This window comes from Chenopodium quinoa, unplaced genomic scaffold (genome assembly GCF_001683475.1).
Source record: "Chenopodium quinoa cultivar QQ74 unplaced genomic scaffold, ASM168347v1, whole genome shotgun sequence".
In the NCBI taxonomy this organism is placed as follows: Eukaryota; Viridiplantae; Streptophyta; class Magnoliopsida; order Caryophyllales; family Amaranthaceae; genus Chenopodium; species Chenopodium quinoa.
Window position 1 is genome coordinate 1,860,575 of NW_018744616.1, and position 72,089 is coordinate 1,932,663.

The window sequence follows — 72,089 nt, forward strand, 5'->3', positions numbered from 1 at the left end:
ATGGGTGGAAGAAAGTCTTTGAATCACGTGATTTCGCTATCAAGTGGGTCATCCCATGGTGGAAAATAAAAAGGATGGTTGGTGTTAACAAGCAACCTTTATGTCGTCTTCCAAGCTTGTCTCGCATGACATATTATTATCCCTGCAGAGTAAAGAGACAATATGGCTTGCTTCAAAATATTCCTTCCAGGGATCTTCGTCCTCCCTATGAGTATCCCATATCTCAAGAGGTAAATAAATTTGACACTTACTGGAGCGCTAGACCTTTATGGGAAGTGATTACCCAAAAGGTTCCCCCTTCTTTACCTAATGATGTAAAGAAGTGGTTGCTGAAGAAGTCTTCAATTGATCAGGGTAGAACCGATGTGAAGAATCGTCTAGGTGACAGGGTGACACCGGCCAAGGAACGCTTAGGTGCAAGAATTGAGTTCAAAACACCTACAATGCCTAGGAAGAAGAACACTACTAAAGACAAGGGAAAAGGAAAGCTACAGACAAGAAGGCTTGGGTGGAAAAGAAGCATGGGGTGCTAGCTGAAGGAGAAACAATCTATTCTAAAATTGAATGTAGGTCCTCTAAAGGATGCCTACTGGCTAAAGTAATAGATGAAGAGGAGGAAACGGAAAATAATTGGAAAAGAGAAAAGAAGGAAAAGAAAGACTAGAACATTGCTTAGCTTTAGATTTATTAATTTTTATTTAAAGTTAATTTATTTCAGCCTTATTTGAATTCCATTAACAATGTAATTTTATTTCATTAATGAAATTTCAGCTTTCAATTAAATTGTTACTTTAAATTTATTTTATTAAAGCAATGAAAAACCGAAAAGAAATTACTTTTACAGAAATTCTTCGAGTACGGAAGTCGAAAATTTTCCAAAAAACACCGAAATTCGCACAGATTTTATGACCGAATTAGCGTCAGTAACTGCAGATTGGCGCCAGCTATTAAGGTCTGGCGCCAGGCGCCAATTCCATCGTTTGGCGCTAATGGCTTTTGGCAGGCGCCAGACTTTGTTCTGTGAAGCCAATAATTTTCCGACTTTTTGTTGATTCTGGAACGCGGAGATGTCGAAAAATAAAGTGGCCGCACCCGTAATGGGTTGCCTACGTATCATTTCCTAAGGAATCAGGCCGAACGTAGCTCTCTTGAGTGTCCTACTCAAGTAATTATGGGTAGTATTTTTTAAGTTGGTCAAGATTGGTCATGTTTGAGAATTCATTGCCATCCATGTCAGTTAATTTTGCTGCACCACCTGACAGGATTGTTTTGACAATGTAGGGGCCAGACCAATTAGGTCTAAACTTTCCCCTTGGATCTAAAACATTTTTTCTTAGCGCTTTTAATACCAAATCTCCTACTTTGATTTTTCTTGTCTTGACCTTCTTATTAAAATGTCTAGCCATACGAGTTTGATAGCACTGGGTGTGATGTAGAGCTTCTAGTCGTTTTTCGTCGAGTAGGATCAATTCTTCATATCGTGCCCTAGTCCATTCGACTTCATCGAGTTTACTCTCTAGCGCAATACGTAAAGATGGTATTTCTAGTTCGACAGGTTGTACAGCATCCATTCCATATACCAAAGAAAATGGTGTATTTCCTGTTGACGTACGGATTGACGTGCGATAACCCCACAATGCAAAGTGAAGCTTGTCAGGCCAATCCTTATAATTTTCTGTCATTTTCTCGATGATAGTCTTTAAATTCATATTAGCTGCCTCGACTGCTCCGTTTGCTTAAGGTCTATAAGGGGACAAATGATGATGTTGGATACCATATTTATGTAGCAAATCTTCACATTCAGCTTGAAAGTGAGTTCCATTGTCACTTATCATTTCATGTGGGACTCCATATCGACAAATGATGTTTCTCTCGATAAAGAGCGCTACATGTTTTGCAGTGAGTTTAGCGTATGATTGCGCTTCAACCCACTTTTTAAAGTAATCAATTGCTACTAGAATAAATTCATGGCCTCCTGCCCCTGGGGGAGTGATCTTGCCGATTATGTCAATTCCCCATGTAGAGAATGGCCAAGGTGACGTGTAGGTGTAGAGCAAAGATGAAGGAACGTGTTGTAAATTGGCATAAATTTGGCATTTAGGGCATCTTTTCACATATTGATGGCAGTCCCTATTCATGGTAGTCCAATAATACCCTTCTCGCATTATTTTCTGGACTAACATTTTGCCATTTATATGAGTTCCACAGATTCCTTTGTGGACCATTCTCATTATTCTTTGTGCATCCACCTTCCCTACACATAGGAGAGCTCGACCTTTAGGTACCCTTTTATGTAGCTCGTTGTCTATGAGTACATATTGAGAAGCCAAGAGTCTCAAGGCTCGTTTTGCTCTTTTGTCAGCATGGGAGGGGTATTCTCCATTGGTGACATAGTTGAGAATGTCTGTGTACCATGGTTCTTCTTCTTGTTCTTCATCTTCGTCTTCGACTGGGTCGTCGTCTTCTATAGCCTGTATATATGCCGGTTTGTGCCTTTTTTCAATAGTTAGAGGTATTTGCTCGATATCCATGGGAATCCTAACCATTGAGGCTAATCTTGCCAAGGCATCAATAAATTGGTTTTCTTCTCTAGGTAGATATGTGTATTCTACCTTCTCTAACTGATCGGTAAGAGTTTCCAGATAAGTTTGGTTAGGGGCTAGGCTTTCGCTCCTTACTTTCCACCTTTTAGATATTTGATTGATAATCAGAGAGGAATCTCCGAATATCCTTAACTTCTTTACTCCCAATGCCAGGGCTGTTTCAAGGCCTACCACGCATGCTTCATATTCAGCAGCATTGTTGGTAACGTCTAAATCGAGCTTTATTGAGATTGGGACGTGTTCTTCTTTAGGTGATACTAGTAGCACTCCGACACCACATCCCTTTTGGTTTGAGGCTCCGTCGAAATACAAGGTCCAAGTATCATCTTCGGTGACCATCAAATTTTCATCTGGAAATTCATTGTCCTGTATTGGTGTCGAGTCTTCTATTGGAAAATCTGCCAGAAAGTCTGACACCACATATCCTTTAATAGCTTTTTGTGGCATAAACCGTACATCGAACTAGGCTAAGTTGACTATCCATCTTGAAATACGTCCATTGAGCGTTGATTTCTTGAACAAGTATTTGAGTGGATCTAATCGAGATACCACGAAAACGGTATGCACCAACATGTAATGTCTCAACTTAGTTGTGGCCCATACCAAAGCGAGGCACAATTTCTCGAGTGGTGTATAGTGTGTTTCGTATTCGAGCATCTTCTTACTTATGTAATAGATTGCATTCTCTTTTTTTTCTACCTCTTGTGCTAGCATGGCTCCCATTGTCTCTTTGGTAACCGTCAAATATAACCTAAGAGGTATTTCGGGAAGTGCTGGCTCTAATACGGGAGGATTTGCGAGATAGGCTTTGATCCGGTCAAAGGCTTTTTGACACTCGTCATCCCATATTACTGGTACATTCTTCTTGAGCTTTTTGAAGATTGGTTCACATATCGTTGTTAGTTTTGATATGAACCTACTTATGTATTGCAACCGGCCAATGAATCCTCGAATCTATTTCTCGGTCTTGGGCGGTGGCATTGACATGATTTCTTTAATCTTGGTTTTGTCTATCTCTATTCCTCTAGAGCTTATGACGTACCCCAAGAGCTTGCCTGAGGTGACTCCAAAAGCACATTTGTATGGATTCAACCTCATATTGTATTTTCTTAACCTTTCGAAAAATTTCCTTATGGCTACTTGATGGCCTGGACGGTCCTTTGATTTCACAATCATGTCAACGACATATACTTCAACTTCTTAGTGCATCATGTCATGAAGTAAGGCAGTTGCTGCACGTTGGTAAGTAGCACCTGCGTTTTTCAACCCAAATGGCATTACCGTGTAACAGTAAGTGCCCCATGGTGTGATGAAAGTTGTCTTCTCCATGTCTTCTTCCGCCATGAGAATGTGATTGTACCCTGCGTATCCGTCCATGAATGAGAAAAGCGCGTGATTTTCCGTGTTGTCTACCAGAATATCGATGTGTGGCAAAGGGAAGTCGTTCTTTGGACTTGCCTTATTTAGATCTCGATAGTCGACACACATCCTTACCCTTCCGTCTTTCTTTGGAACTGGGACGATGTTGGCGACCTATTCAGGTTATTTGGATACCTTTATGAAACCTGCAGTTATTTGTTTTTGAACTTCTTCTTTTATTTTAAGTGCTACGTTGGGTTTCATTCGACGTAACTTTTGTTTTACAGGTTTCATTCCTGGTATTAATGGTATAGTGTGTTGAGCTATTTCTCTGTTAATGCCTGGCATATCTTCATATGACCAAGCAAATACATCGATAAATTCTTTAAGCAAGTTAATCAAATCGGTTCTTTCTTGTTTATTCAATGTTAGTCCGATTTTAACTTCTCTTTTATGAGTTGAATCATTTGAGATGTCAACTGTTTCAGTCTCTTCAATTACTGGTGTTTTCTTTTCAAGTGTTTCCATTGCTTTAATAATTTCTTTATCTTTTTCATCGTTAGCTAAGCAATGTTCGTCATCTTGGGTTAGGGAAGAACACAAGAAGTAAGGAGAATGAGCGATATTATTATACTCTGAGATCATTACATCAAAGAGCGATATGTCCTTGGGGACTGGATGACTAACTATCCTAGGAGAGGAAATAGGAAGGGGAGGCGTTATAGCTAAAGACCTAGAAGATTCTACAGGGAAAGACTCTGACTCTGACATGACGATTCTTCAAACATCGGCCCTTGTCCTGTCGTGATTGATATCTTCCTTCCACTCGGAGTAATCACCTTGATAGTCTTGCGCCACCCTTGCAATAATCCTTCAGCTGGAGTAATTATCTTGGAGGGGTCGAAGTTTTCGCTTTGTAGGACCGTTTGAATGAGTGAGGAGTTATCTTCCTCATAAACTGGCTCATTCTTTTCTCGCCCAAACAGTAATCCCATGACATTAAAGTCAAAGCATGGGGGTGCTTTCTCCTTATGGACGGGAGTTGGGATTTTGTCAGTGAAATAGCAATCCAAGAAAATCTCGAATCCTGGTTGTCGTATGCCATTTACAACAAATGGTTTGGGAAATTCATGGCATGGATAGTCCTCTCCTTCTTTTATAAACTGACCATTAAGCGTGAGAGGGTACTGATCCATTGGAATTGCTTTCTTTTGAATGCGAGCGTCCCTACGTGCTTTCAATTTGCCCTGGGCTAGCTTGAGATCTTTCCGAGTCGGTTCGAAACCAAGTCCGAAAGTATCTAGTTTAGGGAGTCCAGGTGACTCTATCGATTTTGCTATCCCCTTCTTCTTTCCTAAGGTCATCCCAGGGAAGTGTCCTTGTTTATTTAGCATAGTGTTGATAATCATGTTGGAATGGGGGTCGTGGCAAAGAGATGTCCTTTCATCCTCTTAGATTAAGGAGACTTCTTCGTTAAAGCCCCATAGGTCTTCATCATCTTCGTCGTGCTCCACGTTGATGATTGGATTCTCTATTGATTTGATCCTCATTGGCGAAGCATCAATGGTGATGGGGATTCCTCCAACTATGGCTTTCACTTGTTGGTGGAGAGATGAAGGGACGGCCTTTAGATCATGGAGCCAAGGGCGTCCTAACAACAGATTGAATGAGGCTTTGATATCTACCACTTGAAAAGTAGTAGCATGTTCTATTGCTCCTGCCGTCACATTTAGGGTTATTTTACCAAGAGCTTGACGTCGAGTATTATCGTAAGCTCTTATTCCTTGTGTGGACGGAGTTAAATCCTCATCTCTTATGCCAAGCATCCTTGCAGTTCTAAGTGGACAGACATTAATAGCCGATCCATTGTCTACAAGAGTCGTGGGAACATTCATCCTTTTGCAGACTACCGTGAGGTTTAATGCCTTGTAGTGTTTGTCACCTTCCGGGGGTAAATCTTTATCAGAGAAGGTGATTAGATTAATTGGACTAGGGAGATCACTCGTGAGGAAGTTAGCTAGTCCCTCAGGAGTGGTGTCAGAATCTATCCCGATTTTATCCAAGGCATTCATCACAGCTAACCTACGTTCTCGAGATGTTGCCGGAAGCTTCCATGCGTTCATCTCAAATTTTGTCTTCTTGAATTGTTTAACGATGTCATTGTCTTCGATGACAGGTATGGGAACTTGTTGTATAGTAGGCATAGGTTGTGTTGAAACGGGAGGTTGTAATCTTCCGGATCTTGTGAGGACGTCTATTGATGAATCTTCTTCAGCCCAAATGTCGTCCGTGGTGTATGATACAGAAGGTGAAGGTCCTACTATGTCTTTTAGATAGACATCTTCTTCATCACTGTCCCATACTCCATTAACATTTATGTCTTCTTCTTGTTGAACTTGGACTAATTCCTTTCTAACAATCATTTTCTGCACCAAATCCTTGAACTAGAAGTAGTTTTCTAGGGTGTGTCCTCCTGACTAATGGTATTGACAGTAATATCTATTTGTCCTTTTTAATGATTCAAATGGGTCTCGGTTCGAGAGGTTTGACCTTGCCATTCTCAGAGAGCATTTCAAACATTTGTGTATACGGGATCCCAATTGGAGCGTAAACTTTATTGCTCTTCTTGGGTCTTTTGGTTACTTGTAAGGGAAATTATTTTGCCTCATAAGTCGTTTTTACTGGTGTGAATTCTCTCTTAGGTTTTTCATCATATTCCTTGTGAAGTTCATTCAAAATTTTGAGAGTTTCATGTAACAGCTGCGATGTCTCCCTCAGATACAGTGTGAGTATTCGTATCTCTCCCTCATTTGCTGGTTTTGGAAGATTATCTTCGACATCGAAAAAGGTCTCTTCTTCTTCCTCTCCGACGTTGGTTGCTTTGACAGGTTTAATGAGAGATGAGGGGTCGGAGATAGTCAATGTGTGAGCTAGAGGTGCATTGTCAATACTCGGTTTCTTACTGGCGGGGGGCAACGACAGCTTGTTACTGTCAATTAGGTCTTGGATAGCTTCCTTAAGCTTCCAACATCTTTCAGTAGAATGGCCCCTACCTTGATGATATTTACAATGTGCATTGGGGTTCCAATTAGGCGACCTCTTCTCGACTGGTGGATCTCCAAATGGTCCAATGGGATTTATAAGACCTTTTGCATTTAGTCGATCAAACGCGGTGTCATAACTCATGCCAATAGGAGTGAAGTTTCTCCTAAACGGTTTCTTTTGTCCTTGGTTGTTCATGGCGAGGACTTCTCCTAGGTTAAAGGCGCTAACATTATTTGAGTGGGCGGTTTTGGAAGAAGAAGGATTGTCGTTCTTCTTTCCTTTCCAGCCACTGTTGGAGTTATTGTTGGAAGCTTTAGATTTAGCTAAGTCATCTTCAATATTAATCCCAATATCATAAACAGCCTTAAAGGTATGAAGGTTATTTTGATATTTAAGATGTTTTGAATATTTTTCTTGGAGGTTTTTAATGAACAGTCTCACGGACTCTTTTTCACTTGGTACCTCAATCATTTTAGCTGAGGTTTCTCTCCACTTGTTAAAGAAAGATGTGAAGCCTTCATTCTCCTTCTGTGTGAGGATTTCAAGTTCTCTATGGTCAGTTTCGACTTGAACGTTGCACTTGTACCTATCAACAAAAGTGTTTGCCATGGATTCCCAGGTAGAGGTCTTTTTTTTCAAGAGAAAAGAACCATTGTTGGCAAACGGTCTCGAGAGATAGCGAGAACAGAGAAGGGAAGACTTTCTTATCGATACCCTTGATACTCATTATTGTTTCAAATGCCCTTAGATGGAAGTAGGGGTTGTCGATTGCCCTAAACTTTGGGATGTCGTTGGCACTGAACTTCTGCGGAAGAAGATCCTTATCCACCGAGACCCCTTGGGATGTGAGTTCTTGAAACTTGTAGTCGCTAGACAACTTTCTTAGGCTTTCTCGCATGAGGTCCATTTGTTGTTGCTTCGCGGGATCCTCGATCTTAAGTGCGAGAAGCTTCAGTGTCTCAGTTACAGTAGCCTGTTGGTTCTTGAGATCGTTAACTTCTTCCTGAGTTGCCATTATGACTCTTGCTTTCCTCTTGCGAGCTATAGGTTTGTCGAAAAGTTAGACTTGTACGAAGAGGTTATCTTTGATTAATCGTCCTTCCTTTCTTGACCACGCGCTGTAAATTAAGCCAGTTTGCGTTTTAATTACTTGACTCGAATCAATTTAAATTTATGGCTTTTATAAAAAAAAAAAAAAAAAAGGTATGCATATTTTTAGGGAGCAATAATGTGCATGTGTTTAGGGAACTTAAGTATTATTATTTATTGGAGGATTAATATCCGACTTACCCTCCTAAAAAAAATGACGAAAAATGACGCGCGCACACAAGACTCCCTTAATCATGGTCAAGACATGTGTATTGGTGTGTGTATTGAGTGTAAGTGACATGCTTGGACTCTTGTGTAAGACCATGGGACTTAGTGCCTAAACTCGAATATTGATTCAATTAAGCATTATTGCCAGCAAAATTAACCAAATTAAACAGGAAACTGATTAATTAGACATTAAGTGATGACTCGACAAATAATCCGAACTGTCGGCCAAGCGACAGGACTGGTGTCACAATATGGTGGTTGGTGCCAGACTTTTTAGTAAATGACTGGCGCTACACACCATACAATGGCGCTACAGCTCAAATTTTGTCACCAATATTGGAGCCTCGGTCTGGGACTGTTTTCGATATTATTAGTCAACTGGGGTATGCCTAAAGTCGTACTAGGTCAATTCCGATTAAAAGAAGAAAAATCTTTATTGACTCAAATTAATTAATTAATTAATTAATTAGGCAAAGTTCTTTAAGTCATTAATTATAATCTCAACACAAATCAACAAACGGTTAAGAGGAGCATAGGATATATATGCACAACAAATAATGCACAATTAGTCAAGTAGGCACAATATGATGCAATGAGTTCGTAACCTAACCATGGCTCTAGTTCTCTAAAGTTCGGGATATGATTTAGTCAAATAGGGTCCATGGTTAATTGTCCAGATGCACCGCGTAGAAGCCTAACCGTGAAGGGTTAACGCGTGTGGATAGAACACCGCGAGTTTTTAGAAAAAACTCACTTCCATGGTTCGGTGAATTCAACCTCTCAGATGTACCCTTTGTTGCCAGGAGAGTTCAATCAGGTAGATAGAGCATGAATTCCCAGCGGCTTATTTCCATATGTAGAACACATATGGGTTTCAGAAAAGTGTGAAAAAATTCAATCAGGAAGCAGGACCGAGCAAACAATACGAAAAACCGATCGAAATTAGAACACATATTTCTGGCTCGGTATTGGGGGAAATTGGCGCCAGCAAACAGAGACTGGCGCCAACTTTTAACTGTAGCGCCTGGCACCAATATTGGCGTCTGGCGCTACGGCTAAATGTTTGGCGCCAAACTCTGGCCCCTGACGCTACTTCTCACATGCCTCAACAGCTTTTTGTGCTCAATAAAATCATCCAATTTCGCGTGGTGTTATTTCAGTCCTAGTTGTGAAAGACATTTCTCAAGTTTCCTACGTGTAAAAATCCTATGTTTTTAACTCATTACGGATGGTCTTTCCAATGAGAACCTTTTTATGCATATGCCAGAATGTTAATCAAAATTACGCACATGAAATACTTACAACTTTTCGAGTCTCATCCACTCATTCTAAATCATTGCCGAAACAAATTCAGGAATTAAAATAGAAATCCTCTCCAGTGGAGTCGCCAAAAACTGTAGGGAATAGTTTCAAGCCTTTAAAATCCCACTAGCTTGAACCCCACTGTGATCATACACTAAAGTACGGTGGCGTCCAAAAGGGAAGAAGATAGAGCAAAAGAGTCGCCAACAAGTTTTTAAGGAACTTGTAAACCGTTCACGAGGTGAAGGTTACACCCCTTAACGATCCAAGAGATCGTCAACTCCATAAGGTCATGAAACAAATAAGGGTTCGGGGATGATGGTACAAATCCAACCTAAAAGAGATTGAACCTGCCCTAATAATAGGCCTCTACTTTATTCTGATCGTATTCATGCGCGCTTTCTGACTAACATACAATCAATAGGATTAACCCTAAACCTGTTTAATCTATGTTGGTTGAATATTAATGCACACATAAACTATTATTGGTGATCACTTGAAATTATAACCACAATTAACCTAACAAGATTATTAATTATCTTATTAAGAGTGATTGCAAGTACTAATTCCTTTTAAACATGCATAAAAAGGTGAGATCAAGCAATAAAGAATAAAATAATACATATCAAGCAACATAATAAATAATCAATATCATTAATAATAATAATCAATCATAATCATGTTAAAGCATAGCAAGATCCTAAGCATGATACTAACAAGATTAATAACAAATCCTAGCATGTCACTAAACAATAAAAATCAAATCTTGAGCCCTAACATAATACTAACAATCATAAATATTAGGAAGAAAATAGGAAGCAACGTACTTTTAATCATAATTGATATTAAAGTTACCCTAGACATGATACTAGGAATCAAAATAACAATCTAAGCATGATTTCTACATCATAATATCAATTAAACCATTAGAGTACGTACTTGGATGTCTCGTACCTCTTTCTAATAACAAAATACACGCGTTAGTAACTTCAAGGAAAAATAATAATCAAAACAATTAAATTAAATAATTGAAATAGAGATTTGGGACCAAAACCTCAGAAATTAAAACCTTTCACGTCTAGGGCGAAGGTAACTTCGAATATGGCTAGGTGTTTCTAGATCTTGTGAATGCGGAATTTTGTATGAAAAAGCAAAGTGTAGAATATTTATTCTAAAGAATGAATGAAGATTGATGAATGAGATGAATGAATTGAAGAGTTGATGAATGATTTGTGAATGAAAAGAGTTGATGAATGAAGAAGAGAATTGATGATTCTTGGTGAATGATGAAGATAGTTGGTGAATGATAGATGTAGATGATGATGAAAACGGAGTTTTTGATACGATATTTATAGAGAAAATCATCCAAAAAAGATAATTTAACAAAACAGAGTCTGAAGACCGCAAAACAACCTTGGCGCCAGGACCAGTGACTAGCGCCAGGCGCCAATGCTGGCGTCTGGCGCCAATCCTGATTCCAGGCGCCAAGGCCTGGGGTTGGACGCCAAATCGGCTTTCAACGCGTTTTCGAAATTCTGATCAAATTCCCGTACTGGAATATAAAATAATATAAATTTAGTCGAAAATGCTATTTGATCTTAATTAAAACTCTGAAAAATCCTAATTGAATTAAGAATGAAAAGAACCTTCTAGAATATTCTAGAAGACTAAAATCATTCCTAATTGCATTAGGAATGATAAATCATATTAGGCCCTCCCCTAGATCATTGGGTCGTGCTTAAAGCTCAAACCAGGCCCAGTTTAGTAAATTGGCCATAAATTCCTCAATATTCATCGGAATTGGGCTTATAATATATCGTTGGAAAGGTCTTTGCAAACCCCATCTAACTACACCACTATTGGACCCATATCATGGACCAACCAAACTGGATTGACTGTTTTCTTAAAATAAAGTTTTCAAAAACAGAGAGAAAAGAAAAGAAATAAAACTTTCCGCAACACTAGACCTTTCCACACTTTCGTTTCATTTGATTATGATTCGACGTGAAAGGAACTCATCACTGGGTTTGGTTTTGGGGAGACACAAATGGGTGTCTACACTAAGATAAACCAACCGTCCGTCCCTTTGTCCAGACGAACCATGGAGTGCATCTCAAAGATGTTCAACCAGCTGTTCGGCATCAGTTAGAAGAGGCCAATGTTATACTTGTCCATGAGCTCCTAGACGAATGGATGAAGGGGGAAGCGTAGTCCAATCTTGAGAGAAGCGCGATACACGCTAAAGGTGTGCCTACGCGGCCGCTCATCCTCCAAGTCGGCCACAGAATGGGAGCGTTTAGGATCCTCGAGCTCATAACCTTCCCCCAGCATAAGGAAGTTCTTGAACTCCTCCAGCCCATCATTGACAAAGCCCAGGGCCGTGTCCCCAACCGGAAAGGTGTACGGATCCTTAAAATTGTCCACATTAGCCTCCTCATCAGCGTCCTTGGACTCTGGGTTCTATAATGAGTCTATTATATATATTTTTATTCCCCATCCCATGGTCATATTTGTCCTTATTTGAGCTCTATGGAGCTATTTTTTTTTACTAATATACGTTTTCTAGTTATTTTGTAAAATTGGTATTATTTTGTAGGAATCTGCAGATTTATGATAATTCCCAAGCTTATTGAGCCACTACGAAGACATTGGAGTCGAATCATTTTTGTTCTTTTATTAGTTTAGTTTCGTATTAGTTAGAGGTTTAGTTTACATCAGTTTAGATTATTGTTTTAGTATTAAAATACTTTCGTTTTCCTTATTTTATTATTATTATTTTTAGTTTAATTCAATTTACTGCTTTCTTCTTAGTTTTCATTATTAATGCTTTTTACCCTCTTTTTATTATTATTGTTTTTTTTATCATGCTTCTTGTATTGCTTTGATTATTTTAGATTTAAATATGTGTGAGCAGTTTATTTCTTGGGTTCTTGGGGGATCTGTAATTAATATAAAGGGATTTTTTTTTATTGATTATTGATATTGCATGATAATTTATTATTGAATTGTTTTAATTCTTTACAATTGGATTATGAATCGAGCAGATGTGATTTGATTGTAAAAGTATAGAAATATTGAATTGATGAATCGAGCAGATGTTAATTTCATATTAAAGGCTATTTTCAATAGGAATTTAGATCTAGTAAATTATGAGAGCTTGTTATGTTGATTAATAAATTGCGAGAGCCTGGTAATCATGTTATGTTTGCAATATTAATTATTGATTGTTATGTGTTATCCGGAGTATTAATTATTGGTGACCATGTGACCCTAGGCTTCTTATTATTGATTTCTCTCTAATTATTCTTCTTAGTTTAATTCCCTTCACAACAATTTGGTTACTCAATAGTTTAGATCATATTAGTTAATTAGAAATCAAACGACTTGTTTCCCTGTGGATTCGACCCTACTTCTCTATCTACATTAGTTAGAACACTTAGGTAATACTTTTGACTAGGTGATACGACTTTAGCATGTCATTCTCCAATCCTTGATTTTCCGCCTCCCCTTCATCAAGGTGGAAGGAAGCCCCAAATTCCGAGGACAGCACGGTGTGTAGTGCAGCAGCCTCGACCGAGATCCTAATTTTAGAACCTCGGCCGCCTTCCGAGATAGAAACTCCCTCCAGAACTAAGGGCCCTTTACCCTTATATTTCCTCCTAGTGTCCGCCTGATTTCCAGGAAGAGGAGCGCTGCGAGATGGCAGGTTGCCTGGTTCATAAATTACAATGCCAGTTCTAGGTCTGGCCGACCTGGTAGATTGTGGAAGGGGTTGTTCCGAAATTCGAGCGGACGCATCAACGTCCTCCTGAGAAGAAGAAGGAGGTTCTTGTAGAGACTGCAACTCGGCCAGGTTTATGACCGAGTTGGAAAATTGGGGAAAGCGAAGGCTAGGAGCCTGTTCGGACGCTTCCTTGCCTGAGGGGACGCCTTGCCTCTGGCGTTCCTCAAATGAGAAGGTTACTTCGATCGCCGAACATTCGCTGCCACTAACTGTGGTAGTGTTTGTGTTTGTGTTTTTGGTGGTGGATGTCTCCCTATCCGTGTTATTGTAATTGCGGGGGACTCTAGGGTTTACTAGACTGTCGTCTGGGTTTCTTTTGGCGTATTTGTCGTACGTCTACATCGTCCAGGCTATTTTCGACTGCAGGGACAGAGAAGAGTAGATGGATGACAGTTGGTACACACTAAAATGGACCCACTCCATGAAGGAGACAGCTCGTCTCCGTCCACTCTGGACTCCTCAGTCCCAGTCAAACTGACGGCCTCATGAAGAGAAATGGACAAAGCCGAGTGTTGAGTCAAGTTTAAACAAAAAGAAAAATTAAGGCAAATAAAAATAAAAAGTAAGAAGGACAGTCGGCGTAGCTCTGTACGTGTAAAAAACTCTGAAAATCCTTGAAAGTCTTAGAAGTTGACCAGAAAACTCAAACTTTGTGATTAGAAAGTTCATTCGTACGGCAGAGCTTTTGAAGATTCAAGGAAGAATCAATTTCTCTCTCTAAAAGCTCTGACTTCTGTCTAAAAATCTCAAAGTTCCAAAGTAAGAAAATGAAGCTAAGTCAAACACCCAATATTTATAGGAAAATTTATGGGGGCAAAATGGTAAATCTACCTTTCCAGTACTAGAAAACAAGTAAATTACGACAAACTAGTTCCAACGGACCTAAAATTCCGTCGAAAATAGCAAAATTTCCGAAGGATTTAATTTCGATCGAATATTTCCGATAAAATCAACAGTTCCGTCGGAAAATTCCGACGGAATTTATTTCCAACTTTTCTTTCCAACGAAATTTTCCGTCAGAATTTATAGTTTCCAACGGATTTACAGTCCGTCAGAACGTAATTAAAAAAAAATAAATTAAATTCATTTTCCCAAACCCTAAAATCAGCCCCTTCCCCCTTTATCTCATATTTCCGCCTCTCTTTCTCTCTCTTATCTGTTTCAGCTCTCTCTCTCCTTCCTCCTTCGTTCCTTGACTTCACTCTTCTCCTTCCTCCTTCGTTCTCCCTCTTTTTCTTCCCTCTTCTCCTTCTCTTTCCTTTCTTCTTTTCTTCACTGTCCTTTCTATCTCCTTCAACCAACAGCGGCGCAACATCAACAACCACCAACAACAACCGCAACAGCCAACAGCAACAACAACAACAACAACCGCAACAGCAAGCTCCGTCAACCACCACCATCAATAACCGCAACAGCGGCGCAAAACCAACAACAACCGCGCATCAACTGCAAACCCAACAACCACCGTGACAAGCTTCCCACCCTCCATCCTCAAGGTCTTTTTTTGTAAATCTTGTTGTAATTGTAATTATAGATTGTAAATTTTATTGGATAATTGTATATTTACATATTTGATTTAATTTTTGTTGGTTAATTATCGTTTTACTTAATGAAATGATGATTAAATATGTAGATCTACTGGTTTTGAGTGTTTGTGTGGTATTTTTTTATTTTGTTGTGTAAATTTTCCTTTTTTGGGGTTAATTTACAATATTTTTTTTTGGAGATTTTCGTTTTTTTAGGCTTAGTTCCTATGTGATGGTGTCGGTGGCGGTGTATGGTGGTGGGATAGGATCGTTAGTGGTGTCGGTGGTGCTGTGTGGTTGTAGGATAGGGTTGGTGGTGGTGTGTGGTTCTGGTTGGGTCGGTGTGCAGTGGGGTCAGGATAGGGGGACTGGTGGTGTGGGGTGGTAGCTGGTGGTGTGGGGGTGGTGGGAGGCTTTTTTTTTATTTTTTTAAAGGATTTTCCGACGGAATTTCCATCGAGAATTTTCAACGAACTCATTTTCGTCGGAAATTTCTGACGGAATTTTCCACACCCCGAAAACCTCTTCCAATGGATGAAATCCGTCGAAATTTCCCCCGTAAAAGGTCAATTTTCCTACGAACACTATCACGACAACACTTAAGACTTCCAACGGAAAACAGGGTGTTTCCGACGGAATTTTTCCGTCAGAATTAAGTTGTTTTCTTGTAGTGTACCCGCTAACAATTCGAATGGTTACTTTTTAGAATAGTTAACCTTGAATCCGAATAGGTAAAAAACGTTCTTTCGTCACTTTAAAGGGAAGAGAAGACAAACGGGTTGATGGCACGTCAAAATAGACGGATAAGTCAGCCGAATCTAAACCGTTATCCCGAAATTCGAGGCAATAGGTGTCCTTTCTAAAAAGGTAGTCGGCCTACTGTGTCCGACTAACCTCCGGACCAAGAAGTGCCCAAATAGAGGGATTACAAGCGGATGGGACCAAGCGTCCGGCCCAAAGGAGAAATCTCCCAATGAAACGAATGGTAACGTCCGCATACCAACGCTATAAATACTTTGACATGACTGGACGTGTAGAAAAATCAGAGGAGGCGGCCCATAAAGTACGAGCCACCCCCTCTAAAGTGAAAAAATCACCCCTCTGAGGGGCAAAAATCACCCCATCACGTGGACCAATCCCATGGTGACACGTGGCCCAATCAGAATGCGACACATGTTACTATAGGAATAAGCCACATATGCAACCCTATTAAATAGCACCTAAATAAGAGAGATAAAGGGCCTCCTAATGTCCCAAGAAAGAGCAAAACGGCGCTTCCCAAGGACATGTGTCCCTGCATGATTACGCCGCCAATAAAAAACGTCATTCTAGGGTACAAACCCTAAAAAGCTTAGATTCCCACCCTATAAATACCCCAATAATTTATGATGGGAGGGGTGGATTAAGACAACATTTAATAGAGCACAAAACAGCTCCAACTTCTCTCCACTTTCTCTCTCTAGCCTTTTTTATTTCAGGTTACTAACTTAACCGTCGAAGGCGAATATTCTGTCACCAGAATATTCGTGTTTTGCAGGTGTCCGAGTCTATTTGTCAGAAGAACGTGACCAGAGTCCGAGAGAATCACAAAATTACCCGAAACAAAAATCATAAACTGATTTCGATGTCTTTGCATCTTTCCAACTAGAGACCTTCGCAACTCGCGCTGATGTTTTGATCGTAGAGTTGATGAAAAATCCTAAATCCATATGAATCCAAATCACCTTCCTAAAAATTATCAAAACCCTAAAAATAAAATTCTCATCTATTAATAAGAATCAAAATCCCAGAAAATTGAGAAAAACCAAAAAAATAAAAATTGGGACAGACCCTCACAAATGGAGAGAAAAAAGCAATCAAAACAAACGGCAAACCAAGCAACTAATTGAATTAAATTAAAGAAAAAGGATAAAAAAAAATAAAAAAAAAGTCTAATTTTCGAAGAAATTTAACTATTTTCAGCCTAAACGTCCAAGAAAATCAAAACTCTAGAGGAGAGAGAAGAGGGATTAGATAATACTTAAAAATGGTAATTGATAAGTGGTTTATTTGACTACTTATTATGTTAATTTAAACTCGGTTTTGCAACCTTTTCCCCTTTTTCTGACCCGTTTTGTGTATAAAAGTTGTGTCACGGCCTTGCCCCCTCTTTGTATGTGTTTGTCCATGTTCTGCAGGTGTTATGAATCACTTTGACAAGCTATCAAAGCTCGGAATGGAGTTCAAGGCGTGAAAACGTAGAAAGGAAAGCTCGTTCCTGGTGGAGCGGGCGTGCACCTCTCCAAGAGTGGGCGCTCCATCGAAATCAAGATATTCTTCCCCAAATCCAAACCTGTGAGGAGCGGGCATGCACCCTAGCTGGAGCGGGCGCTCCTAGCTGCTCCGATACATTCTTCCTTATGGTGAAGCAGGGAGGAGTGGTCGCGCACCCTCCTTGGAGTGGGTGCTCCTCCCCAAGCAACTTGAATATGCATATGCTGAAGAACATGGGAGCGGGCGTGCAGAGCCCTTGGAGCGGGCGCTCCTCCCCGATTATTTGAATTCTAACTTCTTCTGAGGCAATCAGGATTAGGTGTGCAACTGTTAGGAGCGGGCGCTCCTCGCTAAAATTCCGTTTTATTTTGACGGATTAACCTATGTAATTCGGAGAGTATAAATACTTCCCCTTTAATTCATTTGGAGGAGAGACAGTAGTAGCATAGTTTTTAGCGTTTCCTCTTAGTTTGAAACAATCCATTTTGATAATTTAGCTTAGTTTTTACCAAATTAATCATTGTAATAGTTGGTTTTCAAGGATTATTCTCAAGATTCAACACATTGTACTCAACATTGGAAGCTTCAATTAGTAACTTTCTTCTACTTTTCTCTAATTAATTTATGATTTTACTTTGTCATTGCGTGTTAGTTAAGTGTCTTTAGCTCTTGATAATTTGTTGTTGGATGATAGTTTATTCATTAGTTAATCGCTTTTTCCCAATTATTGAAGTAATTAGAACCCTAACTCTTGTTTGCATGTTACTTAAGATGAGTTGTGAGTAGTCCTCTTTGCTAGGGGTTGGGTGAGGCTCAACCTAATGGTTAGTTATGTAAACTTGGGAGAAGTTTTGATGTTTGATTTGCAATTAAATTAATTGTATGAGATTGCTTGTTAGTTCTGCATGATAGAATTAGCTACCCTTGATTTAGGAGCTTGATAGCATGGTGTGCTTAGTTTGACATGGAAATGTGAATTGGGTATGACATTATTTATTGCAATTTGATTGTGTATCTTCTATTGCTAAACTAATGAGGAATCCAAGATGAGTAGTGTGAGTTGTTTTCTAATTGCATGAGGTTGATTTTACATATAGTCTTTGCTATCTCTTGTCTATTTTACTTCCAATTTGCCTAATTGTCATGGTTGAGTGGATCCCATACCCTAGTATCTTCTATTCCCTAGTGTCTTTAATCACTTGAGCTAGAAATATAGTTTTTTGTCTACTTGACGAACCTCAAATCACCAAAGACTTTGAACTAGCTTAAGTATTAAAATCCTTAGCAATCATATCCGGTTCTTTGTTTAACGAACTCTTACTTATCGTTGTGCTTGGTTTGTGGGATGTTTGTTTATGAATGTGTTTGATTGAGTGTGGAATGTGCGACCGTTTTAACGCCCATCAGTAATATTATATTTTAACTCTTTTACATTAGATTTAGATTTTCTTTCTTTTTTTTTTTAATTATATTAGATTTTGACATTCTAATACTTCCGTTCTTTTATTATTGCACCACTTGTCTTTTTAAGAAGTTTCACAAATATTGCACCATTTCTTCTTTAGGAAAAAAATTATTTGTGTTCACACTAAAAATACCCAACATACCCTTGTTTTTCACACTTACTTTTTAATTTATCAATATGTCACATGGACTATTTTGTATTTTTACCTTTCTCTCTCTTACTTTTTTCTGCTACCAAAATATTTGTACCCAACCCCTATGGTGCAATAATAAAAAAACGGAGGAAGTATCAAAATTTGAGTATTTAAAATTATGATTTGTCATTTTTACATCGAATTTTATAGTTTTAAACATCATATTTTGATAAACTTATACTCGTATTAGATTTTGACAATTTCATATCAGATTTTATTTATTTCATTTCAGATTTTATTTTTTTTCACATCGGATTGGACTTATATTATTTTTATATCATTTTTTTTATTTATATTAGATTTTGAAATTCTAATATCAAATTTTGACATTTTAAAATTTGAAGTTGATACTTTTTACAGTAGATTATTTAAATTATATTTTGCAATATTTGTATTGGATATTGTTTTATACAGAGTAAGGGGGTGTTTGGTATAGAATTTTGAAGCCATGGAAACGGATTCAAATAACCCACTCCGTTACCGCTTGTTTGGTAAAGGTTAGAGAGTAACGAATACCGTTAGCTAGGTGTAACATTTCAACCCAATTTGATTCCGCTCTTTGACCCAAGGAAACAATTTGTTTCCTTCATTTAACAATGTTAACATCTCTCATTCACTCTCTCTCCCAAAGCTCTTACTCACCCTATCTCTCTCTTCCGAATTCGATTCCTCAGCATGCCATTGTTCAAGATCTTGCTTCATTATTCAAGACTTGTCAAAATTGGGTCAAATAAAATCACTCAACAACAACTCATCATTCTAACATCTTACCCACCAAAAAAAAATAAGAAATAATGAATGAAGTTTCATAATGATCGATGAAGATTGTTGCCTTTGCGATTATATGATTTGATGTTGATAATTTTGATGGTCTGCTGATTTCAATCTGTGTAGTTGTGTTTTTATGATCAATAAAAGAAAAAAGTGACCTAAATCATCATTTTATAAGCTGATGATTTTGGTTATTGGATAAGAGTAATTAAATTGGAGTAAGATAAAAGAGGGGAAAAAAAATTTGAGTATGTTGAAGCAATTATAAAGCAGCTTGTGAATTGTGATTAATGTCGCCCACTAATATTTTAATTTATTTTTTTTTTTTTTTTTTTTTTTTTAAAAAATTTGTTTTCCCTTTTTTATGCCAAATAAAAGGAAACGGATTGGTTGTAATCGTTTGTGTTTCCTTAGTAATACCAAACAACTAGTAAAGAGAACACTATATATTACCCTTTCCCCTCTTAATTTGTTTCCATTCCGTTACCTTTACTGAGTTGATGCCAAATGCCCCCTAAATCTCTCCTCTTTCTCTATCTTCAATCTTCACTATAGAAAGCAATGTAGTTACACAAAGAGCCCAGTACTAAATTACTTGACAAAATCGATGCATTAAAAGCTCAAGAAGCAACATTGAAGCTCGAATTTCTGCCATCTTGAGTTATCATGGGATTAACATTGATTTTCTTTCCAAGTTTCCATATAAATTCATTCCCATTGCCACTATTCCAAAACCGATTATCAAATGAGCCATTAGTGTTCTAAACTCAGATTTCGGAGGCATGGTGCTGTGAATATCATAAGGCTAAATAAGAATTAAGATGTTCGTTGTTACCTAAGAGATTTAAAAGCTACTTGTTTTTAAAGGATACATGTCTAAGCTACAAATGTAAGTTATTTTGTAAAAACTAAAATAACCCCTTAATGCTACACAATATCCATCACAGTTAATACAGTATGGTGCCAAAAGGTGTATAGCCTAGAAGTGAACAAGAGCCTAATAATGTACAGGCGCACGGGAGAAATATCAAAACATCCACTCCCCTCCAAAAGTTTCAGCATAGAGCTACTGCCGCTGCACAGGTGGTGTTGATGGTTGACTGCTTGACCCATAGAGACCAATGCCAGGGGGCCGGTAGAATCCTCCACTTGCATTCTGCTGCTGAGACAGTTGTTGAGGAGGCTGGAGTGGCTGTGAGCTTTGTGGGGCTAGTGGCCGGGCAAGGCCCATGGAAACATGGGATGGCAAAGGAGGTGGAGGTGGTAGACTGTTGCTACCAAACCCATAAGGCATCATATTTAACATCATACCAGCAGACTGAGTATACTGATTCAGAACTGGATTGGCAGGTAGCATAGCTGGGGGAGGTGGTGGCGGGGGAGGTGGGCCCAATGAAGCCTGCATGCTGGACTGGGAGGGTGGATTGCTCGAGATCGGTTGCTGGACAGGGGTAAAATAGGGTGAGCTACCTGAATCAAGGTTTGCAGCATCCGCTCCTGATGATGGCTGTTCCATTTTCTGCCGTTTTTCAGGAGAGAACATCGACAAGTTAGCAGGAAACCCCACCTTTCTCAAGCTATCATTCATTGAAGCAGCTTCTTCTGCCACAAGGGAAGAAAGGACTGAGGTAAGCATCTGTGCTGAAGATGTGGAGGCAGCAAGCTTAGCAGCAACAGCTGCAGCAGCAGCTTTTTTACTCTCTTCATCAGTTGCTGCAAGTGCAGCAAAAGCAGTTGTGTGTTGAGTGGGAGTTTGAGGGACTTGATGAACAGGAATCTGGTTACTGCCAATTGGTTGACTTGAAGGGATCTGAAGACTGCTTGTTGGCTGCAAAGCAGAGCTATTAAGCTCTCCTGTCATCTGCGGATCAGTCAACACAGGAACTGGTGCAGCTGATACACCATGATCATGTGAATGATGTGATAATACCTTTGGTCTCATAATTCCCACATCATTGATTCGACTACGAGCAATCTGCAACCCCAAGAATATAACCAACTTAGCCAAACTACTATTTGAAAGAAAGTAAGCAAAAATTGTAGACAAAATGCATAAAAATCACATTTTAAAAAAAATGTAGAACAAACTTTAATTTTTGAAGAAAAAAAATCTATTGCCTTTCTAAAGACAATTAATAGCATGATCTGCATCTTACATATACAAGTATATTCCAAATCCTGCGGTACTGGGAATAAAATTCCACACGCAATGACCCAACAGCACCAACGAGCACAAAGTTCCCAACTTCCTTCCTATAACACAAATACACAATCTAACGGTTCAGATGTACAAATAGTTCCCAAACTGCATAAAGTCTGCCATCTAACAGAAATTTGAGGGTAGACCTGGTTATTGGAAAGGGATACAAAATGGAAAAAGGTTTAGGCAAGGGCTTTGGCACTTTAATTTCAATGGACATGGCTTTTATAGGGTCTTATTTTATAAAGATTTTATAAGGTCTTTATTTGAGTCCAATAATAAAGGGCTACACACAATGCCCATTATCATAGCTCTCTCTCTCCTCTTCGACTTTGTACCAAGTTGCGATCCTCAAACACGCCACCACTGCTGCTATTCTGGCCACTGAAGGAAACACCGCCATCGCCAATCTCTGGATTTCTGGTCTCCTCATTGTAAGTCAACTCACCTGATTGTGTCATAATCATAGACATCCCCGCTGGAGTGTCCACCAAGTGGAGGTTTAACCATTTACTAGCTTCACTAGCATCACAGAGGTATGTAGAGATTAGCCAGTTTGGTAGGTGTTGGAGTTGCTATTGTGGCTGTTGTGTTAATGATGGTGGTGTTGGTGGTGCAACGACATGTTTCATTGTTGTACAGACACCATTTTTTATGAATTTCAAAAAAGGTAAATTAAAAGTAAAATAAAAATGAAGGAAAAATTATACTTTGTATGTTTATATACTTGTATAGTTGTATACGATTAAAAACCATAGTAATCGACTAATCATAGTATAAGGTGAAGGAGGACGGAGTTTTTGACTTTTAGAGAGAGGAAAAAGAAAATTGGTTGCAAAATGGTTTAAGCCTTCTAACAACCCGCTATACTTTTGTACATGGCCCTGACGTGATGTGACCCGCTAGCAACATGCCCTGCTAATGACCTACCCCACTAGAGAAAATTTGAGGCTTATAATAACGAAGTCAAGTAACAGCTTATCACCGTTGATCTTTCTAATATAACTAGCTTTCTGTCCGTAGAATGCACAGGTTGTTCACAGGAAATTGTATTGAGTGAGGAAATACCAATAATTCATTATGGTGTGTAACGTGTAACTGAATACATAATTAAAGAAACCAAATTTTTGGGACTTGAATTCAAAATGAGGCTTAAAAAAAGGTGGAGGGAAACTTAAAGAGAGAAAAGGAAAAGGTAGAAGTGAAGACGGGAAATGAAGATGAAGTGTGCGTGGGAGATGAAGTGTACGTGGGAGATGAAGTACAATTAGTTTGGATTGTTGTGGGTATTCTGAAAAACAAAAGTATTAGTTTAATGAAAGAGTTAAGAAAAAAAATATAATATAAAATCAAAAATGTAAATAGACATGTGACACAAGGGATTGGAATAGAAGATCGGGGAGTGTAATAGGATGAGGCAAATATTTTTCCCGATTTGAGTTTTAAAATACTCGGTATAGATTTTATTTTATTTTACTTCACCAAAAGCTCATCATCCAATCACCCTTTTGAGACGAAGTCTCAAAATACTCCTATAGCATACATAAGCAGAGGGAAGTTCTAACAAAATAGTTGGTGGTATGGCAAGACAAAAACATTAAGCTCTTCTCAAGTAGATTAACACATCAAGTATATGCAGCTGTTATACTCTTGGCCTCTCATAGATGTCTTAAGTCTTTTATCGGCCTCACATAGATGGAGAAAGGATTTATTGAGGTGGAAAAACAAGGAGTTGATAATGGAGAGAATAATTAATAAAGAAAGACGGGAGATTTTTCGGAGTCCAATAGCAATAAATTATTGGATGCAAATGTTGATGGGATTCATCAGGTAGGTCATATAGACATTTGTCAGCACTTTGAAACATCTAAATAATTGATCAGTTTGATCACACATTGTAGTAGGTTAACAAGGCACTTGACGCGGCTAACTACTAGGAACTCAAGCAAAAAAAAATTTAAACACGAAACAGGAACAAGGGAAATACTCAAAGAAGCTCTTAATACCAGTTAACTACAAGATCCTCCATGAAATAAATTTTAACGCATGGAATTAGTGAAATATAAAGCACCAAAATTTAATTATGGCAAACGCACGACACCAAAGGGCAAAATTTCCTAGATCAAATGATAATAACAACAAAGGGTATTACTAAAACTAAGCTAGTGACACATCTGACTACAAGGCACCCCGGTGAGAAGCTATGTCACTTGGACTCGGGTACCCATGTCCGACACGGATACGTGTCCAAGCGTCCGACTTGACTATTTTTTGAAAATTTTAAATGATTTTGAACTAAAATGAAGTGTCCAAGTGTCCCACCCATGTCCGAGGGTTCGACACGGTACGTGAGGTGAAATGAAGAGTCAGAATAATATAGGTGAGAAGTACTATGGTTTTTGAGAAAATAGCTTACATGCATGGATTTATACATACGCCGATCTATTTACGAGACAAAAGTCGTCAGATGATTTTTAATAACTACAAAGATTTTTTATTTTTATTTTCTTTGGTCTGACTTGAATGGCTATAGCTATACTACATAGATCTTTAAGGCTTAAATTCTCTTTAAAAACAATTTGTCAAAATTGTAATCTACTAAATTTTTTTTTTTTATTGACAACCTACTATAAATTGAAATTTATAAAAGGAAATAACAATAATGCACTAACAGTTATAGAAAACAAATTAGTAGAAAAATGGACTAAAACATATATATTGAAAAAAAAAAAGTACAAATCCTTCATTCCTTTGTAGAATTGAAAAGGGGGAAAATGATGCCCAAACCCAACCACCCCAACATGAGGGTTGCCCATTATATGTTCGATGTACCATGAAAATAATACATTCTTCTATAAATAGTATTTGGTCATTTATCTTTTGAGCACCCTCATACATGTACTTCCTCCGTCCTATTAATATTACAAGGGTGAAATTACGCATCCCAATGCACATTTTACATGTGAAATATCTATAATTCCATAAGAGTAAATTATAAAAAGTTGATATTATGAAACCATTTTAAGAGACTAATCTAACAAGATCCCACATGACTATATTTTGTTTAACATATAAATCATATTGTATGGTCAAACAAGAGTGATGAATAGTGCTAAAAGTCCATTGTTGCAATATTATTAGAGCGGAGGAAGTATTATATCTTGGATGTGATTGCAATCGCAGTATTGGTCGTATAACAACTATGGTTGTTGCGGCCCCCTAATATCTGAGTTTTAGTAAACTCGAAATACTTTAAAATTCGGCCGCAATGCTAAGATACTACCAAGATTTATTACCATGCCCCCAAATGAGCAAATGACAAATATAATCCTCTTAAAGTTTAAATTTATTGTTTCTGATGAATAAATTAAGGAAATTTTGTCAGAAAAAACCATTTATAACAACTATTTTGTTGGGAAAAACCTTATAAAATTTTTTTAACAAGGAGAAACCAAATTGTAAAATATTTTTGTTGAAGACAACCAGATATCTCTAATCACTCAATTAATCACTAATTTACCCTTAATTATTCTAATTAGTCATAATTTTCACTAATTATTTAATAATTAGATTGATTTATAAATTTTTTTAAAAAAAAAAACAAAAACCACCCTTACCACCACCACTCAACCACCCTCTCCTTCTCCCCCTCCCATGGCAGCACCCCCCCTCCCGGCCTCCCCCATCCCAAGCCACCGCCTAGAACCCCTGACCCCCTCCGAAACGACCCCCTCCCTTTCCCCTTCACCCTCGCCGACCACACCCTCCTCCAGAACCCAATTCACCATTTTTCTAATTACTCTTTCTCTTTATGTCTCTCCTCTTCTTCCCCAATTCACCATTTTCACTCTCCTCTTCTTCCCCAATTCACCATTTTCACTCTCCTCTTCTTCCCCAATTCAACATTGTTCAATTGTTAAAGCTATTGTCACGATTATGTTCATCTAATTTTCTCTCTCCTTCTTTTCTTCCTATATTCCTTCTGTTATCGCATTCGGCGGCGCTTTTCCGACAGATTTTCCTTCTCCTCAGGTTGGAGTTGCGGTGGTTTCTGGGTTGTGGTTATGGAAGAAGGTGGTATTGGTGGGTGGTTTTTCGGATGAGGGTGGTCAGCGAGGGAACAGGGTAAAGGTGAGAGGGAGGGGGTCAGTTCGGCAGGGGTGAGGGATTTTAGGCGATGGCTGGGGATGGTGGAGGCTGGGAGGGAGGGGTTGCTGCCATGGGGGGGGGGAGAAGGTGGGGGTGGTTGAGTGGTGGTGGTGAGGGTGAGGGTGGTTTTTGATTTAGTTTATAAATCAATTTAATTATTAAATAGTTAGTGAAAGTTATGACTAATTAGAAGAATTAACGGTAAATTAGTGATTAATTATGCGATTAGAGATCTCAAGTTGTCTTCAACAAAAATATTTTACAATGTGGTTTCTCCTTGCCAAAAATTTTTTCAAAGGTTTTTCCAACAAAATAGTTGTTATAAATGGTTTTTTCTGACAAAATTTCCATAACTTAAATATAATCATACAATGTTTTCTTGTATTTGAATGCTTTTAGACGATCTTTAATGATCCAAGAGGTGAAATGAGCCAATCGAGGAAGGGACTTTCAAGATTGCATGGGAAGAATTGTGGTACTTTCCAAGGAATTTTGCACAATGATGCTAGTGACTTGGTGCCATGTCCTCCAATGAAACTTGAAGGCAACGGAAAGATGAGAATCAATACTCCTTATAACTATCGGTATTGCTTTATGAAGGTACTCTCTTGATTTTGCATTACTTTTAAAGTAGAAGTTTTTACAAATGTTTAGATTATGAAGCATTTAATCATACTAAATATGGGGTCTTGGGCATCTAGAATTGTATTAATTGGTTAATGAGCTATCGTGGTTCATTTGCTTTTCTTACATATTTTTATCATGGGTCAATTATTTTAGTTAGACTGAAATAAAATTTTAGATTTATTTGAAGAAAACTTTGTTAAGGTTTAAACAAATTTTAAACTAAGGTATTAGGATCATTGCTCCTCAGATAAAATTTAAAAACCATTGCCTTTCTATTTAAAAATTATTGCCTTTCAAGACTGTCCTCTAATTTCCACCATTAAGTTCATATTTAATAGGAAAATTTAACAATAAACCAACCTTGGCTCCATTCTCCCAAAATAAACCAACCTTTAAATCTGCCCAAAATAAATACAATTTTGCCTTTATTCTCCCAAAATGAGCCCAACAGGTCACCTTACCTGTTATATTAGGTAAAAATCCACGTGTCATTAAATCATTGGTCAAGGCTTTTTTTTTAATTTTTACACATAAAAACAAAAACAAAAACAAAAACAAAAAAAAAACACCAAACACCAAACACCCTTCCACATGCCAACCACCTCACTACTATCCACTCGAAGCCTGACCCTACCCCCGGTGCCGGCCCGCCCAAAACCCTCCTCTTCCAGTCGTCGGTGCTTGCTATACCCACACCTTAACCTTCACCACCTCTTGCCACCAAAACCACCATCACTTACCAACAACCACAATCTCCACCCGTCGCACAAACAAAGCAGCACCAGCAGCCCACACCTACAACCGCCAAGACCCGCAACCCCTGCCTCACCTCAACAACAATCGCCACCCACCACCTATGTCTCTTCCCAGCGCTACTCCACCACCAATCTCACAAACCCTAATCAAACTCTTCATCAACAACGTTGAGGGACGGGTAGTGTTGCTAGCCGGCGACAAATTGCGGGTTGCGAGTTGAGGTGTTGCTAGCCGGCGGGTTGAGGTGTTATAAAATCAACAACGATGATTACAGCCTTATAAGGGAGTCCGTTGCAGGTTGAGCGTTGACTATCTAGGCTGTTGCGTGGCTGCAATATTGATGAGGTATTGGTGTGAAAAATATTTCTTTCCTCTTTTGGTAAAAAAACACTAGTCAAATATCAATTTTACCCTCATTTAAAAAATTAAAACACAATTTACTAACAACAATCAGATTTACTTAATTACTAATTTCTCACCCAATTTTTACCCCAACCAACCCAATCTAATTTATCAACTCTTTCATCTTCAACTCAAGAAACCCAAAACCACCTTCATCTTCATCTTCCCCCATATTTTCTCTCTCCTCTTTCCATATCATTATCTCTCTTTTTCTTTTGCTCTTCAACTTTTAAGAAATTGAATTTGTGATGGGTTTGTTGAATTGTTGGTGATGATTTTGTAGTGGGTTTCCGTCGGATCTATGATGGTGGTGGTTTCGTGGGGCTAATGTGGGTTTTGTGGGGGGTTTCGTGTGGTTTTCGTGGTTTCGTGGGGGTTTCGTGGAGGGTTTCATGGGGGGTTTCGTGGTTTGAGAATGGTGGTGGTGGTTTCCGTCGGATCTATGGGTTGGTAGTGGTTTCGTGGGGCTGGTGGTGGTTTTGTGGGGCTGGTAGTGGTTTATGGGGTTTCGTGAGAATGGTGGTGGTGGTGGTGGAATCCGTCGGATCTAAAATGGTGGGGGTTTCGTGGTTTCTTGGTGGTATCGTGGGGTGGTAGTGGTGGTGGTGAAAACGGCGTTTAAGGCGGCGGTGGTGTTGGTAAAGGCAGTGCCGCGGCGGTGGTGTTGGTGAAGGCAATGGGACTTGGCTGGTCTTGGTGGTGGCAGTGGGTGGTGTTGGCTGGTCTTGGGGTGGTAGTGGGTGGTTGATTAAATATCCAAATATTCTCTCTCCACTTTAATTACATACCCTAAAATACATTAATTACCTATATCAAATTTTGCTTTGTGAACCACAAACCCTCCAAAAGTTGCAGAAAACATTTAACGGAGGTAGTAAATCATTTTTACTGAACTGAAATTATTTTTACGGAATTGAAATAACTTTACTGAATATTATTTTATAGGTGAAGTGAACAAGCCTGAGTAGGAGAGAAAAACTATGTCCACATAACTAATGGGAGATCATGGTCATAAGTGGGCATAGAGTTCGCCATAGATGAGGAGGAGAGTAAATTGGCAACCATTCGCTTTGCTCTTAAAAGGAAAAAAGAAAATTAATTTTGGGTAGTATAGAGAAAGAGGGAGTAGTGAGGAATGGTGCAGCATTAAAATAATCCTTAGCCTACAACTACGGTAAAAAAAAACATTATTAATCAAGAATGGTAGTTTCCTCCTTTTAAACTTAAACTCCATATTTCACCCATCAGTTTATCAATCCATAACCACCATCGATAAACAAATAAAATTTCGTTTCATATAGCTATAGAGGTTGGTATCCTAGCCACAAATAAAAGACACAGAAAAATAAGAGTGGAATGGAGGGAGATAAGGTGTGCCTCACAAATCTAAGAATGTTTTAAAGTGTCATGTGTTTGAATGAAATCTAATTACAATTTTTTTTGTTTTGCCAAACACTTTATTTGGTCCAATTTTAGAATTTTAAATTAAATCCTACATCCCAAACATACCATATGAAAATTAAATTTCATCTTGCATCAAAATCTAATCATACAGCGCCCCTGTAAGCAAACTAGGGGCCTATAATTAGACAATTCACTTTTCTTCTCGTCCTTGTTTTGGAGTTTATTTATAAGGCAATCAAACATTATCTTTTGGAATTTTATGATGTATTATATGATACCCATATATGTAACATTAACTTTTATGATGTTACATTAGCCTCTTGATATTTTGTGCTTAGGTTACTAATTGATTTTATTTGAATATTGTAGATTTTGTTAGCATTGTTTGATTGTGCAACTATATTCTACGGTAATTACTATTATTACTATAAAATAATAATCAACAAGGTTTTAGCAGTATTATTATTATTATTATTTCGGATGAGAATAAAATATATTTGGGAATTGTATTTTTGGGAATTTGAAAGCAAAGTCAAAGGATTTATAGACATAGTTATAATCCCCCTTTCATAGCTTATGTGGTTATAAATCATTATATTATTGAAAAAGTAGACATGAAAATGTATATAGTATTATTTTATGAAAAATAAAGATGTGATAAACGATAGTATGAATCTTTATATTACGTGTGATTGAGTGGCTTTAACTTTTTACAAAGGAAAGAGAGATGTACTTCCATTGTTCTATATAATGCAATTTTACGGATTCCATACTTGCTAATGAAAATTTATTTTCTTAATATCTTCAATTATATTTTTCCAAACATATAAATAAATAAAGACAGTCAAAAGAGTGTGTGTAAATAGTACTTTCTTTGTTTTTTAATACTTGCAACACTTCCCTAAAATAGAAATGTCACAATACTTGCAACACACCATAAATGGAAAGTTATTTTAGGGAAAGCTATACTATTTCCCTTATTTAAAGCACATGGCCCACTAACTTACACTCCTAACAACCACTCACCCCATTTTAAAGTGTATTAAATCATATGAACCCGACATACCTTAAATACCGTGAAAAAGTGTATTGCAACTATTAAAAAACGGAGGAAGTATAAATTCCAAACATTGAGATATAAAGAAAAGGAAGATTAAATAATGATGGAAGCTTTCCAAAGTACAAGTGGAAAAATTATTTTGGAATATATGAAAAAAAGGAAAGCGTCAAAATGAAGGGATTGTTGTATTATTTAGCAAGGACCATAGAAACATTGCTTATCATCAACCAATGACGAACATTTATATAGATTATAAGAAAAGACTGAAACATTATATTGTACAAAGAATAACATATTACACCCTCTGTCCCTATTTTTTATTTTATTTTTTTTTGCCCCATTTAACTTTCAATGGCATCCAAGACCCACGTCTTAAAGCGTACATATTTCTATTTCTATCTAGGTAAAAATTATAAAAACTTGATATTATTATAAAATATATATACAATGAGACGAATCCAACAAGAACCCACATGACTATAAAATCACTTATAGATTAATGACAATTAATGGTCAAAGTTTTAAAGTTTGACCCATTAATTTGCAAAGGGGCAAAAAATAAGGATGCAGGGAGTATATAATACCTTGTAAAAGAAAAAATTTCAACTAATATAATGCAATCGAAATAGGTACACTCTATATTTAGGCACACTTTACAACACATCATCACAGGTACGATAGCAAACAAGTCATTTGAATCAGGTTTGGTTCATGTTATATAAGTTAAGGTATGATGATGAGTAGTTTAAGGTCCATTGTGTAATAGTTCACAGTAGAAGATACTTTAATAATTAAATCAGTGAGGGTTAGAGTCAAAATGGAGTTATCCAATCTCAAGTTAGGTTGGGTTGGGTCTATGTCAGACCATTTAAGATTGGGTCAGTTTTGCATGTCTAATCAGCAAGCAATACTGTGTCAGCACAGGTGTATAGACAGCTATAGTCACTGAAATTTGGTCAATAGGGGCAAGAATCCTTCAACAACACTTATCTCTGTTAAGTAGGCCAGAAAAAAAAAAAAAATAAATAAACAGGTTAAGTTTAAGCTGCCATTATTGTTGTAATGGGTTCCCACTCTAAGGGAGGGTACATGAAAAAGGTTATGTAGGGTCACATGGTCCATTGTCACCATTAAAGAGTTTTGGTAGGTTGAGCAAAAAAGATGTGACACACAAATGTATCATAAATTCATACTCATGAAGAGAACGTTTAGCAAATAACAGTCATGGGAGATATAACAGAAGTGCCCTCAGAAGGGAAGAAGAACTTTACCTGTAATTGACGCCGTAGAGTCTGCAGCTGCAATTCCTGAAAGATTAAAACTATTAGGAAGAGGTATCATAGGACCATAAACTACAAAAACAACAAATAAATGCAGGAAACCCTGGAATCCTTTCAACTACCCTTAGTGCAAAGGTTTTGGTGGTATTCCTAGGAAATTTACTTTCAATTCATTAATGCTCTAAAATTCCTACCCAACCAAAAAACTCTCCTGCTTTTAATTGCATCTCAAATTGTAAGGTCACTATTAAAGTAAATACCTTTTCTAGGACACTGGTGATGACAAAAATCATGACCAATTCTAGACTTAGGTAGCCCAGAAAGCAAGACTGTCCCTTTATGATAAGACTGTCACACACATAAAACATATGAATATTCCTTTTTCTACCTATTGCTATTAGTCTCTTACATATTTAACAGTCACAAAGAAAATTGATATCAGAGGTAAGTGATAACATACTTGTTCCTGAACCGCCTCTTTAAGCAACGAAACTAGAGTTACCCGGATGGCTTCTGCACCTTCAAGTTGTCCGACACATTGCTTAAGGGCATGTTCCTGCTCCTCCATCTCATCTGTCATACCAGTCCCTGGTTGAATACCTGATCCAAAAGAAAAGAAGAATTGTCAATGCATATGATATTCCATTGGCACAATTCCATAATTGGGGATTTCAACCTTCAATAAGAAGCATTGGATATATATATTCTCCTTACCCCGCCACCATTCCCCTACCTACCAGCAATTAAAAAAAAAAAAAAAAAAAAAAAAAAAAAAAAAAAAAAACTCCAAGAGGGAAGGGAAAGAGAAAGGAAGAATAACAACAATAAACACAAGCAAAAAAAAATCTTAAAATCCTACCCATTGTTGGAGTTATTTTATACTTCATCCCCTTTTAATTGCTACAAAGGAAGGATGCACAATTTATAAGGAGCAATGAGACTAAAATAAAAAAAAATAAAAGAAGAGAAAAAGTACCATGTAATGAGAGTTACAGAGAACTACTAGCCAAATAAAACAATGTTACAATTAATTTGCAGATTCCTTAGAAAGAAAATGTTACAATTTAACAGAGAGCGGAGGAGGTACAATTTTTAGGGGGTAAGTGGGGGTAGAAAGACAAGAAGTGACTAGTTAAATGAGTCTAACGATGATTCATGCTTTCGTCAATGTCAGGATCAATTAATCGTAAAAATTTACACCTATCCGAAATTGGTTTTTTTGCTACTTCCTCCGTTGAATATTATTTGTAACAAAAGGGGGGAGCACGGATACCAAGGCTAAATTTCTCAAGGATAATTAATGAAAAGTAAGGGTAATTAAGTAGTAAGAGGAGAGAGAGTGGATAACTAATCCAACCAAACTAACCCACCAACACCACCAAGACCCCCGCCCAACAACCACCCATACTACCTTCACCACCACTGACTAACCCAGCCCAGTTGCTTCGAACTACTCACCCACACCACCCAATTGGTTCGAACCCAGACCCACGAAACCCACGCCACCCCCACGAACCACCCAAGAAACCCACGCCACCCCCACAAACCAACCACGAGACGCATGAACCACCCGACCCATGAGACACATAAACCAACCGACCAAACGAAAACCCACGAGTGCCTATCTCCAAATTTGGATTCGAAAAAATTAAAAGGGTGGTCTTCTTCTTCAATTCATGAGAATGGGGTTAAAGGAGGATAGAGAAAGATAATGGGGGAAGATGAAGGTAAAGGAATTAGATGAGAAGGAGGAGAAAGACAAATAATGAAAAAGATGAAAAAGATGAAGTAGATGAATGTGGAGAAATTTGATGAGATTAGATGACTTTAATTAGAATAGGTTAGTTTTTAATTCATTTGGCTTTAAAAAAAAAGGTTATAATTCATTATGCTTTCAGCATGTAATTAAAGTTATAAAATTATAAGTAAAGGAGATTTTGTGATTCCATAACAAAAAATGAAAAGATTTGGGAATGTTGTAAATGATGTTTAGTGTTTGTTTTTAGTATATGTTGCAAATAATATTTAACTAGTTTAGCACGGTTTTATAGTACAATAATATTTCATTATTTGTTTATTAAAAAATTTATCAAACGGAATCATTGTAAGTTTAAAAAAAACATTAAAAAAAAAAGTATAATAAACCATTGATGCACGGAACGCGGGACGACAACGCGTTCCGCGAACCAGGACGTGTGTCCCGAAACGCGGAACTTACTCATTCCGGTTCGTGGTGGTTTGCGATCTAGTTCGCGTTTGATGGAGTACCCGTTTGTAGGTGAAAGAACCTTTTATTTTCTTGAGTTTTTTAGGTTTAGTTTAAGATTTAAAGCTTCAAGTTTCATTAATGGAGGAATATGAAAAAACTAGTGTAGAAGAAGATGAAGTCTTTGACGGCTGACAAAGCAAATGCATCCTAACCTAATTTTAAAAAAATAAATAAATAAATAAAATTGGTGGACCCTTCCCTTTTTATCTTTCCTTTATAAATTATTTTATTTTATACCAGTACTTTAGTGCCAAGTAGTATAGTAATAGTACAGTTACTACAGTATGTACTAACGTACTGCAGCTGTATTTTTTTTTCTTTTTAATTTTTTGGGTTAACAGCTGTATATATTAACTATAAAGTCCTAAGAAAGTCAAATAAATTTAAAATTAATAAAAAAGAAAATTCCTTAATAAAAAAATATATAAAAATTAAAAAAAAAAAAAAAAAAAAAAAACGGGAACTCCAGAGTCATATGTTCCTAGAACTCTCTAGACTACGTTCCACGCCCCGTTCCCGTACCACGTTCCAAAATGTCTCACGTACCGTGTAACGTTGTAATAAACATTGTGATATTTTATAGGACAACTAATGTGAGATGGAAGGAGTAATAACAATATTTTAGTATTCGTAATTTGAAATCTTACCCTTATTCTCAAATAAAAAGTACTCACTATTCATGTTATTTTTGTTGATAACAATAAAAATAAAATATTCTTAGATAGTAATGTCCTACGTTTTTTTTTAAATACAAATATCCTATGTAGTATTTTATAGTATTACATAACATTCTTTTATTCTTTACCACTATATTTTCTAATTTTATTTAAATTATTATTGGTGTGCGTCATTCCCTTCCCTTTAAAAAAAATAACAAATTTTTTGGCGGAAAATTTTTTAATGAAGTAATGACACGTGTACTTTAGGGATAATTACGGGAATTACTTTATTATATAAGTATAGATGGTGTATTTTATTTTCATATAAACCAAAATCCAAACTAGTTTTTACACTTGTATTATGAGAATGACCCCATTATTAATACATTTTTGTTTTTACAACCACAAAGTTAGGGTCCCACTCACTTTTGCGTTGAAAAAAGAAAATCTATTATCTTACATCACATCTACTTTTTCAATACAATAATACCCATTATCTCATTTAACATCTACTTTGGGCCTGTTCACATTTACTGGATTGAGCTGAACTGAACTGATTGGAGCTGAACAGAACTGAACTGATTTGATTGGAGCTGAACTGAACTGAATTGAATTGAGCTGAAATGAATATTTTATGAGAGAGGAAAATTAAGAGCTCATCTGAACTGAACTGATTGGAGCTGAACTGAACTGATTAGAGCTGAACTGAACTGAAATTAAGTAAATATAAACGAGCCCTTTACCAAATCCTTTCGATAATGAGAAAACATGAAAATTTTCGAATGACAATGAGGAACTTTGTGATTGTGCCCAAAGAAGAAATCAAGAAAATCGATCTACCTTTCCAAGTATCAAGCAAATCACTATTTATAGACTAAGGTCATGTTTAGTTCATCTTATTACAGGAGCTCATTATTTATTTCAAATCACATCAAAGAGAAAAAAGAAAAAGTTCAAATCAAAACAAAAAACATAAATTCATAATATCGTTTTATGTGTGGCTTTTCATTGTTATATATCTTTAATTTCGTAATAAAAAAAATTATAAAACTACTTATTACTCCCTCTATTACTTGATCCATTTGCACTTTTTGCACTATTCATTTGCTCTTCTTTGACTAATGTTTGAGATTTAAACATAAGTAAAATATAATCTTATGGTTACTTGTTAAAATGTCTCAATGAATAGATTATTAATTTTCAATTGCTATAATTTTTACTTATGGATGATTAAAGATAATATTAATCAAAGATTTCATTGGCATACGTGCCTAAGAAAAACGGAGCAAGTAATAAAATACAAAGGGGGTAATAATATACACATTATTATGAATCTAAAGACCCCTTTGATACTTTTTTCTTTATAGATTAGTGTAGATAAGGTCAAAGTATGGTCAAATCACCAAATTAGAATATATATATATATATATATATATATATATATATATATAATAAGGTGAATAAAATAAGGTGAACTATACAGGGCCTAAGACTTCCACGTACATAATAAGACAAAGAGTACAGAGAATTAGATAAGACCAACCCCAACTATGTACATCATTCTTTAAATACTCTAACCTTTTGATAAACAAGAAATAGAACAAACTCATGTGTCTTCACATAATGGTCTTATTACCCTCAATCCCTCATTAACATATCTAGTGCCATGTGGCATATTCTCATTGGTTTGCCTAATTGTTTTTCTTATAAGTGTTTTACTTTTGTATTGGAATTTCCTCCTTTCCTTTCTTCCACCTTCATCCCTTTCCCTTTCTAAACTTTCTTTTTCTTTTGACCGAAAAGCCGAGGATTTCCATATGCATATTCTCATGATCTTCATTAGTCATCTTCCTAAACATCATACAATTCCCATATATGCTCTTCGAAAACTAAATTAATCTAGCAAACTCCATTCTTGAATATAATACTTCGTCTATTAACTATTATTTGCAACAATGGGGGTCCGCGCAGACTCGTAGGAAAAAGTTTTTAAGCATGATTATGGAACCATATGGGCATGTACTTGAATATTAATCCAACTAAAAAAAACAAAAATCGTCGAAACCTAGAATTCCAGAACCACCACCAAAAACCACCAAACCCAGAACCACAAAACCTATAACCAACACCAAAACCACCGGACCCACCAAAATTCAAAACCACCACCAAAGCCCATGAAACCCAACCACAAACCCAAAACCACCGACGAATCACTAAAACCCTTCCACAAACAACCAAAACCACCCCCCGCGAACCACCACAATCATTGACAACACACCAAATCCCACTAACCACCGATCACGAACCGGATGATCTGCAATTTGATTATGAGAGATGAAGAAGATGAAATGAAAGATGAAGAGGGAGAAGAAATTGAGAGATAATCTGATTATTTGGGTGGGAAGGTTTAGATAATTAATTCAGATTAGGGTTATAAGGATTTGTAATTATGTGTGGTATTATGTGTTAATGAATTTTAAATGAGGGTATTTTGGTCATTTTGACCGAAAAAGTTACTACAATAGGAAATAACTAAGGTTGTGTTTGGAAACATGATATTCATTTCAAATGTTGAAATTGAATTTTAGAATTTGAAATCTTAATATTCAATTTCAATATTGGGTGTTTGGGAAATATCAGAATTTCATTTCCAGAATTTCAAATTCTAACCTATGTTTGGAGATGAGTGAAATTTTGAATTAAGCAAATGAAATTACACTTTTAACTCACACAAATTTCCTTTCTCTCTCCTGTACAATCTTCAATTCCCAAATTTTCATCTCTTCCTCTACCTAATCTTAAATTCCCAAAGTTTCATCCTCTTCCCCAATTTTTTCTTTCTCCTCCTCAATCTTAAATCCCCAAATTCGCTTTACTTGCTGCAATGTTGGTATCAAGTTGCAATGTTGGTTCAATGGAGAGAAAAAGCTCGTGCGCCGCTTCAATGGGGAATTCGAAGAGCTGCTGCAAATTTCAGAAATTGGTATTTCAGAAATTGGTCGATCAAGTTTCAGCTATTTTAAATAAGGTACACTCTATGGTCAAGCAAGAAATTCGAAGCTCCCTTCAATGGAGGGGAGAGAGAACTTGTGTATGTTTCAATGGTGAAGAACCCTAAGAGAGAGAAAATATTGGGGAAGCGGATGAAAACTGTTGTACGGCATAGGAGAGAAAGAGAGTTGGGCTTTTTCGTTGAATATTAAAATTTGAAATGACAGGTTTAGGATTGCAATTTCAATATATCAAAATATACTCATGTCTTTATAATCTTGGATTTGGCCAATTTCAATTCCCAAATTCTAAGTACATCCAAACAACATAATTGGCCAAATCCAGAATTTCTGGTTACCAAACAAACCATAAGTTTGTTGTAATTAATTGTTAGCTTCTTTTTTTGGTAAATGTTGCAAATAATAGTTGACGGAGGAAGTAGATTAAAATTTTTAGGTTACATTGTAGACTTTGCTCAAGTTTTCTCAAACCATTATGTTTTTTTTTTTACTCTAAACGTTTTAACCACCACTTCAAAACTTTATTATATTTTATTTTTTTTGTTCTCTTTGAAAATTCCCTTGATTTTTCTTAAATGCTCTTTCTTTTCCCCACTTTACTCACCTTTTTTCAAACTCCTTTAATTGACTATTTTGCTATGTCCCTTTTTATATCGTACAGTTCCTTATGATTATTCATGTTAGCCAACCCCAAATCATATTGGGACTAACCGACTAAGGCTTTGTTGTTGCTGTTGTTTATATATATATAGAGAGAGAGAGGAAGACTTCTTAATTGTGTAAGTTAAGAAAGAATTTTTAATTCTGTGTTACCGGGACACGCCTTGTCAAGTATGGGGATCAAAGGGTCTGGTGTGACAATTCCAAAAAAATCAAGACACAAGGACTTTGTCTGAGATCTGGAGTCAGATATAAGGCCACACATATATATTGTAACATATAAAAAATGTAAGGCAGGAGGAGTGCAAGAAAAAAAAAAAAAAAAAAAAAAAAATTAAAAAAAAGAAGTAAAACAATAGAAGACAAAATGGGGAAGGGTGCTAAAAAGTGGAGAAAAAAATAGGTGCTGCCAACGGAACAATTTCATGGTGGAGATGGTTATATTTAAAGATTTAGTTTTAAGTATTAGCTAGCTGGCCAGCAAGATGCATAGTGTATTGCTCCCTTCTTTTTCTCTCTCTCTCTCTCTTTCTATTTTTTTTCTTTTTTTTTTTCTTTTTTGTAATTATTAAACACTTCCTAGTTCCTACCCCAAGATAACAGGAAATAGTTAATGCTCCTTCTACCTATTTCTCTCTAATATCACGCTACAACATGCAACAATGTACCGGTGAATTCACCGGTGGAATCACATAACACATAACTCAGGCGAGCAAAATCCCAATCTTCCTCAGCTTAGTAAATGTCTTCTATAACCCATTGCAATCTAGGCTTTATGGTTTGGTCCCTATAAACAATTTGGATTAAATTCACTTCTCCCTCTAACTTCTGTGTTGTTTATCCCAAGTGCACAGTGCTGGGTCTGACACGAATTTCACACATATCCACACCATGTCATGTTATCACAGTTATGGCATGAAAGCTGGCAAGTCCCTGTAACATAGCTTTACTTATTAAGGATCCAAACTTCTTCTAAAGGGTTAGTTACGGCTAAAATTGGATATTAATAACAATTTTAATAATTAACAGTTAATTAGAGCATAATGACATTACAGAGAAAAGGAGAGCTAGTTTACATAGTTGTATGTAGAAAATGGCAGATGGGAAAGGGCTTGAGATGGGATAACAGAATGGGAAATGGGCCAATCTTAAACACAAACTTCCATCATAAAATGAAGTCATTTATAGCAGAAATTCGCAGCAAGGTATTAAGCACCGTTAAATTTTTTACTAGAGAAAACTCGATAGCAAAATACAATCATATAAGATCTGGTGATGAAGGTGCTGACATTCAGATAGGGATGGGGTTAATTTGGTGACTGAGGAAGTCACATGATGTGGTAGTGCTTTGGTCAAATGGCAGGGAGGTGGTGAGGGTTAGGGTGCCAAGAGGGAAAAGAAAGTAATGTGAACTGTGAAGTGAAAATGAGTTTAAATCACAGAAGTTTACCACCAAGAACCTGAACTCTTACTCACTTTATTCCAAATATATTTTACTTAGTCTTGTTAGAATTAAACTTAGTTTTAAAAGGCACGAGGTGCAAAAGTCCTTGGAGCTAGGGGCGGATCTAGGGGGGGTTCATTGAACCCACGGATTTTTTGGAAAAAAATTATAAGTTTTAATTTTGTAAAAAAAAATTTTAAAAAAAAAAAAAAAAAAAAAGGTTTAAAAGAATTTATGTGAGATAAGTATTCTATTGTGTAAGTTTGGCGCAAAGGTAAGGAGCTGATTGTAGAGCAGCGAGAATCTCATAGGTTAGGGTTCGATTCCTATTGCCCTCATTTTTTTTTTCCACCTTACATTCAAATTTCAGACTAACATTCAAAAAACTAAATATGAACCTTTCTTATTTAGTGATAATAAGATTAATTACTGATTTGTTTAATTGGTTTTGATATATTGTTGTATATTTGAATTGTTGACAAATTGAGTTGTAGATACTTAGAATTTTAAATTTTTACTTGGTCTTTTTATTGATAATTAGAAGACGTTTATATCTTCACATATGTGTTTATTGGGGACTTGGGATTTTTCTTTTATGTGTAATATAATTTTTTGCAATAGAATTATAGATTTAGAGAAGTAGTCAAGTCGTAATGTTATAACTAGTATAGACTTTAAAAATTGAAAATAACAATTATTAGATTGTTTAGATAATTAAATAATTAATTGTTTATTTTGTGTACTATTGTAAATTTTAGAGCTTTTGTTACCAACTTACCATGAGTTTAAAGTCTTTGGAAACGTGCCGGGAAGTCGCAAAAGTCCTCTACTTGTTTTTCACCTAGTTCAAGGAATCCTCCCGTAGTAGAAGAAGATATTATATATCTTCTTCTACCTATACCGCAGTTGAAGCACCTAAAGGAGAATTTGGTGTCTTTCTGGTCAGTAATGGAAGCAATCGTCCAGCCTCTAGCAATCGTCCAGCCTCTGACGCCCCGCACCGTTGCGACAGGAGGGAGCTTGCCCATCAGCCTACTTTGCCAAGAGGTGGCGGGGCTCTTAGTTCAGTTCGGTAGAATGTGGGTCTCCAAAAAGATAAAATCTTCCTTTTCGTTCTACTTAGGAATCCAATCCATAAACCCGGAAAAGAAACAAAGTGCGTTCCGTTTCTCAGTTTCTGACAATTGGTACCCTAGATTCACCAGTGAGCTGCCGAATGACCAGCTTGGAATCTCCTCGAACTTATAGGAACTGAAAAAAGCAGCCTGGTTGCCTATACTTGGTTGCAGGAAGCTAGTCGAATGCGTGCTCTTGTATCCCTTTCGGTGTCGTTGCTTCTTTTTGCGTGACTACTACATGTGCCTTACTTGTCTATCCTCCTTCCTCGGATTCAATATCCACCGCGAATCCTTATCCTGGCATCAATCACAAAACTTGAACTTATGTATTTAATATTTAATTAATATATGATCGTCGTTTTTTTTTTTAAGATTTCGAACCCACGGTTCGAAATTCCTGGATACGTCACTGCTTGGAGCCTAGGTGCAAGGCGGAAGAGGCGTGCACCACTTGTAACGCGCACTTTATTACATTAAAAGAGTAATTAATTTCAATAAAATAAGTCTAAAAAAAGGCATGTGATCAATGACTAGGTTCTTCAAATGAAATTAGGGGTATGGGGCTTCTCTCTCTCCTAATATTGAAGTAAATCTAATCATTGCAAAGACAAGTGTTAATCAAAAAAGATTATGTTAAACATTAACTATTAAGGCCTTACAAAATAAGACACAAACAGCCTAGAAAAAGCGTATAGGCGCGTGCCTTCAATAAGCCTTTACGCCTTCACCTGATTGTGCCTTGCACCTAAGGGCGCCTAAGGCGAGCTTTCAAAAATTAAGAAATTAGACCGATCTTATTTTTTTTCTTTTTTTATATATATCTTAGATTGCATAATAATAAAAATTATGAAAATATTAAAAATACACATTAAGCCGACTCTGTCAAAATTTTATCTAATATAGTGTTTTCTTATACATTTGAGAACAAGTCCTAAACAATCAATTTTAGAAAATTAAACAAAACAATAAATAATCATAAATCAATATTACCTAATACATTCTTTACAAGAGTAGTGGTGAACATAATTAAATGAGAAGCAAAAACATAATAATAAATAAAATAAAGAAATAAATCCTAGCCCTAGAGCACAATCCAGAATCTGTGACAAAAAGGTACATTAGTCCAAAAATCTAATATAAAAAGTGGACTAATTATATTATAGAGGAAAATTTTAGAGGTGGACTTAGATGTCTAGCACCATAGATGAGATAGTCACCATGCCTAACTCATGGCAATGATTTTCTGTAAAGGTCCTACTTTCATCAAAGAAATATTAGGTGTTTGCTAAATAATCACTCATGAAAAAGATTGTGAATAGAACTTTCATATTCAAGTAGACCTCTGAAAGATGAGTAGAGAATGAAATATTAATTCAAACTAGTTCAGCATTAACAATTCGGCAAGAAAATTCTGAAACTTGCATAGCCCATACATTTGGAGCCAAAGCAACACATATCAGTCTAAACAAAGCTCTTTTCATTCAAGAATCTTTTTCCCAATACCATAGAAGAGCAGTAACTTTTTTCCTTTGGCATTGTGCCTGTGCCACAAGGACCTTTTGCACCTTGGTTTTCCCAAATTATGGCTTGACTTTAGATTTTTCATGCAATCAACTAAGGCTTTCACAAAGCTTAAGATCTATATCAGTGTTACCTGATTCATTCAACCTCCAAGCAAAGCCATTATGGAACAAAAATACTGGATCATTAACGTACACCACTTCTCCAAGGTGTAGTTAGATATGTTAACTGGCAAATTACAATATTGCACATGTGACAAGTACTGGAACAAGCCTAATTCTATTATACAGATCTACGTTTATGGATGGCAAACGAAATGCTAACCCGTAATTTCTGCATTCTCATTAAAGCCATTTATGATTCAACGGGTATTATTGTTTCCTAGTATAAAAATCAGTATAAAGCCGATAACAGGGTTCTGAAACTATGTGAACATACGTTTGGACAAAATTCTGGATGTAGATGTGAATGTACTCCAAAAATTTGATTTACCAAAAGGTTGTAATGTAGTTTAGAGTTGTCAAAGTGCCAACTTAGGAAGTCCATGGACTGTACGAGGGGGCAGATGGATTGTGAAAAGAGTGTCCAACAACCGTAGCTAGGATTAGAGAACAATGGATGCAAACAAACAGAAGAATATGCTATAAGACAAAGGCTTATTCTATGCCACACGTGTTGTGGAAAGAGCTAACCAAAACAGGGATCTTTAGAGTATGAAAAGGAAAGATGTGACAATCACTCACCATGATACTAGTACCTAAAATAACAATCTTGAAAATTACCCAGCCCATATAACATGATAGAAATGATAGTAAACCTGAGTCATTGAATGGAGAATGGAAATAAAATGTTCCAACTTCCAAATGGAAAGTTGTAAAGCATCTCTTATCTGCCATCTAGTAGGAAGATAGACCATAAGGTCTAAAACAAGAGTGGTACATGACATACCTTGACTTGTTGTAGCTTCTATTTCCTTCAGAATTCTTTCTACAGAATTAACAGTAGCATTACAATTGACCAGCATAGATTCTTCATTTGAACATTCATCATGGAGACAATGAAATGCTGACACAATTTTTTCTGGAAATCCTCCAACAGCCAATTTCTGAAATATGATAAATAAGCAGCAATTTTGAGCCAAGGTAAACCAAAATATACATAGCCAGGAAAAACCAGTTGAAACAAAAAAAACTGACAATTCTCAACGACTGAGCATCCTTCTTCACAATTTTTATGGGATTAGGGCTCTTTCCATTGCTGACAGGTTGTGGGGCTGGATCTTTTATCTGGTTAGCTGCCAGTTCTTCTTTAAGACTCTGAACACGAGATCCAAAAACCTTTCTTTCTTCCCAAATGTCAACCTACAAGATAGTCAAAGAGGTGCATGCCCCATTTAAGATCAAAATACCATAAGGTTGTGCATGAATAATCAAAGAGGTGCATGCCCCATTTAAGATCAAAATACCAAAGGTTGTGCTTGAATCGCAGGATTTCATTTCAACGGTTCAACCCAATGAATTCAAATCATTGAATTGAAATATTTAAATTTAGTTCCAAACTATGTGTTAGGAAGATACTAGAATTGCAAATTCTACTGTATACTCAACTTGATAAATAAGTTCATAGTCGATTCAAACTTCTCTCAAATAAAATTGATCCTGGATAATATTTCATTTAGTAAAATAAGAAATAAATCTGTTTAAAAAGCCAAAAAAAGTTTTAAAATTTAATTTAAAATCAAAACTATGTAGGCAAACAAAATCCTTATAGACTAAATTTCTATACACATTTTATACGGTATTTGCCTGGATATCAACCACAGTTTGTGCAATATTTATCAAGTTATGAACAGTGAATTGACTTCCTCCAGTTGATACTTCATGATGAATCCATGGCTTACAAATTGATTGTCCTAGACTTCTTAAGGGCCATGCCCTACTCCAGTCTTAGTGTTCTCAAAAACAAATTTGAATTAAACAAAATCACCACTAGACCTATATAAATTAAGCTTCGACTGGATTAATGATGTATACAATGTGGAGACAGTTGAAGAAAAGATTAGCTTGAGTTTCGTGAAGTTAGCATGATAGTTTGAGGTGCTGAAAACTTTGGTTGGTGTTGGAGATAAAGGAAACAAAGGAGGTTCAACAATACCAAGTTCATTAGTGTTCTTGGTTGGTTTGAGTGCAACCAAGGATTAAAAGAAGTGAGCAGCATACTTTAATATATGGACGGGATCAGATATAAGGTTGATGGAAAGACAGAAGATATGTACAATTGGATCAGCATTTCTAACTAACATGTCTATGTTGAATTTCAAATTTTCCTTTTGACCCTAGGTAAGACATCTAGGTAGTTTCTCTCCACACACACCAAGAGCACCAAAGCCTCACTTGTCTTGTCTACCAACAACAGGATTAGCCAACTTGATTTCTTGTCACTTCATTCTTTATCCTATCTTTTCTAACAAGGTAATAGATCCAACAAAGCATCCTCCTTTTAACACCAGTAGCTTGAAATCTAGCATCTGCTTGATTGGCTAACATTTAGTGTCATACAGAAAAGATGGATTGACAACCATATACATTACAAAAATTTCCTAGAATTTAAGGGGTTAGTTCTTATTGCACAAGACTATGAAATGTTGTCACAAAAGAATCCAAAACAACTCCTTTCATCCATCAGCTTGACTTAATGTACACCATCTCCCTCCATATCACTAATTTCTATGAATAAGTGGTTCAAATTTGCTCACCAAAATTTCAATTATTCATCCTATTAGCCCACAACGAAAATAAATTGAGTATCAGAGTCGTCAACAAGTGGTGCACAGACAAAAACGAAAAACCAAAAAATAAAAAAAATAAAAAAAAATAAAAAAAAATAAAAAAAAAATAAAAAAATAAATAAATAAAAAAAAACCTTATCAGTTTAACTTACATACATATTATCTAGTTTATTGTTTGTAAAAAGTTATGAGGTAGTTGTTGGCTACTGTATAGTTTAGTATTTGGTGATTTATAAAAGTGTACACATTCTATATGTCAAAGGAAAACAAAGATAAAGAACTGTTTAGGACACTCAAATTACTCAATAGTCTAATCTAAGAAAATGGCAATCCATATTTTGATCTTTTTTTAAGTGACGAATAAAAGTCATCTCATATGCCATTAAGTCACCCCAAATCTTACCATAAACTTTTCATACACAAGAGCTACTTAAAACAAATAGACTAGATATAAAACACTTGAATGCATTCGTTTTCTCCCAAAATTACAAAAAGGTAGGCAGGTGGAAATTTGCCTGCTTTGAATTGAAAAAAAAAAAAGGCGAAAAAGAAGAAGCAATCCAAAAATGGAATATATTCACCTTCAAAGAAGCTGTATAAGGCTACTTGTTAATTATTCAGTACTACAGAGTTCATGGATGAAACTTCACGAATTTAATCATTTATCATTAAGTGACACAGGAAAGAGTTCAGAACTTAAAGATAGAAAGTTACTAGACAATGTAACCTAACAGAAGACGTTCAATTGGGTGCAGAAAAGCAAGTCAAATTGCTATTACATGTAAATGAAATTAATAGATGGATACAGATTTATGATTAGATACAGAGCTTAAAGAAAGAAAGAAAGAAATCCGCAGAGAAAAGAGGGGGGGAGGGGAGGGGGATGCACCATGTTGAATGTAAAAAAAAAAAAAAAAAGTGATATTGCTTATACATGAGAACAAAATTGATAAATAACACAAAATTACTTCACTTATGTTAGCTATGTGCAAGTTTGTGTAGAAAATGACAAATGTATAGCATTGATGTCAAACTTAGTACTAACCAGTCTGTTCGCTGCTTTCTTTCCACTTTCATCGCCATTGTCATATACAAGCTTAAGTGCAGCTGGAAGAACTTTCCAGAACTCGTTCACAAATTCATTGCCCTTTCTCCGGCTATTTTGCAATATATCATTTGCAAGAAATAGAAAAGAAACACATTTTTCCTTTTGAGAAGAGTTGAACATTTTCTCCCATGTTTCAACAATCTGCCTTGCTTTCTTCCGATTGGAAATACACCACCGAGACAATGCTGATCTCATGTTAAAGAAAACAGGATGCCATATAGATAGTCACAGCAACAAGAATAGCATAACTTGCAGAATTTGTATAAATTCATAGAGAAATTCAGAAACTTGTATAAATTATCTATAAAATAGAATCTATTAAATAAACCTAATTGCTTCTACAGCACCCAATTTGAAATGTACTAGTAAGTCATACAGTACTCCAGCTTTGAGTTTGGATGGCATGCATGTTCTTTAAACAAACATGCTAATGGGTTTAGAAATAAAGTATCTAAATTACTTGGAGTCAGTATGGAGTTTCAAGTAAAGAAGAACATGGTAAAACAGTTATAAAATACTTCTTTTCAGTAATCAAACTCCCATAGATAGAATGGTCCCTTAGAAGAGAAAATCAGGAATAGTAAAACACAAAAGATCAAGCTGAGAATAGGCTAGCGACAAGTTTTATAAAAAGAGGAGAAAAACAAATGTGGAGAAAAAAAGGGGGAATGAAAATAATTGTTATAAGTAAGAAAAATCAAAAAAAATAATAATAATACAAGTAAAAATGATAAAATGTTAAGAGAACAAATGAAAAATTTAAGAGGAAAAAAAGAGCAAAAGATAATAAGACATGCGTAAGGAAGAAAAAATTTGCAAAATACAAAGATTAACATAAAAAGATTGAAAATGAATTTGAGAGAATAAATACGTATAAAAGTCATGGCATATCCTTGACACTTATTCTTTTATTTATCTCCCTCCACTCCACTCTATCAAACATCATGTGTTCCTAAATTCCCAATAAGCTCAATATTACTTTTAATCTCCCTCATCCAGATTTTCTTAGGCTCTTAACCTCAATAGATCTCTATCTTACATGACCAAACCATCTTAAGTGATTCTCGCTCATCTTATACTTATTAGGCGCAACCCAGACTATGTTCCTAATTACCTCATTCCATAACCAATTGATATGAGTATGACCATAGTCACCCTACATCCAACACAACATACATATGACAATGTCACAGTTGAAGGTTTAATTGTCTTATCCTAAAGTTTTCCCTTAACCTACAGAGGCATGTTAGGATAACACATAAACTACAAAAACTATGTAGCACTCTTTCACTTCAGCCATCTTGCTTTGTTTCAATAAGCAACATCTTCAATAAATTCCCCGTCTTTTTTGGATAATAGAATAGCTAAAGAAATCAACACCTTGAAAGATCACTTTGCCTTCTTGCTTCTAACTTTAAATTACACTCCAAAAGTCCGAATATTCTATCTTACTTCTACTCTAGCTAAGATTCCAAAGAATGTCTCCACAATGGGTCTTAATAACACCTTTGTTACTCCCCACTTGAAATAATCTAGCATTTAGAGAAGAAAATCTCCTACAAAGCTATGTGTATGGTCAATAAAGCATCACAAGACTCATAATCATTGATCAACACCTTAAATTTGGATGATAATTAGTTTTTTTACTTTTGATAAAGCACAAAATTTGATAACAAGAATACAAGAATAGATGAAAAGTTGTCCCAAACAGTCAAATACAGAATACATATTAGCTAGTTGTGTTACTAAGGCCCTAAGGGCTAGTTATGTTCACCTTATTTTCACGTATTTCAGAGTTAAGTACAAATAAGTACAATTCATTCAAATAAGTTCAATTAAGGAAAAGTTTTGATAAGGGTTAACCAAGTTCAAATCACAACTAAAATATGTTTTAATAAGTTCAGATCATATATATTCTAATAAATGAAATTTAGGTGAATAGAACACACCTTAAAAGCCCCTGCTGACTTGATACACAAAGAAGCTAAAAGTATAATGCTATGTTGCTATCCCATAATAAACCAATTGATCAATGTATGAGATGACTGCATTTTGTATTAATGCACCACAAGATCACCTTAAAAGCATTAAAGCACAATATAATTTTTACATTTTCCTTTCCAAGCCCACAAAGTGAACTTGTAGCAGAAGTTGTAGCAAATGCAAAACAGTAAAGGATAAATAAAATTTACTTGTCTTCTCACAATGACAAAAGGGATGAGAGCAAGATTAACTAATGGCAAGATGCACATAGTTGATGAAATAGCTATCTTTGGTCTTCTCCTTTGGACCATAAAAGTAGTAGTGCTGCACAACCCCAAGGTCCACGCAAAAACTCAAATAGTCTCATCTTTGTAGAATTCTAGCCTTCCAAATGTATTGTGAATTGGGAAAAGGGGCTCCTCATTGGCAAAGATAGACAAACCAAAAATGACTTCCAAGAGTAAGTGCCCTTTGGATCCCCCATCGACCTCCTAGATTGCTGTACTTCCAATAATAATGGTAGTAGAACCTCAAAAAACAAGGTGAGTTCACTGATTTCTCTATCATGAATATACCCTAGTTGAATTCCACTCTTCTCTTCACATTAGCAGTCTCATAAAAGAACATTAACTTGTGATTACCTCAACATAACATTAAAGCCTGCTACCGCACACACAATAACACTCATCAAAATTAACAAAACTAGATTTCATTTACAATTTCATATCATCAAAATTTGTTATTCCATGATGGATGATATAGATTTTCGATCAAGATGAAGCTTTTTGAAATGCTTTTTAAACTGAAATGATCTGTTTCAATTAAGCCAAAAATAAGGCAAACTCCAAATCATGCTTCACTATTATTGAAGATTAGGCTCTAAAGTTCCTTTCCAACTCTTAACATTAATCAAAAGAAAGTACTTGCATTTAAAACAAGCAAAAAAAGGTACTCCCGGAACATAATGGAACTAGAACTAATAATTACATACCTCTGAGCATGCAAACTACTTGAATATCGGTTAATTCCACACATTTGACTTTAGCTGAATACCCATGTACTCTTCTAGCACTGTGTAAGATAACTACCTTCTTAAAGCAACTTGAATTTTGGAAGTGTGAATAGACGTTAACACCCAAGGTAAATTAACCTAAAATAATAGCTAAACAAAGCCAACTCTACTGAACAACTTACGTTGGAAACAATATCCAAACATATTATATGAGCTACTTTAATCTGCAGCACTAGCTCCCTATTTTCCAATATAAATATCCACCATAAACCCTTAATCTAACCCTAAACAACCCACTTCCAAATGCTAATCTCCTAAACTACACATTCAAAAAGACTAATCATATTACCAACAGTTCTCAGCTTCCTCAAACACTAAGCTGCCAGCTAGAATAAGTTCGGCACATTTTTATATAACAGCAGAAGAGAACACCTTAATGGTACACGGAGTAGTAGAAATCATTTATTGACGGAAAAAATTAAAAAGCATAGCTTCTGAGCAAATGAGAAGCTGCAAGTTCAAAGACTGAAACCTGGTGGTCATAAGTATAACTTGACACATAATGCAGAATATTCTCTCTTAACAGCTTAAGTTATTCTCCTATCTCTCCCACATATCTGTTTTTAAAGTTAAAAAAGGAACACAAATATATGGGAATGCTCTAAAGACAGTAATGTTCAGTGTAGATCTCAAAAAAGAGAAAAAGGTATAATAATCCCTCTTTCATCCAACCTTTCTATTGTCCAATTGGCAAACCTCAATTACTAGATCTCAAATAGCATTACTCCTACAAGTATCCTCCAATGATAACCTAAGAGATTAAAAGACTCCAAAATTCCAATAATAAAGTCCTTTCATTTATTGTTGTCTAATCCACCCTCCAGACACTAAATATATTGTTACCAAATGATTTGAATCTTTGTTAAAGCCTATCAACATGTTTTGAGATATACAGTGATCATTTTGAAATAAAAATTAAATCTGCAAGACTACAACCTCAAAGTCCACTCGATACTTCTAGTAGTTCGAAAAAGCAACAATAAGAACTAAATAGCAACCTGAAAGCCTTAGACAGCCAAAACTCAACGCCACTAAAAAGCATAAATATGGAAAATAAGTCACATCAACATTTATCCAGTAACAAATGTCTTAGCAACAAGTTCAATAACAATGTTTATGTCAACGAACGCGTCTCAGACCGAATTAACTAACCTAAAACCCTTCAGAACCCTTGCAAAGTTCAAGTACAAAAAAATACCAAAATTAACAGAAACACCTGAATATCGTTAACAATCACAGTAAAGCAACAAAATTGAGACACAAATAAATGATAACACAGACAATTATAACTAAACTACTGTATGTAATTAATTTGCATAAAATAAAATAAATAAAAGGGAATTTTGCAAAAGGATACATTCAATACTTTGTTGAGAATTGTTAAGTTTAGACAACTTCTCAGATAATACCTTACCATCAAACACATCATTACTCATATTGCCACCTTCACATCAACAAAACAAAAACCCGGCCGCGACACCGAAAAGTAAAAACCTTTAACCAGCTCCGGGCACCAACAACAAAACCCGAGCCGTCGCAAAAAATAATGTCACTCAACAATTGAAGCAACTAGTAGAAGCGATTGTCGCAAAAATTGTTCCCTATTTGGCGTTGTCGAGTAGCACAAAACCCCTAGCAGAGCGATTTGGAGAGCAATTTTAGACTCAGCGGATTAAAGAGAAGAGAGGTTTTTGGTGGAGTGAAATAGAAAAGTAATTGAGTTTGAAATTCTAGGTTTTAATTGTGGGGGGGGTGAAATAAAGATGGATGGAGATGGATTGTGGTGGTGGTGGTGGTGGTGTTCGTGGGGTTTACAGGAGGTAAGAAAGGAAGGTGGTGAAAGGAGAGGAAATATAATTACCAAGGAAGGTTTTTTCAAATACCAAGAAAGGTGGGGTGTAAAATTTTTTTTTTTGAGTTTATCTACACTTATAACTCTCTAACTTTCCGTTTTCTACGATATGCCCCCCTTTTTGAGAAATCTACATTGCCGTTAACAAATTCCGTTAGTGGGGCTCACTCATCACTTTATAATATATTTTTTTATCGATTTGTGTGTTGGAAATGGTTTCTTTTTAGGTTTTGGGGGCTATTTTGGCTCTTAAGGATCCAAACTGAGCTCAAATTTGACAAAAAAATGACGGAAATGTCTCGTTTTGCGTATTAAATACATACACACATTTCGAGACATTTCTTAATATACAATACGAGGCATTTGTGTTATTTTTTTGCTAAATCTGAGCTCATATGGAATCTTTAGGGCCAAAATAGCCCCCAAAACCTTAAACGAAACCATTTTCAACACGCAAATCGATAAAAAATATTATTAAGTGGTGAGTGGGTCCCACTAACGGAATTTGTTAACGACAATATAACGGCAAGGTTACCGTATAGAAGCTAAATGTATTTTGAGGTTACAATGTAGATTTCTCAAAAAGGGGGGCACATCGTAGAAAACGGAAAGTTAGAGGGTTATAATGTAGAAAAACCCTTTTTTTTTTTTTGAAGAATGGAAATTAAAAATCAAACATTCGGATTATTTTAAAACAATTTCACCATTGTCCCTAATCTTCATTTAAAGATTCATTTGACCTATAACTTGTTAAACTGGTTAAAATTATTTTATTTTTAAAAAAAAAAAAAATTTACTCTCCTCCTATCTCCCTTCCATGATAGCCACCACCCAAAAACCACTTGTTGACAGTCCCTCCCTTTGCCCCAAAACCCCCATGTTGCCTGTGATGCTGCCTTGAAGCCCTACCCACCAGCTATCCCAAAACCCCAACACTACCCTCTTGCCGCTCCGAAACCCAACCCTGACCCCAAAGATCACACCCCCTAGTCCCGAAAACCTAGCCACCACCCAAAGTAAACATCAACCATCGAACAATTCCACCACGAAAACCTCAAATTCAACCCGAATTCACCAACCTCAACCCATCACAACCCCCCCTATCTCCTCTTTTCATTTTTTGCTACTATCATCACCATAACCAACCAATCAGAGCCCCCTCCCCCCAATCTATCATAATCAGATTTATCACCACTTTCAAGAACAACAATCGATATGCTTCCCCTTAACAAAAACCCACATTCATAATCTTGAATAAAATCAAAATTTGTAAAATCCCACAAAAAAAGTATGATCTTGTTGAGGCAAATATTGTTGTTTGCCAATAAGTCAAAAAATATATCTTGTTCTAGAGTATTAGGTGGCTTCCCCTTGAGTTATCGATTTCAAAGATTGATAACATTGCAAATGTAATAACACAAACAATAAGGAAGCTTTCCCAAAGAAAATAAAACAAGTTAGATATGCTTAAAGAAACGAGTAGATAAACATGTGACAAAATGTAGGGAATTTTCACTCGCCCTACTATGGATCATGTCTTTAAGCATGGCGGTGCTCCAAGGAGAAGAAGCTAGAGAAAAAAGTGTCGCCAACAAATTTTAGGAACTTGTAAACCGTTCACGATTGTGAAAAGTACACCCCATTCACTATCACAAAGTTTGTTAACTCCATAGTGGTCCAGAATCATGATTGGATGTTCGGGGAAGATGGTACGAATTCAACCTTTAAAGAGGTTAAACCCGCCTTAAAATAGGTCTCTACTCAATTCTTATTAATATTCATGTGCACTTTCGTTCAACGAACATACATACATTGTAATACCTCGTATTTTTATACGTATTTTAATTAAAATAAGTATTTTGTGAAGTATTTAATTAAATTGAATTGTTTTATTTAAAGTATTTAAATTGTTTATTTTAAATAAGTTTGGAAATAATTATAAAAGGAAAGTTTATTTAATTAATTAATTTAATTAAGTTGGGGTTTAATTTAAAGAAAGTTTTAATTTAGTAAAGTTTTATTAGGGATGGGATTAGGAAAATTAAAAGAGGAAAGTTAGGGAAAAAGGGTTTGTAGAGAAGGGGTACAAACATCCCAGTTCCATTTGATTTTAAAAATAAAGTTTTATCAATTTTACCACGTTTAAAACCATTTTTCAAAAGGAACTTACATAATCTTTCATACCATGCTCTAGGAGCTTGCTTCAACCTATAAAGGGAGCCAATAATTACTTTCGTCATCAATGACAATAATAAGTGTTGTTTGGTATAATTAGATCTCATATTGGTATAATAATAACTGGATGTCTTGCACGCGACTGTCGCGCGCATGTAAATTGGTTGCGTGAGTTGCGCGCGCTACCTGCGGGCTGCTTCCGACTCATGGAATAAGTAAAATAACGTTAAAAGTAGTGGTATTTCACTTGCGCCGAAGCTCCCACTTATCCTACACCACTCAAGTCATTTCACAAAGTCGGACTAGAGTCATTTCATATGAATTGTATGTCATCTACATACATGACCAAGAAGACCAATTGCTCCCACTAAACTTCTTGTCTCTACAAGATTCCTTTTCGTTATTTGAGGAAATCAAATTGTTTGATTGCCTAATCACTTATGAGGCAAATCAACTTTGCCCAAAGTGGCGAAAACCCAAGATAAACTTCTCTCTCATTTCTCCTTATTTTCTTTCTTTTTCTTTCTCCTTTTTCCCCTTCCCCTTTTCTTTTTTTTTTTGGCTGCCCCTTCACCACCAACAGCAGGTAGCCGCCGCCGCCTGCAGACAGCCACTGGCGTAGTGGTTGCCGCTGTTTTCTTTCTCCCCTTTTTTTCGAACACATATAAAAAAAACTTTAATGTTGAAAACTAATCTATGCCTAATTCTAATTGTTAATTATGAGTTTTGGGATTTGACTTTGATGTTTGATTATAAGTATTATGTTAATTAATTTTCAAATTATGTTTTTAATTAAAAAACCCCAATTTTTAAGATCCTAGGTTCTTGATTTGTAAATTATTGAAGGGTTACGATGTATAATGGTTTAGACCTTTAATTAAAGTGTTTTAAGGCTTAATTATAGCAAGTTTTAATTAAAATATAATGTTGGAATTTTTAGTAAAGCATTTAAAATCAAGTTTCTTTAAGGAATTTTAATTATCCATTAATTGGGATTAAAGTATGATGTTTTAAATATAATTTCAGCTTGTTTTAATTAAATTATGAGGGGTTTTATAATAGTATATATTGCTGAAAGTTTGTGTAAAGTGGATTTTAATACTCTTCAATAATTTTAAATTGTAGGAGACTTTGAAGTGAGCGATTTTTATTAGTCGTGGCGATTCTAAGGTCGTATAGAAGGTACGTTCGCGTACTTAGCATAATTATGTTGATGTAGTAGCATGCTAAATGTGTTTGATTGATTACAAGTAGTATCATGCTAGGTTTGGAATGGAACCTATGATTTGGATGTTATTGGTGATTGGATTATGAAGCATGATTTATTTGTGATGGATTATTGAATGGAAAATAATAGTTTGGAATATTATTTATGAACCACATATTTATTAATGGCATGTTAGAGAGCATGTTTAATAAAACTAAATGTTTAATTTGGTTTGAATATTGAAAAGGAATTTTATTATGGGTTCATATAATTTTTATTGATGCTATAAGCATGAGGAAAGAACTATATAAGTGTCTATGTACACAAGGAATAAATTTTATGTTGGTGCCTTAGTGCACTTAAGGTGTTTTTAACACCGAGGGATAGGATTTGTGGCGCTTTATGCGTTTAAGGTGTCATTGGCACCGAGGTAGAATTAAAAAGGATTCAACATTAAATATTATGTGGTAACTAATTATTCAAGAATTAAACTGGTATATTTGGTTGATTGAATAATTATTGTTGATTGAATGATTATGGTTTGAGAGTCATCACCAAGTTTAATAATCTGTAAATAACGTAAAGTGAAAAAGATTAAGCACAAAACTCTTGGAACGTATACACCCTGAGTATGAACATATGGGGGGGGGGAGTTATGGGGTTTTATATTTAACCATAACTTCTACTAGAGTATAGGACGTTGTACATTCCTTTTATTAATATTATGCGCAGGAATTTCGCCACTTACGAGTGGTTATTGATGCTGGTAGGGGTGTACATGAACAGGACTGGACCTGAAAACCGACCTGACCCAGACCTGTTGGGACCGGACCTGACCAGGACCTGTAGATTCAGGTCTGGTCCCGGTCCTTGAAAATCAAGGTTTCCGGTCCCGGTCCGGATCAGGTCCAAACTCGGGGTTTTCAGGTCTGGACCTGAAACCCGTTAAAAATGCGTTTTTTATATATAAAAAAAAATTCCCAAATTTCAAAAGAAGTCAGTTTCATTTTTGTAAACACACTAACCCTAACTCACTGACTCACTCTCTCTCTCAACACCCACTCCCTCCAGACCACCGCCCAGGCGCCCAGACACCAGTCGGCAGTCGCCACCACCCACCAGACGTCCAACGGTCCAGACCAGCAGCGACTACACGCTGTACATCCTGCAACGACGAGTCGACGACTACACCCTGCATCTGCAACGACGCTGTAAGTTCTTTTTTTTAAAAAAAAAAAATTAAATTTAATTATATTTCAATTGGGTATTTTGTATTTCAATTGCTTATTATGATTGTTTGATGTTTGCATGTTTGTAAGTTTTGATTTTTAGTTCATTTTTATTCTGTGAATTTGCTGGGAGTAGATTGATAAATCAGAAAAGATTGATAAATCTGTTTAAAGTAGATTGATAAATCTGTTTAAAATCTGTTTCTTTCGAATTTAGTTCATATTGTAGAATTTGCTGCCTTGCTGCCTTGCTGGTGTATTGTATATTTGTATGTATTCTGTTTATTTTGTGAATTCAATTTGAATTGTAATTGAATTCTATCGTTTTATATGTTTAGGATCAACAAGAACCACGGATTCTTACTCTTGCAATGTAAGTTGTTCTCACATTTTTTTATAAAATGTTATATGTTTATAATTGTTACTTAAAAATTACTTATATTGTGTATAATTATATTGAAGATGGAGAGCTCTCAATCCAAAAGATCTGCTGCTTTTTCTCAAGAAATGTCACAACCACTTTCTGAAAAGGATATGGAAGAATTGCAATCTACTTTGCCTCCAGATAAGAAGTTAAAAGCGGGGCAGGAATACATATGGAACAGAAAAAGTAAGAGGAAAGCTGAGTATTGGAAACATTACTTAGAGTATGTTGAGAATGGAAAACTACGAGCTGAATGTAAGTTTTGTACTAAAACTTTTGCTGCTGATGGTAATCTTAATGGTTTAAAAAATGTTAAAAATCATGCTGAATCATGTCTTGGTAATCCTGTCAATATAGAAAAAGAAAAGGGCAAAGAAAAGCAAACTAAATTGTATTTTGATCAAGAACATGAGAGTGCTGGTGAATTGAAGTGTGGGAGTAGGAATATTAACTTGAATGATGTTAGAGAGGCATTGATTCACATGATTATTGTTGATGAGTTACCATTTAAGCATGTGGAAAAACCTAGTTTTAGGCACTTTGTGCAAGTTGCATGTCCACAATTTCACATTCCATCTCGTGTTACCATTTCTCGTGATTGTTTAAAGTTGTATTATAGTGAAAAAGATAAATTGAGGGAAATGTTTAAGACATGTCAAAGAATTTATGTGACCACTGATACTTGGACTTCAATACAAAGAATCAATTATATGTGTCTTACCGCTCATTTCATAGATCATGATTGGAAATTGCATAAAAAATTATAAATTTTTGTCCAATTTCTAGTCATAAAGGAGAGGCTATTGGAAAAGCAGTTGAAGCATGTTTAGAGTATTGGGGTATTGATGATAAACTTTTTACTGTCACTGTTGATAATGCTTCTTCAAATGATGTTGCTTGTGCACACTTGAGTAGAATGGTTAGAAGAACAGGATGTATCAATGATGGAAAAAATCTTCATATTAGATGCATTGCTCATATCATTAATTTAATTGTGTGGATGGTATTAGAGAGCATGGTGTGTGCATTGATAGAGTTCGAAATGCTGTGAAATTTGTTAAGAATTCCCCTGCTAGATTACTTAGATTCAAAGTTCTTGTGCAAAAATCAAACATAGATTCCAAACCTTCTTTATCCTTTGATGTTCCCACTCGTTAGAACTCTACATACATAATGTTGGAAACAGCTTTGAAGTTTTAACGTGTTTTTAGTGGGTTATCTCTTCCCGATGGAGAGGATTTGAAGGACAATGAAAGGCCTCATGAACCCGAAGATTGGAAAAAAGTGGAGAGGTTGGTTTTGTTTTTAGAGGGGTTCTATGTGTTGACTAAACGTGTTTCTGGTTCCCATTATGTGACATCTAATAAAGGTTTAGGTGAAATTGCTTCTATGTATGATATGTTGAATAGTTGGGAACAAAGTGAGGATTTGAATTTTCAAGCTATGGCCATTGCAATGAAAAAAAAAGTTTGATAAGTATTGGGGGAATGTGGATAAAATGAACAAGTTCATTTATGTTGCTCTTCTTCTCGACCCTCACTCTAAGTTGGTTATTGTTGAATTGACACTAATTGATATGCATGGAAAGGAAAAAGGTATGAAACTTGCTAATGATGTGAAGGAGTTCACTTGCACTTTATTTGAGGAATATAGAAAAATGTATGCTTCTAATATTCCTCAAAGTACCCAATCTGGAGATAATTTGGCCATGGATGTTGATAATAGTAGAAGAGTGCGATTTGATGATTATATGAAGAACCTAAAAGAAAAGGCAAAAAGAATGAAGGGGACAAGTGGATATGCGATAAGTGAGTTGGATAGGTTCTTAAATGATCAATTAGGGCCGGAGGAGGAAGAACAAGATACATTGACTTGGTGGGGTAAGAATGGTGAGCGTTATCCGATTCTTAGTCGCATGGCACGTGACATACTAGCCATTCCATTGTCCACCGTTGCATCGAAATCCGCTTTTAGTATGGGAGGTCGTACTCTTGATCCATTTCAGAGTTCTTTAACTCCTAAGGTAATGCGTCTTTATCTTTTTTATTTTATGAAATCAAGTTAATTATATCTAAATATGACTTTGTTTATACATATTTAGTAATACTTTTGTATTGAAGATGGTTCAAGCGCTACTTTGCACACAAGATTGGCTTAGAGCTAAGAGAGAGTCAATTGTTGATGTGGAAGAAAATTTGAAAGAGTTAGAAGAAATGGAGAAAGGTAGTATTAATTTTATGTACTTGTAATTTTGTTACACCAAATTTATTATTTCATTGTTATCATTCATTAATATATTCTATATTGTTTTTTTATTTAGAGGTGTAACATGATGTACCTAACGATGGAGACGATGAAGTTGTTTTCGTGGACTCATTAGTGTGAATCACGCAATCAAAGGGAAAACAACTCGCCAAAATTCAAGTTGTCTTTGGATAATTTATGTATTTCTAGTATTTGAGACTTAGAGACTTTATGTAATTTAATGAATTATTTGTTTTATATGAGACTTATAGATTTTATGTAGTTTTTGTTATTGATATTTTCAGATTTTATGTAAACAGGTCCATAAATAGGTCTATAATCAGGTCCAACATGTTATTTATTTTCTTTAAAAAAAAACACACACACAAAACAGGTCTGTTCAGGTCTGGACCTGACCCGGACCTGATTGCTCAGGTCTAGACCTGACCCGGACCTGCTGAATCAGGTCCGGTCACCGGTCCTCAAATTTGGCTGATTCAGGTCCCGGTCCTAACAGGTCCAGTCCAGGTCCGGTCTGGTTTTGGACCGGTGTACAGCCCTAGATGCTGGCACAGTTAGCTCACGTGTCAGTAACCTCAAATTTATTTGGGGGAGGTTGAGTGGGAAACCCGTTCGATGCGTAGTTGTAGGCGTCGTTTGAAGTGCGCCTACATTAAGCATGTGTGAATATGCTTGGCACTCATAGGAAGTGGGAATTGACATATACGATTAGGGACGAGGAAAGTAGGGAGTGACAGGCTCAAGTCGTATTCACCTAATCAAAAATAAAACCTAAATCCACTAACTATGTAGATAGGGAAGAAGGGTCGAACCACAAGGAAACAAGTCAATTTATTCCTAATTAATTAAATGCAATTTAAATTATCAAGTAACCAAATTTTTGTAAAAAGGTAATTAAACTACTAAAAGGTAAGAGTAGGAAGGGAATAAAATAGGAGATAAATCAATGAAGAGAAAACCTAGGGCATAGGTTCACTAATAAACAATATTCCAGGGTAAATCATAATAAGCAATCATTAATGCATCAATTAATCAGATTATAAAGGGCTTTCGCTACGTATTACAATCACAGAGTTAATTTACCGGTATTAAATCTCATCTCTCGAATCTCGACTTAACTATTTATAAATTAGCCCGCCTACTGAAACTAAGCCTAAACATCAATTCTGATCTCTCGAATCAATATTGCTAAACTCATACAATTAAATCTGGCCAAACCTAATTGCATAGCATTAAATCAATCAATAGGATATTAATCAAGCATTAATAATCAACAATCACAAATTACCCCTTCATATTATTTATTAGATCCCCATAAACCCTAGAAATAAAACTACTCAAACATAATTAAATTTAAACTAATCAAAACAATAAAATAAAACATGATGAAAGAAATAACTGAAATTAAAAGAGAAGAAATTGTTACCAAAAGAAATCTGGATTAAGGAATGGAATTACGAACAAAGTTGAGAGAATTTAAGAGAGAGAAAATATTCTAAGTAGAGAGAGAAAATCTAAAAGAGAAGGTAATCAAAATTCCGTACAAAAATCGTACTTAGAACATCCCTAAAATAAGTCCTAATTGAAAACTAAAACGTCAACTCCAAAAACACGCACCCGATCGGGCGAAAAACTAAAACGTCAGCTCCAAAAACACGCGCCCGATCGGGTGAAGGATCGCTCGATCGGGCCCGCCTTTTTCTTCAGAGCCTTCCTGGGCAGCCGCGCCCGATCGAGCTTATGCTCACCCGATTGGGCGCGCCTTCTTACTAGTGTTGTGCTCTACGCGCCCGCCCGATCGGGCGCAAGCTTGCCCGATCGGGCCCGGTCTCTTCCTCGAGGCTTGGACTTCGATTGGGCTACATTCTTCGGCCCAATCCGGGTTTTCTCTTTGGGTCTTGAATACTCGGTCCTAATGCCCCGGTATCGCATACCGAGCCCTTAATCACCGGCTCTAACCGGTCTTGGGCTTCAAAGATGGTCGTGTCCTCCTAATGCTCGTAGTTGCTTCATGAAAAACCCAGAAAACGCTCCAAACGTGCAATTTCCTACAAAACTCAAGAAAAACTACAGAAATACTAGAAAACACCAATTAGTAAAAAAAGTGGCTCTAAAGAGCCAAAAACACTACTTATTATGACCAAGGGACGGGGGTAAAACATTATATAAATTAGACACATCAGGGAGCCACCAACAAGTTTGTAAGAAACTTGTAAACCGTTCACGAATCATAAAAGGCAACCACGATAAAGGGACAACGATAGGCAACAATGATTGACCCATGAAGGTTACACCCCATTCATAATCCATGAGATTACTAACTCATATGGTTCGAAACCACGAAAGGAGGATCGGGGATGATGGTACGAAGTGAGTCATGGAGTCACATTTGCCCGTATTGGCCTCTACTCAATTCTTATAGTGAAAAACATTCCTGTGATCTCAAAGGCATACAAACAGAGATTCAATTCGCTCCAAACTATTATTATGCTAAATTGGTTTAATATTAATGCAACACATTATTCTAAAATATTGTGATCACTTGATTAATAACAAGATTAAAAGGATCCTAAACCGGTTGTCCAAATTATCTTATTAGGCGTGATTTTCAATTACATATTCCCTTTAAACATGCAATATTGTGATCAACAAATATAATAAAATAAACATTAATATTGGAAGCAATTCAACAATAATAGTGTTAGTCAAATCAAATATAAAATTAACCTAATCATGATACTAGCAATATTAAAATAAAATAAGAGTAATTAAATTAATTAATCACTCATATTCCGCGCTTTCCTTTAAATCGCTACATCATGAATAAATTTTTAGTAACTTCAATAAATAATAAATCAAATGAAAATTAAATTAAATTAAATAAAAAGTAGAGTTGATTTGGTCCAAACACTCAGTTATTTATACCTTTCACGCCTTGGTTTAAAGACGGAACCACGAGTTAAGTGTGGACTCCTTGGAGTGCTTAGGGGAAGAATGGTGTAATTAGGAATATAGGTTTTAGGCTTAGAATATGAGAGAGATAGAGAAGAATGATTTTTGGTGTAAAAGAGAGGAAGAGAGAATGATTTGATGCCCCGAACTGCAGAAAGGAGTGGGGTATTTATAGGGAAAATGAGTAGAGGGAACACACGGAACCCTAAAAAGATAAAAAACCTAAAAAAATAACACCGCGACACGGCAGATCACGCTGCGACACAGTGCCAAACACCGTCAGACGGGGGAAAATCCCGTGACACGGGGGAAATTGGAGTGACGCGGGAAAAAAATTAGGTTACGGGAGTAAAAACGCGTGAAGGGTTTACGCGGAAAGGACACGGAGCAATCCCGTGTTAGGATATAGGCACCGTGACACGGAAAAGTCCACCGTGGCACGGTACATTATACCGTGTCACGGTGAAAAAAGCACGTGGAAAATGATGCAAAAAGCACCGTGACACGGCAAACAACACCGCGACGCTGCTAGGTCTACCGTGGCACGGTACAGGACACAGTGTCACGGTAAAAAAATCATGTGGGAATGACGCGGAAAAGCACCGTGTCACGGTATGTGTACCGCGACACGGTACAGACTGTCACGCTGGCCCCATGCCACGTCATATTCCCCGCGACGCGGTGCTTTTGTTGCTTGCGCGATGATTCCAGTTTTTTACGCGTTTTTAAAATTGCGATAACTTTTGATCCGTAACTTGGAATAAGGCATATAATATGTCATTGGAAAGCTTATTAAGTCTACTTCCCAACCCAATTAGAATAAGGTCAAAATAAGTTTTATATTTTATGACATGGCCTTTTTAGTGGAAGGGTGTCGGGTTGGGGCCAAGTTTAGTGTTTTGCTCATATCTTTTTCGTTATAGCTCGGAATTGGGCTTATGATATATGGTTGGAAATCTTATTAAAAGTTCTATCCAATCAAATAATAATTGGATCAAATTGTATAGTCACAAAATCAGTTCAGCTTGGTTTTGTGATGTGGATACGAAATGTGGAAAATAGGTTATGGTTTAGAGAAATGAGCTAGAAATTGGATTGGTTCATAACATATATTGGATAGAACATGGATTTAAGCACTCCAAATATTAAATACTCAAACCAAACAATAATGGCGGTGAAAGGTTGCTCATCATAGGGTTTGGTTTTGGAGAGACATTTTTAGGTGTCTACAGAAGCCCCCACTTTGACTGAGTTTATAGATTCGTCAGTTTCGAAAATGATAGTCAAAGTAGTAGATAGGGACGGAGAATAATTTAAGACGTTCTGCGATCCTAAATCACTCCGTATACGCCGATACCTGCAGAAAAGCGTTAGTTCCGCAGATAAAAGAGTAAAGGGATAGAATGCTTATCTGACACCAGTGTATCTGTGAAAAATGAGTTTGGTGGCTTCCTATGCTTAAAGGAATCCACCGGATGACATTTCGTTGAAATACTTTCCATGCCTGAGGAAAGTCGATTGATGAGTTTGGTAGTTTTCTAAGCCTAAAGAAACCTACCGGATGATACTTTCCATGTTTGAGGAAAGTCGACATATGAATTTGGTGCTTTTCTATGCTTGAAGAAACCCACCGATAATACTTTCCATGCTTGAGGAAAATCGACATATGATTTTGGCAGCTTTCTAAAGAAATCCACTGGATAATACTTTCCATGCTTGAGGAAAGTCGACAGATGATGAGATGTCAAGTCTCTATGTATCGAGAACCTTGCATCGTGAAATGATAGTGGTTCGATTATCCCCAAACGTGGGTTGTAGATGGTCCTCTTGTCCCCGAACGTGGGATGTAATTGGTTCGCTTGTCCCCGAACGTGGGCTGTAGATAGTTCGCTTATCCTCGAACCTGGGTTGTAAAATGTTCGCTTGTCCCCGAACGTGGGCTTTAGATGGTCCGCTTGTCCCCGGACGTGGGCTGTAGATGGTTCGCTTGTCCCCAAACGTGGGCTATAAATGGTTCGCTTGTCCCCGAACATGGGCTGTAGATGGTCCGCTTGTCCCCGGATGTGGGCTGTAAATGGTCCACTTGTCCCCGGACATGTGCTATAGATGGTCCGCTTATCCGCGGATGTGGGCTGTAATTGAGACCTGCAAAATAAAATTTGCCAAGGGACTCGTATAAACTATGATTGACTTGACCAACTGAATTGACCAAGTTTGACTTGACACTACATGATATGACATGAGTATGACTTGTGATTGCGTGTGTATCATTTGAGCGTGTGTGCACAGACACAAGCAATCGAAAATGCAAAAGCAAAAAAAATTCCGTCATTTTTGTCATGAGATGAGTGGAGGGTACCGACTTTCTCCCGAAAAAGAAAGACGTGAAAAAAATGTTTTATTTTTGAACTTCCCTTGATGAGAAAATTTTAAAAACGTTTTTTAATTTCCCCAAAAGAAAAGACATTAAAAGGGAAGAAGTTTTGATTCCTCGTTCAGCAAGACGAAATGAATCGCATGGATTGAATTGCTTTCTTGAAGATAATGTATGCATGATGCATGTTCTTAGGCCAGGAGGCTAAGGAAAATTACATCATGTGACACGATAGATGAATGAACTTAGGTCATGGAGCTAAGCATTATATATGGTGTGAAGAAGCGACCTTGAACGTCACTTAGGTCTGGAAGCTAAGCACGTATATAGATGAAGTGATTATTGCATAATGAACGTTGCTTAGGTCAAGGATCTAAGCACGATATGCTTTTTATGATTAAAAATCATTGATATATAAATGTTTCTCAGCACATTATGCGATGTATGAAACAATGAACATTGCTCAGGTCAAGAAGCTAAGCAAGTATACAATGTTTCTTGTAATGAATGTTGTCCTAAAAGACGATGAAACATGCACAGTGTTGAAACAAGATTCCATGATAAAGGGTTCTTAAAGGGAAGGATGATATGGATATGGATGTGTGAGTGAAGTGTGTAAATGTGATACTAAGGCTGACTGCAAAGGTTATGGTGATGGAAATATATGTGAGAAGAGTCAAAGATGATGACTCTTTAGGCTGGGTAGGGTAAATGATGTGGGTTCAAGCCCCCGAGTCTAGCTCTAAATGGTTAGGGGTAAGCATTGGATATTCTTTGACTCGATCAATCATATGAATGTGAATATGAACGTGGATATGAATGTGGCCGCACCTCGATGTGAGGTTGCCTACGTATTCATTAGGAATCTGGCCGAACGTAGCTCTAGCCAAACTGTGCACAAGTATATGTACACCTCAAAAAGGTCTTTCAAGGGTTGTAATATGGTTAAGTTGATGGTTTAAAGAAGAAAAGGGTACAAGGCTTAAGACCCGAGAGAATCCCCAAGATGTATAATTGTGAATTTGAAAATTTTGAATTTTGCAAGTTTATTTTCATTTTTTTTAATTTCATTTTTTTTATTTATTATTCTTTTGAATCAATGTAGACAATCTCAAATCATGCGGTCCATCACTCACTTAGCATTCATGTTTCTCAGGCACGGTACCAAGCACTCGATGAGAGACGCAATTTGAGACATGTTCATATCAAAGACATTAGAACACTTGCCTTTAGACATTGTTTTATTGTTTTATTGTTACTTTTTTTTTACTTGATTTTTGAATGTTATACAATTACACATCTTCCAATCCCAGGTTTAAGTGAATGTGGGTTGAAGAAATGAAGGCCAAACGTTAGATGAGGCTCAAAGTGGTTGATGAAGAAATGGAATGTGACTGAACGGTTAACAGGGAATGACAGGCTTGCAAAGGTGCCTCAAGTCATTGGTGTACCTTGTGTTTAGTTAGGTCATTGATTTTTTTTAGAATGAGTGAATAAAAAATCCTATGATCAAGATGTAAAGGAAATTGCTCATTTTATTAATGGAATAAAGGTGAACGAAACACATGAAACATATAAAAAATTAAAATGGAAAACCTATGCTAGACATGAATGGGGGAATGGAGATGAATGATAAAAAAAAATCATGAAATCTTGCACAAAGGATCTGCTGTGCACCTTGTGTTCATTACTTCTTGCCGCCTGGGGGGACAGGAAGTTTGTTTGCACCCACCAAGTCTTGAATGACGTCCTTCAAATTCCAACATTGCTCCGTAGTGTGGCCCTTTCCTTGATGGTACTTGCAATGGGCGTTGGGATTCCATTTGGAGCTCCTTTCTTCAGGTTTTGGCTCTGGAAATGGCCCAATAGGTGTGATCAAGCCTTGACCGTAAAGGCGATCAAAGGCCGCATCATAAGTAAGTTCTTTTCTTCTTGGACAATGGAGCATCAAGAGCTAATACTTCATTGAGATCAACTTGGCTTATATTGTTGGTAGCATTTTCGTGCTTAGAAGACGAAGAAGAAGGATGGTCGTTCTTCTTGTTTTTTCCAAGTGTTATTATTGTTACTACTGGCAGTCTTTATTAGATCATCCCCGATATTGATGCCAATGTCATCTAAAGCTTCAAAAGTGTTCAATGGAAGAAATTTGAGATGTTCCCTATACTTGTGAGTCAGATTTCGAATAAAGAGGCGAACCATCTCTCTTTCTTTGGGAGGATCTACCAAGAGTGAAGATGTTTCCCTCCACCTGTTCAGATAAGCAGTGAAGCCTTCATTCTCTTTCTGTTTGAGAATGGAAAGTTCATGTTCAGAAGATTTAGTTTCGATTCATGAAACTGTCAGTGATATCTTGCCATATCGCAGTACACTTGGCATCTAGGGAATAAAACCATTGTTGGCAAGCATGTTCTAAGGAGAGAGGGAACACCATAGGGAAGAGTGTTACGTCCAATCCCTTAAGTGTCATGGTTGCAGAGAACGCCTTCAAATGGAATATTGGATTGTCAGTAGGCTTGAACTTTGGTATATCAGCAGTGGAGAACTTTTCAGGGAGCCTGTCTTTCACATCCAAAGGAGTGGGAGGCCGTTCCACATAGGTGAAATCCTCAGAAATCTTGCTCGTTTTCTCTTTGATCTTGTCCATTGCAGCCGCAGTAACATTGTTTTGCTCTACTGTGTTGACTCTGGTAGTGAGTGCTTGCAACATGGTAGACATTGTTTCAATGGACTTGTTAGTGCTCTCAATATCTTCCTTAGTGGCCATTGGGACAAACTGAAAGTAGTTTGAAGGTGATGAGTGATGTGGAGATGGTAAAGTTCTCTTTAAAGCCTAAGAGGTTGATGTAGTAATGACTCGTACCGTACCAATCTACCCCTGCTCCTTGCCTAAGTACTGTGAAATGAAATAAATTCACTTATTTGTTTGACTCATTGCTCAAGATAGGAAAGGATGGAAAAATAGACATTTGAAAATAGGTGAGAAAACTCCACTCATTTTTTATTATGACGAAAAAAAGGGTGCATGAACCTAGTATACGATCACAAACGACCTGGTGCACGACTCGAGTCGGAACATAAAGAAAGTGTGTGGACTATACTTGACTCGTGAGTGATTAAGTAATGTTATAGGACTCGTGGTATGATCGTATGGCTAGACATGTGAACAATAACAAAAATGACTAACACGTGGACCAAAATTAGAACAGAAGACCAAAATAGGGGCTGACTGGACTTAAACTTGGGCACCGTTTGCAGCGCAACTGTCGTGTCTTGGCAAACCTGCACCGTGGCGCGGTGCAAGCCACGCGGCGTTTTTTGCCGTGTCACGGTAATCAATTCCAGGTTTTTTTTTTATTTTTTTTGTGCTAATTACTAAGGGAGTATGGTCCATTAGCAATTGTTATTCATAAAATAATCCACCATAGACAAAGAAAGATCATTAAGGTTAGGATCAAAACGATCAAATATGCACATATAGAACATGTAGGCACAATGATGCAAATAAGAGTTCGCAACCTAAGGTTTAGTTTTATGTTCGACTATGGTCAGGTTTATTTGGTGTCAATAGGGTACCATGGTTAAGATTTTGGACGCGTTAGCAAGGCAGCCTCCCTTGAGGGTGTATGCCAACGGGCGGCTCCGCGAGTTCGTGATGAAATCAAACTCGACTCCATGGTTTGGGTGGATTAAAAAAAAACTCGGATGAACCCTTATTGCCATGAGCGTTTTTGGGTAAATAGAGCTTAAATCCCCCGGGGCTAGGACGTATGTAGAACACACACGTTTTTTTAGAAAATACAAAGGAAGTTGACTGTGAGAAGAGAAAATAAGCCACCAGACTGATTTAAGAACTGCGGTGACACGGCAGAGAGCACCGTGTCACGATGCTGCACACCGCGTGACGGTATACTGCACTGTGACACGACAGAATCTGTCGTGGCGCAGTAGTCAGAAAATCTGACTGGTGCCCAGTTTTCCTTCATACGCAATCAACTTATTTAATTTTTCCTACAGGACAGACCTAAATGCGACGTTAAAACGTCTATGCTTATGCAAAAATACCAAATTAATCACAGGAATATTTTTCAAGAATCTTTCAAGTCTCATCCACTCATCTTAATTAAATACCGATCACTCAAATCGATAAATAACCAAGAATCTTCCCTAGGGGAGTCGCTCAATTATAGGCGTCGTTTGAAGTGCGCCTACGTTAAGCATGTGTGAATATGCTTGGAACTCATAGGAAGTGGGAATTGACATATATGATTAGGGACAAGGAAAGTAGGGAGCCGCCAACAAGTTTTTAAGGAACTTGTAAACCGTTCACGGATCATAAAAGGCAACCACGATAAAGGGACAACGATAGGCAACAATGATTGACCCGTGAAGGTTACACCCCATTCATAATCCATGAGATTACTAACTCATATGGTTCGGAACCACGAAAGGAGGATCGGGGATGATGGTACGAAGTGAGTCATGGAGTCACATTCGTCCGTGTGAAAAACATTCCTGCGATCTCAAAGGCATACAAACAGAGATTCAATTCGCTCCTAACTATTATTATGCTAAATTGGTTTAATATTAATACAACACATTATTCTAAAATATTGTGATCACTTGAATTAATAACAAGATTAAAAGGAACCTAAACCGGTTGTCCAAATTATCTTATTAGGCGTGATTTTCAATTACATATTCCCTTTAAACATGCAATATTGTGATCAACAAATATAATAAAATAAACATTAATATTGGAAGCAATTCAACAATAATAGTGTTAGTCAAATCAAATATAAAATTAACCTAATCATGATACTAGAAATATTAAAATAAAATGAGAGTAATTAAATCAATTAATTACTCACATTCCTCGCGTTCTTTTAAATTGCTACATCATGAATAAATTGTTAGTAACTTCAATAAACAATAAATCAAATGAAAATTAAATTAAATTAAATAAAAATTAGAGCTTATTTGGTCCAAACCCTTAGTTATTTATACCTTTCATGCCTTAATTTAAAGACGAAACCTCGAGTTAAGTATGGACTCCTTGGAGTGCTTAGGGGAAGAATGGTGTAATTAGGAATATAGGTTTTAGGCTTAGAATATAAGAGAGGGAGAGAAAAATGATTTTTGGTGTAAAAGAGAAGAAGAGAGAATGATTTGATGCCCCGAACTGCAGAAAGGAGTGGGGTATTTATAGGGAAAATGAGTAGAAGGAACACACGGAACCCTAAAAAGATAAAAAAAAACCTACAAAAATAACACAGCGACATGGCAGAGCACGCCGCGACACGGTGCCAAACACCATCAGATGGGGGAAAATCCGTGACATGGGGGAAACTGGAGTGACGCGGGAAAAAATTAGGTTACGGGAGTAAAAACGCGTGAAGGATTTACGCGGAAAGGACACGGAGCAATCCCGTATCAAGATATAGGCACCGTGACACGGAAAAGTCTACCGTGGCACGGTACATTATACCGTGTCACGGTGAAAAAAGCACGTGGAAAATGACGCAAAAAGCACCGTGACACGGCAAACAACACCGCGACGCGGCAAGGTCCACCGTGGCACGGTACAAGACACCGTGTCACGGTAAAAAAAATCACGTGGGAATGACGCGGAAAAGCACTGTGTCACGGTATGTGTACCGCAACACGGTAGAGACTGCCGTGACACAGTACCTAGCCAAATGCCACGTCATATTCCCCGCGACGTGGTGCTTTTGTTACTTGCGCGACGATTCCAGTTTTTAACGCGTTTTTAAATTTGCGATAACTTTTGATCCGTAACTTGGAATAAGGAATATAATATATAATTGGAAATATTATCAAGTTTACTTTCCATCCCAATTAGAATAAGGTCAAAATCAATTGTAGATTTTAAAATATGGCCGTTTTAGTGGAAGGGTGTCGGTTTCTGGCCGAGTTTAGTGTTTTGCTCATATCTTTTTTGTTATTGCTCTGAATTAGGCTTATGATATATGGTTGGAAATATTATTAAAAGGCATATCCAACCAAATAATAATTGGATCAAAATTGTATAGCCATAAAATCTGTTCAGCTCGGTTTTGTGATGTGGATACGAAAAGTGGAAAATAGGTTATGGTTTAGGGAAATGAGATAGAAATTGATTGGTTCATAAAATATATTGGATAGAACATGGATTTAAGTACTCCAAAGATGAAATACTTAACCCGGATAACGGCGGTGAAAGGTTGTTCATCATCGGGTTTTGTTTTGGGGAGACATTTTTAGGTGTCTACAGTAGTCAACATTAAATAAATTATGTAGTGTCTAGTGAGAAATTTTATTGAATGTTGTATGCTTGGAAAACAGGTGCAACGAGGTAAGTTGTGTGTTGATAGGAAATTGTATGTTAGTGTGTTAATTACGATTATGTCAGCTTTGCTGATTGTGTATTTTGTGTGTTTATTGGCCTTGTCTTTTTCTTGGCCCTATGATGACCCACTTTAATGGAGAGTAGTGGAAACAAGTAGAGATAAGCTTTTCAGGTGATGAAGCATATTCAAGAATGGGAAGGAGTGAAGCGCGAATCATGCTAGTTTCCATAAGTATATAAATGTGGTATTACTTTAGTTATTTATAACTTAATTTATTATATGTGACTAACGAAAAGGATTTTGAATTTCGGTTTTGTTTTAATAAGGGACTACAATGGTCCCAAGTTGTAGCTTGACTTTATTTTACTTCGCCTTGACTTTGGTTTGACTTTACTTTCGTTGTTTGATTTTCAATGTTGACTTTGTTTGAAATATTTTGAAATTAGTCTTCCGCTGTGTGTCTTTGATAGTTGCATTAACCGTTATCACGGTGGCGGTAATGTCTTAGATATTCATATTTAAAAGTTTTTAACATGACAAAACAGATATTTTAAAAGGAAGGAATTTCTAGGGTATTACAAAATGGTATCAGAGCTTTGGTTGAGATTTTATTACCACTAAACCTAAAAACGTGTTTTAAGTGTTTTAATTGTAAACTTGGCCAAGTACTTATTTATTGGTAAAACTTTTAGAGAACTAATTTTTATTTTATTCTAATTATTTTATTTTGGGAAGATTAAATATTTATTGATTTAATTTAAAACCGATTTTTTTATTATTATTTGGTTTGAAATTTTTTTAAAAGGGCCGAATTTTTTATTTATTTAAATGGTCCAAATTTTTTTTAAGAGGGAAGGTCCAAAATTTGTTTTTAGGGAGGTCTGAAATTTTTCCTTCTTTCTTAATTAATTCGAAAAATTTAATTATAAAGGAGCCAAAAATATTTTTTGTTTGTTCATTTTGCAGGAAAGCAAGAATTAAGGTAAGTATTATGTGTTAATAGCTTTTGAAAAACATGTTGGTGAGATTGGGTAGGAAAGAAATTTGGGAATATAAGTTAGAAATAATCATGTTTTTAAGTTAGAAATAATATTTAGGTTATGATGTTTAATCATTTTTATGGATTACTTGTGAGCATGTGATTATGTGATTACGAATGATTAAAATTGTTTGATTGAACATTGAACCTAATTCATGCGAGAATTGTATTATTTATTTATTTATTTTTATTTTTGGGAAGAGAATTCTTTCTAAGTCTTTTCCTTTACAGGGTGCCAATCTTACCTAGCAAATTCACCCAGTTGGGCACACTCGTTAAGAAACATAATGAAAACCCCTATGATTATATAGAAAGGATCCAATATTTTTGTTCCTATATGAGTAATGTCTTACGAGACATAGTTTATGACACCCCTGACCGCATTTCAACAATGATTGTTCATTGTCTCCCAGAAGAGCCTCCTTATCTTGCCATCAAAGAAAGATTTTTTGACTTTTATCTTCCACGAGACATTCCAAACTACTACAAATACAAAGATTATTATGGTCAATGGTACCCAGATTATGCTTTCTTAACCAATTACCTTGTCAGGGTTGAAAAAGCACATTGTCAACATTCTATTAGGGATTAATCCTCCACCAGTTCATCAGCCCGATAGTTCTTCTTCTTCTTCTTCTTCTTCAGTGGGAAATCAAGCAAAAAATGGGGAACAACAACAGGAAGATGGTTCACTTATGGAGATATCAAATCCAAATCCACCTCCAACTCCGATTGTTATAGACATCTCATTTGATGAGGAGGAAGAGGGAGAGTTTGTGCAATTAGAACCCGAACGTGAAACACCTCAACCTATGGAAGAGACATATGATTCTGAGTTCGATCCTGAAAGCTACAAACAATCCACCGACAAGAGAGACAATGTCCAAAAGGATTAGATTTCATAGTTTTGTCATTTTGAATAATCAGTTTTAATTACAATTTATTGCTATTATTTCAGTTTTAAATTAATAAGTAGCATGACCACATTGAGTCAGTGATCTTATGTAGTACATAAGTTCTAGAACTCAATATTATTTTGATAATTCTAGTTTATTTTAATTAATAAAAAAATCCTATTTATTTCTTTGTTAAA

General features: G+C 36.4%; 1 protein-coding gene across 1 annotated transcript; it reads right to left on the reverse strand.

Annotated features, from left to right (window-relative positions):
* Positions 1-20,205: 20,205 nt before the first annotated feature.
* Positions 20,206-51,199, reverse strand: LOC110700039 (regulation of nuclear pre-mRNA domain-containing protein 2-like). The gene is made up of 7 exons (XM_021877530.1): positions 50,487-51,199; positions 46,012-46,259; positions 43,375-43,539; positions 43,127-43,283; positions 31,957-32,096; positions 31,488-31,523; positions 20,206-21,593 (listed from the first exon to the last, which is right to left on the reverse strand). The coding sequence occupies exons 1-7, from the start codon at positions 50,563-50,565 to the stop codon at positions 20,685-20,687; spliced, it is 1,734 nt and encodes a 577-aa protein (XP_021733222.1). The 5' UTR covers positions 50,566-51,199; the 3' UTR covers positions 20,206-20,684.
* Between the last annotated feature and the right edge of the window lie 20,890 nt (positions 51,200-72,089).

Bases quoted from the DNA above. Each gene is read 5' to 3' on its own strand.
- LOC110700039 (XM_021877530.1), bottom strand. From the start codon at position 50,565: ATGAGTAATGATGTGTTTGATGGTAAGGTATTATCTGAGAAGTTGTCT. The intron at 46,260-50,486 runs GTATCCTTTTGC...ACATGAGATCAG, and splicing joins TTCTCAACAAAGTATTGAAT to CATTGTCTCGGTGGTGTATT. The intron at 43,284-43,374 runs GTCAGTTTTTTT...ATCATATTTCAG, and splicing joins ATGCTCAGTCGTTGAGAATT to AAATTGGCTGTTGGAGGATT.